Source organism: Pseudorca crassidens, chromosome 4, assembly GCF_039906515.1.
Source record: "Pseudorca crassidens isolate mPseCra1 chromosome 4, mPseCra1.hap1, whole genome shotgun sequence".
Taxonomy (NCBI): domain Eukaryota; kingdom Metazoa; phylum Chordata; class Mammalia; order Artiodactyla; family Delphinidae; genus Pseudorca; species Pseudorca crassidens.
In genome coordinates, this window is record NC_090299.1 from 140,082,886 (window position 1) to 140,154,974 (window position 72,089).

Below are 72,089 nucleotides of genomic sequence, written 5' to 3' on the forward strand. Positions count from 1 at the left end.
CTTTTAAAATAAAACACATCCCTAGGTAAAAAGTCAAAGATTCTGCTTCTCATGCACACATTAATAACCATATAGCATTGGATTGTGAAGTTCTTAGTAATCAAATTATGTTTGTGTTTTATTGTAAGTTTCTAGATCCTCATAAGAAGCTTAATGTTATTATGCAGCAAAAAAGTGTTAGGGCTCATCATAATAGCAGATAAATTAGCTTTAATATGACTGTGGTTCAATTAGAGTTGAAATTAAAACTTTAAAATATGTGATTTGAGTTTTTTTTTTTTTTTTTTTTTTTGCAGTACGTGGGCCTCTCACTGCTGTGGCCTCTCCCGTTGCAGAGCACAGGCTCCGGACACGCAGGCTCAGTGGCCATGGCTCACGGGCCTAGCCGCTCTGCGGCATGTGGGATCTTCCCGAACCGGGGCACGAACCCGTGTCCCCTGCATCGGCAGGCGGACTCTCAACCACTGCGCCACCAGGGAAGCCCTGATTTGGGTATTTTTATCTTCATCATATGCATTACCATTATGCAGGTTCTTGTAAACCATCTTTTTGCTGCTCTCTTTTCCGTGGTCACTGAGTTACTAAAGTTAGCTTTTGTGCTGTCACCTACCCTGAGACTTCTCTGTGATTATTACATGCAGTCACGGAGAACACTTACAACTGACTGTGCACTTGTAGAAGCATAGAAACAGAGATTTGCTCAATGCGGTAAAATTTCTTTATGTACCTCATGCCCCTCTCCCTACCCGCATTTAAAATTCACCACTGAGTATCAAACAGTAGGTTACATACAAGAATTTCTAATCATGCACCGTAACAAATCATTCCCCCAAGGAAAGGAGCAAAAAAGGCATCAGAATGATCAAATTTACTTAAATCTCTAAACCAAGGATCTCTTCCGTATACACTTTACTCACATTGCTAGTATTCATTCATTCCACAATTATTGATCAAGCCCCTATCATACACAGCACGATGTGAAAGGCACAGATACAACTTGTCTTCAATTATTTCTCTGATAAGCAGACTTTGAGTCAAGGGTTTGAGAGAAAGAATATGGCCAAAGCAAGACAGAGAAGGAAGAGAGTCAAGCAAAGCTGTAATTTTAGGTGAAGTCCCAGCCTCAGCCTGTTCCCACGCGTAGGGGCTCTGGAGTGGTTGGTCACCTCTCAGATGAAGGAACTAGGATTTCCTCCCTCGCTCCCTCAATGTTACCAGGAGGATTAGTCAGTCACTGCCTTCTGGCCTGGCTGAATCAACAGAAAATAAACTCCCAGGCACTTGTTGCCTCTAGCTGGGCTTGGCAGCTTCAAGCACCCTGACCATCTTCTGAAGGTCACAGCAACACATAAAGGTGCTGGGAATGGGTGCACAGGCTCTCAGGGATCTGGGGGGAGTCACCATGGTGTCAGCTGCACAATTCTAACAAGAAACAGTATTTGTACTAAAATGACTTTATAGTGGGTTTGAATTTAAGAAGCAAGCCAAAAATAAAAAGTTCCATTCTTTGGTGTTTAGAACTGCTGCTGATAGACAAGAACTAATATAAATTGATCACACAAAAGGCAAGCCTATACCCAGTGTTTTACAAATGGATGCTATCTGGCCTATAGCAAACTCAGTTTCGTAGTTGCTAACGCTTGTCCTCAACATCACCCAAATATATTTTCTTTTTTTTCTTATTTCTCCATAAATGTATATGGAAAAGAGCCATTTTGGAACTGTACATGCAAAACCCATATGGCTAAAGGCTGCTAAATGCCTGGAAGATTATCCTGAGAAGTTCTGTAGTTAGTTTTATATTCACTGCACTCAGTGCTAGTTTGATAATTGTAAAATTAAGGAAGAGTAAGTGGAAAGACATAAAAGGTATTGTAACTACCCCTTAATTGGTATGTTTTAAATGAATCTGAATCTTTGCAATTAGATACCACGTTATTTCAGTTATTTTGTGGGAAATAGATGACAAAAGAAAAAACATTCTCCAGTACTGAGGCATTTCTGTGTGTGTGAAAGCTGTTCAAATAGAAGTTTTATCCAACTGGCTAAGCACCCATCTGCTGGGCAGATGATAATAATTCCGATTAGGTGCAACCACAGCAGATATCCATTGCAAGACATCAAATTATTCATTAGTCTCTATGTGTTGGCTTCTGTCCTGATTACGTTAAAAATACTGCGGTGTAAAAGACTCCTTAATAAAAGCCCAACATTATTTGTCCTCATGCCAAATAATTCTATTAAGACAGTAAAGTCTTTAAAGAAACGTCTTTCAGGAATTGATACAAGGACATTTACTTTTCTCTTTACATATGGAAAGAGAGAAGAGGCTAAGAGTGACCTTACCAGATGCAAAAACATGCCCTCATTTTCAGAATCATGAGGTAAATTCATTTACCCTATGGAAGTTTCTTATATAGGCTTAAAGTACCACTTGAATTCAGGTTTCGTCGCTATTTATGTACGTGTTTATAGCTATTAGAAAGCAAAAGTTGGCCGGTTCCCTAGCTGCAGCCGCCGTCTCCGTCGCCTGTGCAGGTGCAACGCGGCCGCCTTCCGCCAGCTCGCTCTGGGGAAGGAGAGCGCGCGCCACCGCCGGCGTCCTAGCCCCAGCCTTTCCGCGAGCCCTGAATCCCAGCCGCGCCCGGGGCGGCGAGATCTTGTACCCCACGGAGAAGGTGAGCTGTCTGCGTAAGTTCTGGCCTAAAGCATGCTTCCACTACGAGACCTGCAAGATGACACTCCACATGAAGAACTACAAGGGCTATGAGAAGAAGCCCCGGTGCAATGCACACTACCCCACGGAGTCCTTCACCACGGCGGCGACAGCCCGGAAAAACAAGAGTGAGCTCCAGAGTCAGGTGCGCTGCTCTGTGCTCCCCCCGCCGCGGCATCCTGCCCATGCTCACTCCCCATTTACTTAAAGCCTCCTTGAAGCAGAGGGAGAGGGTCCCAGGGCTACAGAACTGGAAGCACAGATCCGGGATGAGGAAGGGAAAGATGCTGCCACCTCCAAGTCCCTTCTCTTGCCTGTTGGGGGCTGTGCTGACCCTTGCCTGGCTTTATTCATCTCTGGGCTTTCTTGTCACCCTTCTGGGTCTCCCCCTCCCATCTTCACCCCGAGTCCACTGACTCAGGCCCCACGGTTGACATCTTTGCATCCTTATGCCCTGCAGGCATACTTAGCATCAAGTCCTCACTGCTTGTGAGTTGACTTGGGAATATTTACGCCAAATCAGAGGCTTGAGCCCCTGTCTGACCAGCCCCTTTCCCTCCTTGGCCAGAGCCAACGTGAAGACAGGTGGAGTGTCTTATATCGGGCAATTTGGGGGATGAGGGAGGCAGTGAGGGAACAATTGTGGGAGCCTTGGGACAGGCGCTGGTCCATTTTGTTTCCTCTTGATCTCAAAGCACAATGTGGATTCTGGGACCAAAGGTCAGAGACACATCCTGTTGGAGAACCTGCGGTTGGCAGGGTAGTGAGAGGGCGGGCGGAGGACCTGGGGGAACAAGAAGTAGCCTGTTTTCACTCAGCTTAATTGTCCTTCCAAAACAAGGCAAGCCAGCTGCTGGAATCCTGCTGCCAGCCCTCTGCTCCTCCCATCCCAAAAATAGGGGACCTTTTCTGACACACTCCCAGAGAAAGGAGGGACTGTCACAGAGGTGCTGAGGGACCCAGGGGCTGCTGGCAGTCCTTATTCCTTTCCAGGACCGTCCATCCCTAGAAGAGCACAGAAGCTGAGGGCTGGGCTGAGTCCCTGGTCTTTTCTTACAGTTCACAGAGGTGTTTTAGTCAGTCTAATCCCAGCAAAGAAGATGCAGCAAAGCTAGAATGTGAATATAACTTTAGTGGACCAATAATAAAATGCAAGAAGCCCAATGGTGAGAAAACTGAATTCTCTCAATATTGCTTCCTGTTTTCTTCCTCATATCCCTCCAGGGAAAATTACTATATTGCTTAATTTCTGCCTCCTTCCCCTCACATATGCACTTTTGGGCCTTTTTTTTTCAATAGCTGGAAAAAAAATACCACCCCACAGACCTGTATTTTAAAAGAAACAGAAATGACCATGTGAAATGTACCTCTGTCCAAACATTTCATGTGTGTGTGTGTGTGTGTGTGTGTGTGTGTGTGTGAAGCTGTCCGCTCATCTTTTTACATGGGGTGTTGTCTTTCCTTGGTCTGTTTTGGTCCCCTCCCTCGTGGGCTTGTGCTTGGGATCAAATCTTTCTAGCCTGTTATGATTTTGAACATTTGACTTGGACCACAAGTGAATCTTTCTCCTGGTGACAAAAAAAAAAAAAGTTTTCTTACAAAGATGAGTGGCAAGACAAAGTATTCGTTACATCCTAGCTGTGTATTAAAAAAGCTGAATTGACTTGATCCCTCTGGCAATCCTCATCATTAATATAGTGAATGATGATGTCTGGGAAAAGTTACCTGCAGTCAACCTCTAATGCTTATTTCATTTCAGAGCCAGTAAACTCCATTTTCATGTTTAGCTCACCTGGACAGCAGAATAAAAATCACAGCTTGTTAATGGTGCTATATCATCCATAAACTAAAATTTAAACAGTTGTTTAAGAGAAAATGTGCAGGCCTCCACCCCACCCAATTTGCCTAAGTGTGTGAAAGTGGAGTGACTAATAAAGAGAGCAATTAGACATACAACCTGAACAATGCCATTAGGCTTATTATAGAGTTATTTTGCCACGTTCCTCATTTACATAAAAACAGATCTAAAAGCATCATCACCAAATAATATGAGTGATTATATGCAAATTATAGGGTAGGCAGTAACTGGGCTTACCTCATACTGAGATAGTACAGAAAGCAAGCAAACTAGACCTGGAGGTGAGAGTTCTCCAAGCAGCTCTCGAGCTTAGCAGAAAGCAAATGAACTCACCCTCTCAAAGTTACAAATACTTAATTCTGTTATGCAGAACTTCTCTGTAAATACACTTTGCAGAATACCACAGCAGGAAAGTGATTGAGTTTCAGATGTTTTATTCCTTCAGAGATGATATAATTTTTAGGAACATTAAGGTGGTGTAAATAACCTGTCCTTATGTTTATTGATTTATTCCCTTTTAAAACAATTGTTCTGTGCCAGTCATTCTATGTAATTATCACTCAGTCTGTAGTTATGTGTATTTTTCCTCTAAAAAGTAGACATCATCTGAATGAAATAAGTGGCTAAGGCAATATAAAAGAAAGGATATTATTGATAAAGACTTTAAGGTAAATGTATGGGCCACCATGTATTTTTTAATGTATACCAGAATTTTTAATAATTACCAGAATAATTTTGGTAATGGAGACATTAAAAATTATAGATATTTAAACAGTTTAGACCTACAAAATGACAGTTTCCTATGAGTCAATATAAGTCTTATTTGACATGCTCTCTAGTCAACATGAAGGTAACAAAACTTCCCAGACTTGCTGTTTCTAGGTTTCTTAGTTTTCTAAAATGTTTAGAATATAAACTTAGTGATAGTAATTACCATTATCGTTATTAATATTAGCAATGGTTTCCAGAGTGCTTTACTATGCTAGACACTGACCAAGAGCTTTAAATGAATTGTCTGATTTTACTCATAAAACATCCATGTTAAGAGATTAAATATAAATGGGACAGACCATACGATCAGACCACATGTGCACATACTCTGACCCACCAATGCTGCAGCAACCAGCCCAGGAGGCCAAACAACAACTTCTGTAGCAACTGGCTCAGAACCATAAGGACTTGGTAAGTAACTGCCAGTCTCCCTAGATTCTGCCCTGCTTCCAGTTCAGGACCTGTCAGAGAAGGTCAAATAATCTCCCCAAACCAATCACATAATACGCCCTGCTTCTAATTAGTCCCCTCCAGCCTCCCCATGCCAAAGCTTCCCATCAGCGTCTCTGAAGCCTTCTTTTTTTTTTTCACTATAAAGCTTTCCCAGCTGGTTCAGCTGCTCCTATGCAGGACAAATTGAAGAAGGGAGGGACTTCTAGAGCAGGGAGACCCCTTTGGAGGCTATTATAATAATACAGAAGAGAGATGATGAACGCCAAACATAGTAGGGTGATACAGAAGGAAATGATGGTATATAAAGAGAAAGTAAAAGTTGACCCTCAGTTTAGAGCCTAGATAATTTGAAGAATAATGACGTTACTTACAGGATTTAGAGAGACATAAAAAGGAGTCACTTTTTCTGGGAAAATAATAACTTTTTAAAAAGCATAGTGACCATTGAAGTTTCAGCAGTGACCCACTTGAGCTGCAGTGTCCTATAGGCAGTAGGGGGCATGGAGAGAGTGGAAGAGAGACCAGAGTTGAAGTTAAAAATTATAGCTGATTGTTAAAATTTTTTGATTAGGATGACTGATTTCTGCTGAAGAGTAAAGAGCTGAGGGTAATAGACTAAATCCTTAGTGCTCACACAAATGGGAAGCAAAAAAGGAGTCAGTTAAATGACGCAGAGATGATGCAGTCAGGTGTGTGTGTGTATGTGTGGTCTGTGCAGAAATATAGGGCCCCACTTGGCATGGTGTCACCAGCCTAGGGCTACAAAATTGATCTCACGATGCCACAGTCCAAGAGAACAATGACGGACACAACACATCCCAGGTTCCTTTGCCCAGGAATCCCAAACATCTCCAGCCACTGACCCTAATAAAGTCATGGGCCCCAGGTTCTTTCTCCTTTGCCTACACTCTGCTTTGACCCCTCCATGTGGCACCTTGAGGCTTGTGGTGTACTTCTCTAGGACCTGTGAGTAATAATCTTTTTCATTTCAATTTCTCTTGTGGTCTGTTGAACCCTGGCTCACCATGGGGCATCCTGTGCTCCACTTAACAAATGTTAATTTAACAAAGTCATAACACCTGTATAAAACCAAGATTGGTAAAGCTAACTTTTCTTTTTCGATAGGAAAAATAAAAAACTAACCTGTAGACAAACAGGATTGGAAAATATGACTGTAATTACAGATCTAGGTTCAATGTGAGGAAAAAGACAAGGCCAAACAAAACAGAACAAAATGGGGCTTCCCTGGTGGCTCAGTGGTTGAGAGTCCGCTTGCCGATGCAGGGACACGGGTTCATGCCCCTGTCCGGGAAGATCCCACATGCCGTGGAGCGGCTGGGCCCGTGAGCCATGGCCGCTGAGCCTGCGTGTCCGGAGCCTGTGCTCTGCAACGGGAGACGCCACAACAGAGAGAGGCCCGCGTACCGCAAAAGAAAAGTAGAGCCCAAGCAGAGGTCATGTCTCAATTGCCTCACCTTATATTCATCACCCAGCACAAGGTCAGCACTGAAACAAAAGTCCTTAGAATTCTTTTTCGTTTCCAACAATATTATAAATTTCTGTAACAGTATGAAGAAGTAATGATGATCACATTGTTAAAACTCCTGCAGTTGGCTTAGGGCTATTAGAGACACAAACATTTAAAAATCCATTGCAGAAATAATACACAAAGATTCCCTGCATCTGTTTACTGAAGTGTACCTTGAACTTTGATAATGTGTCTGTCTTGAGGATATTATTCACAATGTCATAGATGTCCTCAAAATGCTTTCACTCCATGGGAGAAATTGTGCTCATATCTTATCAGCAAAAAAAACCCAAACAGTTATTTATGTAAAAAACTAAGAATGTTACATTGACTATGTTTCCTGCTGTCCTTTGACATTTTGGAAATTTAAAGCCGAATTGTTTTGTTATTTGATAGCACATGAGATATCTTAATGATATTTCAGTGTGTTTATCTTTCCTTTATTATTATAATACATTATTCTTCGATTATTTATTTTTAGCCTTCCAATTATATATATTTTTGAGCTTCAATTTCTTCAAATTCTTTCCAGAATAAGCTGAAAATAAATTAGCAAATCACAGAGTTTTACCAATAAGATATAATCACCTATTCCTTTCATCCTTTTAGCACATAAACAATGAGTGATTTTTCCTTCAAAGACATACAATATTTATTGGTATAAATAGTTGAGGATAATATGTAATTCTGAACTGTGAGTCTAATTTATAAATTTTCCCATCTTAAATTACCAAGAAGTACAGTGATAACTCCAACTCCAGTGCTCACTGTTCTATCTAAATGCTTCTCTTTCTGCCCCATTCCAACTCCACTCTCACCATAAATCTCATTCTCTAAGTGCATTTCCAGATTGAGTGTTCTCATGTCCAAGCCTTAGATGACCTTATTTATCATAATCTTATCCCACAGCATCTCTGCTAACAAATATAGGTCTGTCCAGTTGTCAATGATGTAGAGTCATTATCTTCCTCAAGCATCTATCAAGTGCCATATCTGTTTCAGCGCAAACTGCTTTAAAATAACAATGTCAGAAGGGACTCGTGGAAAGTTAAGAAGAAAATAAAGATCTTTAAGTTTATTATAATTGGTTGAAGTTTGTGCAGGTGATATTCCAAGAACAGTCACCAGGATCTGGAAGAGTTGTAGGGAGTTCAAGTTAACTAATTTTATGCCTCAGAGCACTCAGTAAAAAAGAAAAGGAAAAGAAGGAGTTAGAGGGGGAATCATCTACTTAACTAAGCTTGTATCAAATACTACCCTGCTGGCCATGCTGTCCATTTCTGGAGGTTTGATGTGGTTAATAAATTCACAAGTCAATTCTGACTTCTGGAAACCAAAGCATTCCTCAAATGATCTAATCAAGTCTTACTGATTTTTCTTTCCTTCAAAGAGAGGTTTACAGTAAATTAGGGGTTGGTGGTATGGGAGGAGGATAGATTAAACTGCAGAATTGGGGGAGGGCTGAGAGATGTAGAGAGAGAAATCTGTAATCATCAAATAAATTTGTAAAAATATTCAATCAGAATTATGATGTTAATAATGATATTCATACCTTGGCCTCACATAATTAGCTTTAAAGATAGAGCTCTGATTTAATAGCATTAGTCATTTCCTTTCTTCTGAAGTTGCGGGAATCAGCTACAAATTTAAATTTTTTAAAAAAAGTGAATAGTAAAAGTGGTCTTTTTTCTGAATATAGCATTTTATACTGTCCATTAAAGATATAAGATTAACTATAAAGAAATGACACTGGCACAGGCAATGAAAAGATAAAGAGGAGTCCTATTAACAGATTGCAATTATTTTAAACCTTTTCATGAAGATTTCACATGTTGACAAAGCAGTAATTATTGAAGCTGTGTGTACAAGGTGAAGTGCATGTGGAGTGGACCAGTTAGAAAGAAATTACAGGTGTGCACGTTATCAGGCCTTGAATTGTGTATCAGGCAGGTCATGGTGCTACATGCATATGTTTCCAAAGCACAGCTGCCTCTCATTTGGATGCTGAACCGGATGCCTCTGTCTCCTGGTTTGCTTTGTCCCTTGCAATGTAACATTAATTCTGTTCTTCACTATATTAAGTAGGATTTGTATAAAGTCATAAAAACAAAATGAAATTTCAGTTTTCTTTTATATAAACAAGATGCCCACTGGCTTCAATTTCTTTTTACCTTAAATCAGCTCAGTTGTTGAATTTTTAAGGTATAGCATAACATCAAAGCTAAAATGATTGCAAGAGAATCTATAAACATTCTAACAGCATTTTAACTGAGGTGTCCATTAAATTCTAACCAACTCATTTCTTACTTTACTTTTTTACCTCTACAGAGTCAATAGAGTGTAGAGCTTAAGAGCTCAGTCTCTGGAGCAGGATGGTTTGGATTTAAATCCCAGCTCCAACACTTACTAGTTGAGTGAACTGAGGTAAACTATACACCTCACTTTCCTCCTCTGTAAAAAATAAGGATAAAAAGAGTAGCGTATTATGGTATCCCTATTATTATAGGGATCTTGTAAAGATCTCTAAACACTTGGAAAGATGCCTAGCTAATAAGCTACACTATTTAAATATTTACTGTTGTTATTGCTTTCTGCCAAGATTCATATGTATTTTGAATAAAAACAGTTATGTGATCAGACTTCTCACAATCAATCTATAGCATCATATTTAAGAATAAAAATTACTCTGGACCTCTCTGAATTAAAGGAAACACAACTGAAATATAGTAGGGAGAGAAGCTTTAATTTCTTGAGAAAACCTCAATAGTGCATTAAGTATACCAGTCTTTATATAACTAAGTAAATAAACTAGATAATATAGAAAATCAAAAGAAAGCATGCTTTAATAAATATAAAGCTGTTATTTTTATCGTAATATGCTACTCATTATTTTAATTAGCTATGAGGGTTTAAGATTTTAAATGACTTGAGTTCAGATTATATATTTAGTATTATTTTTCATAAAAAGCCATGTCATATGTCCCGGGAATTCATTTATCTAATTATGATTTGTTTAATATGGTCATAATGAGATGGCACTGTATTTCCCATTTTAAGTTATTTTTTACATATGATCTATGATAGTATGTAGCCAACATTTTGTTTTTAATATAGAGAAATCTCACACATGATTGTAAAAATAGTCCATTAAATTATATTTAATATTTTACAGAAGTAGGTATTTGAGAATATCAATTATTTATCAAGAGTATTCCAATTCTCAAATAATGTGTAATAAATCACCCAAATATAGCAGTATCACACAAAAATACATTCTGTGAGTCAGGAGTTCAGCAAAGACTCAGTGGGTTGGCTTATCTCTGCTCTACAATGTTTGGGACCTTAGCTGCAAACTGAAACATCTGGGGATGTCTGGTGTCTCAGATAACTGGAGATCTGTGTCATCTGGAGGCTTTTTCACTAACATGTCTGATGCCTGTGCTGCCATAACATGGAGGTGGGCTCAGATGAGACTGTTGACTGTAATACCTCCCCCTTCCTCCATGTGACTGAGGTTTTTCAAAGCAGCTGGGGGAATTCTGAGAGGAAGCATCCCCAAAAGGAAAAATGAGGATTCCAAAAGACTGAAGCAGGACTGCAAGACTTCCTCTTACCTAGCCTTGGAAAGCATGCTGCATCACTTTTTTCACCACTTTCTACTGCTATAACTGAGTTAGGAAAGCCATACCAGATGCAAGGGGAAGGTGATTTGAGTTTACCACTTGATGGGGGAGTGGCAGAGTCACATGGCAAAAGGACCTGTGTGATTGTTGATATTGGTACAGCCACTTTTGGACAAACTGATCCTGCTACAGGGATCATGTAACTTATAGGATTATTAGGTCAGTTTTAGGTTAAGCAATGTATACAGAAATTTAAAGTGCATACACAAAAATAACAAGCTTAATAAATTAAAAAAAAAACAATTTACTCCTTATCTACAAGTAGAAAACATTTTCAGAAGGCTTCTCTTTTTTAAAAAAAAATATTTATTAATTTATTTTTGGCTGCTTTGGGTCTTAGTTGCCACACGCCGGATATTTCATTGTGGCACGTGGGCTCTTCATTGCAGCATGTGGGTTTCTCTCTAGTTGTGGCACGTGGGCTTAGTTGCCCCGTGGCTTGTGGGATCTTAGTTACCCAACCACGGATCGAACCCACGTCCCCTGCATTAGAAGATGGATTCTTAACCATTGGACCACCAGGGAAGTCCCCAGAAGGCTTCTCTTAAGAACTCAAAGTTATAAAACTTAAGGTTCATTCATGACTTATTATAAGTAAATGATATCTCTAAAAGAGAAGCCTCTGTAAAAATATTTTAAGTGCGGTAAAAGTTGCTAAAACTATGAATTAAGCTATCTTTTATAAACCATTTTGATGTGCAAAAAATGTTATCATATATGAATTATGATTAGTTCCAAATCACTTCTATTTAAATGAGCATGATAGCATCAGTGATCTCTGGAAACTTAAATTATGTTGGAGGGGTAGATTTATAAGCAGATAAATATAATATAGAACCAGGCATTTTAAAATATGTTATCTGAGTACTTTGAAAAGAAGGAAAAAATGAAAATTAGCAGAAAACTGTGACAAAAATGCATATATTAATAGCTATAAGAGTCTTCAGTATTTTTTATTAGCCTGTCAGTTATATATAAATGTACATTTATATAGGATATGTACTTATACTTCATTATCACAGAAAAAATGGATGATATTGGGTAAAAATTAAAGATTTTTTCTTCTTTAGAAAGACTAATACTGAATATCAATTTTGTATGAGATTTGAATCATTTTAAATAGTAATGAAGAAAACAATGAAAAAACTATTTAGAAACAGTTTTTGAGCATCTACTTACTAGTTGCTGAGGATATAAAGATGAATGATGTCTCCTATTTATATGACAGAAATGAAGTGATTTGCTTCATTTATCAGAGATTAAGAACAAAATCTAAATGAGCATTGGGCCCAACTCCTTCTCCACTTTTGTTTTCTCAGAAGAAAAATGAAAGGTACACATTTTAATCCATAACTGCAGCTAACAGCCAAAGGTTCCTGAAAGAAGGAAAATAACTGTGCAAGAGAAATATTTTCCTTTTTCTCTTCTGAAGTTCATTTTTCCATGTTTCTGAAGTACACATATTCCTGAGATAATTTCCAAACAGCCATGTTCTGGATATCAACATTTTAGCAACAATGTCTACAATCTCAATCAAATGTTGATATCTCCACTATTGATCCAGTTTTGTTATTTTTCTATCCTATGGCATAATAAAATCGTGTATTCAAGAGAGATTCTGGGGAAAAAAACAAATAAAACCTCAAACCAACTTTGTTATAATTCTTCCCAATGAAGGCACTCTAAGAGCAATGGCATATTTTTCTTAATTGTTTTTTATGTAATCCATTTATAATCATTAATCTGCTCTGGTTATATTTCACAGGATTTTCTTTTAAAAGTAGCAAATGGATCTTGGTGTCTAAAATGGGTGTTAATGATGGACTGATACAATGGAATACTGGAAAGGACTCTCCCAGTGCTATCTCATTAACCAGATGACCTCCAGACATTGTCAGTGCAACCCAGCCGAGGTGATTGATCACCAGAGAACAGAGGTTAGTAACTCTCCCCCAGGTATTAATGTATAGCATCTTCACTTACCCTCCTCTCAGGCTTTTCCAGTGAAAGATTGATTTATTATGCAGCTTCAATGGGGATTTGTCAAACTCTTAATCAAGGAATCCTATATTGCCACAAGTAAATCAATGACACTTTCTGGTACCTGAAAACATTACTCTGCGTGCAGGTACTGTTTGGTAACAGCAAAATATGTTCAGATATCAGTGAAGCAGAGATGGCCCAATGGAAGGCAAAAACAACACATCCATTCTTTGACAGATGCTATTGTAAAGTAAAATGTTTTTTCTGTTGTTTCCTGGAAAAATCAACACAGTTCAAAACTCTGGGACTTGGTAAAAGGAAGCACCGAAGGCAGAGGTGAAATGAGTAAGGAAGAAACATACTTTAAAGACTGAATGTTTGAGATATATATATAAAGAAAATGATAGGGAAAGAAATCTTAAAGCCTGACTGTTGACTACCTGTCCTATTTAAATGTCCCCAGGGATCTAGCCAGTAGCAGGTGCTTTGTTGATTTCATGACATATATTATGATGGGAATTCAATAATCAGTGGTGTGTCTTATGATAATGACTAGAATTATTATTATTTGCCAAACCATATACCAAACAATGTAGACTTAAATGAATGTAAATAGTGCAAACTAAAGACACTAAAGTCTCCTAACCAAACAAAACATATAAACAACAAACCAAAATTTCTTCTTTCTGCTCTTTATGTCTAGGAATACATTCCTTACCTCTGAAAATAATTTTTTTTAAATAAGCAAACTATGTTCTCTGGTGTGTTTTTTTTGTTTGTTTGGTTTTTTGCGGTATGCGGGCCTCTCACTGTTGTGGCCTCTCCCGTTGTGGAGCACAGGCTCCGGACGCGCAGGCTCAGCGGCCATGGCTCACTGGACCCAGCCTCTCCACAGCATGCGGAATCCTCCCAGACCGGGGCAGGAACCCGTGTCCCCCCGCATTGGCAGGTGGACTTTCAACCACTGCGCCACCAGGGAAGCCCTCTGGTATGTTTTGAATTGTACTCTTCTTCAAAAGAAGATATGTTGAAGTCCTAACCCGCGATAACTCAAAATGTGTCCTTATCTGGAAATATAGTCTTTGCAGATTTAATCAAGCTAAGATAGGGCAATTAAGGTGGATCCTAATCCACTATGACTCATGTCCTTATGAAAAAGGGAAATTCAAACAGACCCACACAGAGAGAAGATGGTGTAAAGATGGCCATGTGATAGCAGAAGCAAAGACTGGATGGATATAACTACAAGCCCAGGAATGCCAAGGACTGTCAGCCAGTATCAGAAGTTAGGAAGTAAGGAAAGATTCTGTCCTGAGTTTCAGAGGGAGCTAAGCTCTGCCAGCACCTTGAGTTCAGACTTCTAGCCTCCAGCACTGTGAGACACTAAATTTTTGTTGTTTTAAGCCATCCAGTTTGTGGTACATACAGTTTGTTAGGACAGCCCAAGCAACTAATACCCTCTCTGTGCACAGACCAGTCATTGTCCCAGTAAGGGAGACAGTTGCCATCTGGACTGACTAGACCCATGCAAGAATCAGCTCACAAGGATGAAGAAATAGGAGACTCAGTGCACAGAACTTAGAAGTTTCATGCCCTGGGCAAGGCTATCAGCGTGTGGAAAACAAATGGTTGAAACAAAGACCATAACTTCCCTTATCAGAAGAGAATAGTCCCACCTCAGTGATGATGGGCATCTCTGAGGAGTGATAGAGATGACTTCCTCTTTAGATATGACAGTTTTAAATATAGCATTAAAATCTAGTAATTATTGGAATTGTTTGTTATCTTTAGAAAACAAAACCAAATTTGATGTGATTGCTACAAGTGTTTCTGACACCCAGCCCCATAGGCAATGAGGATGGCTTCTTCACAAAGCCAGCAGTCAAATTATTCAAAATCCTATGAGCTTTGTAAGTCACTAGGGACCACATCAATTGACATATGTTTAATACAATGTGTTTACCAGTAATTCATTTGTTTGAAGAACTCAAATATGACAACAAAGCAGGGGAAAGCTCAGTTGCACTGTAAACTGGTATCCTCACTGCCAAGCTTGTCCTTATTTTATAACTAAGACCTATGCTTTAAGGGCAAAACACTACATCCTAAGTAGAAAGTACTACTTTCATTGCGAGGAGCATTTCATTGTAATGTGTTCCTTTAAAGAAGTCTACTATCTCAGAAAAATAATTTGGCTTTGAAGAACTGCAAGGACGTTTGGGAATTACTTAAAGGTTTTCTTTCCTTAAATGTCTTATAAATATATGTGATGATAAGACTTCTTGTTGAAATAGTATATGTTAATCAAAATCTCCAACATGAATATAGGCTATATATGGAGAGTAATCAGTATTAGCATTTAATAGCTCCTAATGAGTCTCTCACAATTGCTAAACTTTGTATTATCAAAATCACTACATAGGGCTTCCCTGGTGGCGCAGTGGTTGAGAGTCCGCCTGCCGATGCAGGGGACACGGGTTCGTGCCCCGGTCCGGGAAGATCCCACATGCCGCGGAGCGGCTGGGCCCGTGAGCCATGGCCGCTGAGCCTGCGCGTCCCGAGCCTGTGCTCCGCAACGGGAGAGAACAGGAGAGGCCACAACAGTGAGAGGCCCGCGTACCGCAAAAAAAAAAAAAAAAAAACTTCATATCTAAATAACCTTTTACTTAAAATTTACAAGTCTTTTTGCATCCAAATAGTTTGAGCCACTGATTTGTATACAATGCTGTGAATATTTAGAGATCCATCAGAACCAGAAATCCATCATAAGAGATTTTTGTCATGATGAAAACTGAAAGTATCGTATTAATGAGATGTATTTCTTGGGAAACTATAGCCTACTATGGGGGAAAACAAATCTGAATTTTATAATGACTTACTCCAAACTTATTGAAAATAAACATTACTCTTATCACAACAATAAACATTTTGGAGATCAATCATTTTAAAGAAATTCTTCCTTAAAGTGGATTTCAGTGGTTCTCATTTAAAGTGAGCCACACAGTGCACTTAAATTAACCACCTAAATTATAGTTACACAAAGCAAGAAAGGAATAATATGGACTTAGACTTTTCACAAAAAAAGTGAAAAGCTTTTGGATGCATGAGAGAATATACTAGAAGAAACCTCCTCTCAAAGTTAGAGCCCCTAAAATGACCTTATTGATTTGCCTTGTGACAATCTCCTTCCAACGCAAGGCTTCACTTCACTGAATGGATGTTCTTTGAAGTCAGTTAAACTTGGGCATGGCACTCCCAAGACGGCAGCACTTTTATAGCCGAAGGCAACAACTATTTGACAGGGTGACATGGAACTCAGACTCCTGCTGCGAAGCACTATTTTCAACCTTCAAGCGCGTGGGAAATATAAAGTAAGGGTATTTATTTGATATTTAAAATTGAGCTGTTTCAGGGCTTTGGAGGATAAATATACAAATTCAACTGAGCTTTCCTTAACTTCTATTCAGTTCAGACCTAAAGAGCTTCCCTCTGTTTCCAGCTGCCAGCCCTCTCATGAATGCTTGGCCATGTCCACAAGAGTGAATATGTGAGAGATTTGAGAACAAATGAAAGAAATTTCAACAATCACAGATACTGGAAATGCCTAAATGTGGGCCACTGGGGTCCAGTTATCAAGGTGAGAAACTTCTGTTTAGTTCATTTATTGAAGAAAATCTTTGAGTGGTACCCAGTTATTCCCATTTGGCACTTTTGTCTATCAGGAGATGAGATTGAACTACTAATTCAGAATAGCCTTTGTCATGGCATGGTTGTTATTTTATTAATGTATCATTATTAATATATAAGCAAATTTATTCTAGGAAAGAGAAAATGTTTTTAAACATTCATCCAGATTCACTATATGTAATTCACAATCAGATAAGCAATTAAAGATTAAAAAGTATAAACTTAGTTTGTATGTATTGACTTAGTGTAAATTAGTTGAATAAAATATAAAGGACCAAAGGCATTCTTTTAATATGTCTATTGCTCTAAATTTCAAAGGAAATAGAAAAATACTTTTGTTTCCATTTATTTATGAAAAATAGTAGTTAGCTATTTCCTGTGGATACTACCTTCCCATTTACCTCATGAAATGAATAATATAGATAACAAATTTTATATTCACCTTGGCAAATGGTGTAACTTTGCTCATACTGTGTTGCTCTTCCTGTAGGTAATGCTACCTGACATCCTATACTAAAATTAGGTTTAAAAGCAAATTTTAAAAATAATTACCTGGGAATGAGAAATCTTAAAACTCTATTAGAGAATAATCCATTAACACATTTACATATATTGTTATGGGAATAGTTAATTTATCTTCCTGTTCATATCAGATACTAAAATACAGTAAAATCCTTAGGAACCTTCAAATGCATAAAATATAATATTTCATTTTTTTAACATCTTTATTGAGGTATAATTGCTTTACAATGGTGTGTTAGTTTCTGCTGTATAACAAAGTGAATCAGCTATACATATACATATATCCCCATATCTCCTCCCTCTTGTGTCTCCCTCCCACACTCCCTATCCCACCCCTCTAGGTGGACACAAAGCACCAAGCTGATCTCCCTGTGCTATGCGGCTGCTTCCCACTAGCTATCTATTTTACATTTAGTAGTGTATATATGTCCATGCCACTCTCTCACTTCGTCTCAGTTTACCCTTCCCCCTCCCCATGTCCTCAAGTCCATTCTCTACACCTGTGTCTTTATTCCTGCCCTGCCCCTAGGTTCTTCAGAACCTTTTTTTTTTATTTTTTAGATTCCATATATATGTGTTAGCATACGGTATTTATTTTTCTCTTTCTGACTTACTTCACTCTGTATGACAGACTCTAGGTCCATCCACCTCACTACAAATAAGTCAATTTAGTTTCTTTTTATGGCTGAGTAATATTAGGAAATAGCTTAGGAACTCAAAGATTTCTGCTAATTTGTGATCCCGTGTTTATTGTTATTACCATTTTTTTCACCATTGAAAAATGTGAACTATTCATCTAGCCAAAGTCATTTTAGCAGATTTCCTGTTAAAATCTGTTAAGTGAGGAGTTGTGCTTCACCTAATTGAGGGCAGAGTATCTATATAATTTATTTGGAATTCTTCTGCACAGGTTTGTATATTCTCCCCTATTTATTTATTTATATCTGCATAAGTTCATGTATATTTGTTTTATACATTGGGATATAATCCAACATTACTTCATTCTCAATTCTTTAGTGAGTGTATGCCTCTGGACTTTGAACCTGACACATGTGTTTCTCAGTTTTTTTCTCCCTCCTTTGGTGAGGGAGGTTATTTGGATTGGGCTAGAATTGAGTATTTCCTTTCTCCCACTTGCAAGGCTAGAGCTGACTAGAGTTGGATACTTCCTTTCCCTACGTCAGTTAGGCTCTGACAATACTGCACTAGGTTAGCCTCTGGTGAACTTGTTTTTCCTAAGGATAGGCACTGTGAGAGTCCTCTGGCATATTTCAAAATTGTTCCTTTTCCACTCCTCCTGTAGGAAGCCCAAAGGGATATTTCTCCACTATTTACTGTGAGAACCTGGCCGAGCTCTAGAGGTAAATCTCACAAAGTTGCAGTGACTCTCCAGTGGCTGGATTCACCCTGGAGTTTTTAACTCTTAGAGTTGTCCACATTGAGCTTCAGGCAATTTGTCAATTATAGTTCAGGTTTTCCTACTCCAGCATTGGTTCCCCTGGAGATTTCCACTCATGAATCCCTGCTCAGGTAAACCATGACTCTCTGTATTCACCTGTCTCTCTCTTGTTGGGGACACAGCCTCTCTTAGGAATCCAAGAAGAGTTGTTGATATTTCAGTCTGCTCAGCTTTTTACTTGTTGTTAAGATAAAGTGATGACTTGCAGCTTCCTTACATGTGGAACTGGAAACTGGTCATGTCCTTCACTTTGAAGTGTAATTCTATGTTGAATTTACAATTCTCGGTTGGTTGTTTTTTTTTTCTTTCAACACCTTAAACATTTCACTCCATTTTCTCCTTGCTTGCATGTTTTCCAATACAAAGGTTTCTGTAATACTTTTCCTTATTCCTATATAGGTAAGGTCTCTATACCACCCCTCCCCCCACTTCCCTGGCTTCTTTCAAGATTTTCTACTTTTCTTTGGTTTTCCACAATTTGAATATGATATGTCCAGATGTCGTTTTTTGGTATTTATTCTGAGCTTCCTTGACCTGTGGTTTGGTATCTGTCATTACTTTTGGAAATTTCTCACTTATTATTACATCAGATAATTATTTTCTATCTTCTCTTTCTTCTCCATCTGGTCTTCTAATTATGTGTATGTTACAGATTTTCAAAATTCTCCCACAGTTCTTGAATGCTCAGCTTTGATTTTTAATTATTTTTTTCCCTTTGCATTTCAGTTTTCAAAGTTTCTATTGACTTTTCATCAGCTCACTGATTTTTTTCCTCAGCTGTGCCTTCTCTACTAATGAGCCCATTAAAGGCATTATCCATTTCTAGTACAGTGTTTTTGATTTATAGAATTTTCTCTTGAACACTTCCATCTTTCTACTTACATTATCCATGTATTATTGCATGTTGTCTATTTTTTCCATTAAAGCCTTTAACTTATTAATCATTGTTTTAAATTGCCTACCTTCTAATTCCATCATCTGTGACATACCTGAGTCTAATTCTGATGACTACTTTATCTCTTCAGACTGTTTTATCTTGTTTTGCAACATGTCTTGTAATATTTTTATTGAAAACTGGACCTGTATTCACTAATAGCAAATGAGGTAAATAGGGTTTTATTGTGAGTATTTATGTTAATCTGGCTGGGAGTCGGGCTGTGTTTAATGTTTGCCTTAACTAGGTTCCAGACACTTTGTATTTGTATTCCTTTAGTGGTCTTATTTTGACTCTTCTCTTGACCTTGGGTTTAAGTACTTCTTATGGAGAGCCTGTTTCTTGTAACTGTTTCAGGTAAAACCCACTGCTGTCATACTGGAGCCCTGTTGATATAGAAGTAATGTGTAGAGGATAGGAAGCCTTCTAATATCTTAAGGTTCTCTTTAAGTCTCAGTCTTTAAATAATGGGCTTGTGTCTCCGGTTTGTAACTTTCACAAGCTTTTCTCCAGTGGTTATATTATTTTTTCACCCTTTAGGTGAGACAGGACGTCAGAGAGATCTGGAGGGGGTAGAATGCCTTTACCCCAGCTAGGATAAGTCTCTGACGAAGTCTGTTCCCCTGGAGAACAGAAATGGGTTGTGGAGAACTTTCTAGGAATATTTTGCAATGATTACTCTCCCCTTCTTACTGTCAGAGCCATGAGGGGATCTTTTTTTGGATAGTCACCATGAGAACCTGGTGGTATTTCTGGAGGTAAAAACCCATGGAAGTTTTGAGGTCCTTCTAAGACTACAGACCCCAGGAATTTCACATTCTCACACTAGTCTACATGCAGCAAATTTAAGTATTTGCTAAGTGTATTTTTGGAATAGTTATACATATTGATGGTTTTTATTTTCCTCTACTTATCAAAAATTATTTGTCTTCGTTTCTTTGTTTAAATTTATAAATAAAATTCAAACCTTGAATAAAGACACAAGTATATTTAGATTTGACTCTTTTCATTTATAGTCAGAGCATATAGCATATTATGCTTTGTGGTTTTCTTAACTGTAATTATACATTAAAATATCTGGCATATTTTTCATCTAATATCATAGCTTCAGAACTAGGAGAGGCTAATAAAATTATAATTATCTCTATTGCTATGCCTTGTAGATTACCAAAAAGATTGGTCTATAAATATTGTGATTAGGCTTTTTTATTTTGATGCATATACTGGTATAGAAGAAGTGATATGGAAAAAATAACTTTTTTCACTGCATAAACCAAGATAATTGATAATCAATACTTAAAAGTCTTTACGGCTGTTTTGCAACTTCTTATCAGTCAGTTCCTATTACTAAATGTTTATAAAATGAGTTGGCTTCTACATTTTATCTATATTCACCTCTACATTTAAAAATTTTAATGATCTTTGTCAGTTGTAAAGTTGAATTCAATTGAATAAATGCTGTAAAAAGTAGACTTTCTTCTTCTTTCCTCTGTACTTAATGGTTTGATGGATGGGTATATCAAAATACTAAGCCTTATTGAAGTACAAATAATTAAACACTTAAGTTATTATTTTTCAATGAGTATATAAGTAATTATTTTACTGGCCTTTAAACTCTTAGCAGAATCAAAATTTTCCAAAATAAAAATGGGCAACTGGTGGGAGAATTAGCCTTGGGGCTAGGATGGCCTACTCTGGTCTGTAGGCACCACAGCTTCCTTTAATTGGTCCACAAATGAAACCCTTCTCCTCTAGATCATGCACTTCTTCACAGCAGGGTCTGAGCTTCCCGCCTCTTGCTGATCTCCCACAGTTCTGATTACAGAGGTGGTGATATAGATTCTTTGAGGCATAGATTTATCCATGATGATCATATAAATGAAACATTTACTTCTTTTCAGTGAGTGTGTTTTCTCCAACAGCTATATGGTATATAATTGGCATACAACGTGTATTTAAAGTATACAATTTGATAAGTTCTGACATTTGCATATACCTGTAAAGCAGTCAACACAGTCAAGATAGCAAATATTCATCTCCAACCAAATTTTCCTGTGCCCCTTTATAATTCCTCATTCTGTCCTTTCCCTGCTGTCTCATCTCCCAAGCAACAACTCATTTGCTTTCTGTCTCTAGAGATTAGTTTCCATTTTGTAGAATTTTGTGTATATGGAATCATACACTGTATACTGTTTGTTGCTGAGCTTCTTTTACTGGCATCATTCAGTGAAATTCATCCATGTTTTTAGATGTATTAGTAGTTCATTCTTCCTATTTCTAAGTAAGAATGCAAGGTGTAGATACATATAATTTGATTATCTAGATGGACTTTGGGTTGTTTTCAGTTTGAGAATATTACAAATAAATCTACTGTGAACACCCATGTAAAATTCTTTTTATGAAAATAAGCTTTCATTTCTCTTTGATAAATACTCAGTGAAATAACTGAGCATGTGATAGGTGTATGTTTAACTTTGTAAGAAACTGCAAAACTATTTTCAAAAGTGGAATATTTTACATACAAACCAGCAGTTTATTAGAGTTCCAGTTGCTTCAAATATTTGCAACACTTGATATAGTCAACCTTTTTAATTTTACACATTCTAATATGTGTGAGGCAGTAGCTGTGATTTCATTTTACATTTCTCTAATGACTAATGATGCTGAGAACTGTTTCCATGTACTTATTTGCCATCTATGAATCTTTTTGAAAAAGTGTCTATTTAAATTGATTGCCAAATTTTTCAGTGGGTTGTTTGTTGTTTTATTATTGAATTTTGAAAGTTCTTTATATATTCTATATTCTGAATGTTCTTTATCAGACATATGATTTGCAAACATTTTCTATAGTCTTGTTTTTTCATTCTCTTAAAGTATTAACCTTTTAATTATAAATTTCTGGCCAGAAGTTTTTTTAACATTTTATAACTAAAAAGCCTATAATATCAATTTAACAATAAACTATTTATTATATAGGAATAATAACAATGCTTCTCTCTATTGTAACTTACATTATTCATCACTTATGCTAATGGTTCTAGTATCCAAATATCCCAAATCCCCCTACAGGTAAATGCTTCTTCTTAAATAAACATGTGAAATATAATCTTCATCAAATGCTCTTTGAAACATATCAGATTAAATATTTATTGAATGAGTTTTCTGGAAGAGATGCTGCCAGTTCCTAGTGTGCTTCCTTGAATGATTCAAAGTGTTTCATTTCCAGCCCAACACCAATGCCAACAAAATATTGAAATTAAATTTAGGAAAAAATTATTTACCATTGTTTATAATCAAACACACCATCTAGATGACTTTTTGATAGAGAGGAAATTAATATTATAATGTATTATTTGGGGATGGTGGTGTGATGAACTGGGTGATTGGGATTGACATGTATACACTGACGTATATAAAACTGATGACTTATAAGAACCTGCTGTATAAAAAATAAATAAAATTCAAAAATTAAAAGAATTTATTATTATTCATAATTCCTAAGTGGGTAGTAATTGTTAATCCACCTTCAGGGAGACATGAAAAGGTAACAATACATATATATATTATTTAAACTTATATTTATTTATTTATCAACAGTTACAGTGCTTAAGCATCATGTTGATTCTCCTTTCTCTTGTGGGGAAGGTGGGCTTTCATAAAGTCACAAGATTTAATCAATGTGTTCTTTTTCACTAAATATTTTAAACCCATGTCTACTATGTGTCAAGAGATATTTCATTTCTAGAAAGCCTCTATTTCTAAAATGGTAAAAACTGAATAGAGATAGTTCAGATTCTGCCTTTTTTGCTGAATGCGTTGATGGTGAATAGTGGTGCTACAGGTATTTAAAATGTTATTTCCTGGCCTTTTGAAATAAAAACAATGACATTTAGAATGCAGCCAAATAGCATTAATCTGACTTCTCTGCCTCCGAGTTATATTGGAAATTTATCTCAAGCAGGGTTTCATAGTTAAGGTGACATAACCCAAAATGTCACTCTGTAGAGAGCCAGTGACCCTGTTCTTACAGAATAAAAGCCTAAACAATGTAAGTGGTTATATTTCAAATTACACCATGTTGTACCCTAAAGAACTCTCAGAATGGAATCCAAAGTATAAGATTCCTAAGCAGGATTCATGCGTCTAAGGTCTTTAATTTATTTTCAAGGTTCATTTAAATATGGCATTATCACTAATTTCATATATTTTTTGACAAATAACTATTGATAATCTACTATATTCCAGACACTGTTTTAGTTAATTAACAGTAAAATATCACTGTTTACATAGAGCTTAGAGTCTATTAAGAGTAGTAAGAAATAAAATAAATGAGCAAATTGTTAGCAGTAAGTACAAAAATGGAGAGAAAGAAACAGGAAAGAGTTGCAGAATGGTGGAGTGAGAGATGGTTTAAAATTTTCAATACAGGGTCAGGGAAGACCTGATTAAGAAAATGACATTCTGGGAGAGGACCCTCAAGATGGCAGAGGAGTAAGATGCAGAGATCACCTTCCTCCCCACAAATACATCAGAAATACACCTACATGTGGAACAACTCCTACAGAACACCAACTGAATGCTGGCAGAAGACCTCAGACCTCCCAAAAGGCAAGAAACTTCCCACGTACCTGGGTAGGGCAAAAGAAAAAAGAAAAAACAGAGACAAAAGAATAGAGATGGGACCTGCACCTCTGGGAGGGAGCTGTGAAGGAGGAAAAGTTTCCACACACTAGGAAGCCCCTTCACTAGTGGAGATGGGGAGTGGGTGGGGGGGAAGCTTTGGAGCCACAGAGGAGAGCGAAGCAACAGCAGTGCAGAGGGCAAAGCAGAGAGATTCCCCCACAGAGTATCAGTGCCGACCAGCCCTCACCAGCCCAAGAGGCTTGTCTGCTCACCCGCCAGGGTGGGTGGGTGCTGGGAGCTGAGGCTCAGGCTTCGGAGGTCGGGTCCCAGGGAGAGGACTGGGGTTGGCTGTGTGAACACAGCCTGAAGGGGGCTAGTGCCCCAGAGCTAGCCGGGAAGGAGGCGGGGAAAAAGTCTGGAACTGCCAAAGAGGAAAGAGACCATTGTGTCATAGTGTGCGAGGAGAGGAGATTCAGAGCACCACCTAAACGAGCTCCAGAGATGGGTGTAAGCCGCAGCTATCAGCTTGGATACCAGAGACGGGCATGAACTGCTAAGGCTGCTGCTACAGCCACCAAGAAGCCTGTGTGCAAGCACAGGTCACTATCCACAACTCCCTTCCCGGGAACCTGTGCAGCCCGCCACTGCCAGGGTCCCATGATCCCGGGACAACTTCCCCGGGAGAACACCTGGCGCACCTCAGGTTGTTGCAATGTCATACTGGCCTCTGCTACCGCAGGCTTGCCCTGCATTCCATACCCCTCCATTCCCCCAGCCTGAGTGAGCCAGAGCCCCCTAATCAGCTGCTCCTTTAACCCCGTCCTGTCTGGGCAGGGAACAGATGCCCTCAGGTGACCAACACGCAGAGGCGGGGCCAAATCCAAAGCTGAGCCCCTGGGATCTGTGAGAACAAAGAAGAGAAAGGGAAATCTCTCCCAGCAGCCTCAGCATCAGCAGATTAAATCTCCACAATCAACATGATGTACCCTGCATCTGTGGAACACCTGAATAGACAAAGAATCATCCCAAAATTCAGGCAAAATTTGGGAGCAGCTGTAGACTTGGCATTTGCTTTCTGCATCTAATTTGTTTCTGGTTTTATGTTTAACTTAGTTTAGTATTTAGAGCTTATTATCATTGGTAGATTTATTGATTTGGTTGCTCTCTTCGTTTTTTTCATATATATCTGTTTTTTCCTTTTTCTTTTTATGAGTGTGTATGTGTATGCATCTTTGTGTGATTTTCTCTGTATAGCTTTGTCTTTACCATTTGTCCTAGGGTTCTGTCTGGTTTTTTTCGTTTTTTTTTTTTAGTATAGTTTATACTACTTATTATCATTGGTGGATTTGTTTACTGGTTTGGTTGCTCGCTTCTTTCGTTTTTCTATTTTTTTAAGTTTTATTTTTTATTACCTTTCTATTTTTTAATTTTTCATAATTTAAAAGTTTTTTTATTTTATTTTAATAACTTCATTTTATTTTTTTTCTCTCTTTTCTTCTGAGCAGTGTGGCTGAAGGGTCTTTGTGCTCTGGCCAGGTGTCAACCCTGAGCCTCTTAGGTGGGAGAGCCTAGTTCAGGATACTGGACCACCAGAGACCGGCCGGACCCACGTAATATCAAACAATGAAAGCTCTCCCCGAGATCTCCATCTCAATGCTAAGACCCAGCTCCACTCAACGAACAGCAAGCTACAGTGCAGGACACCCCATACCAAACAACTAGTAAGACAGGAACACAATCCCACCTATTAGCAGAGAGGATGCCTAAAATCATAATAAGCTCACAGACAACCAAAAACACACCACCGGACATGGTCATGCTCACCAGAAAGACAAGATCCAGCCTCATCCATCAGAACACAGGCACCAGCCCCCTCCACCAGGAAGCCTACACAACCAACTGAAACAACGAGAGCCACTGGGGGCAGACACCGAACCGAAAACAACGGGAACTACAAGACTGCAGCCTGTGAAAAGGAGACCCCAAACACAGTAAGTTAAGCAAAATGAGAAGATAAAGAAATACACACAGCAGATGAAGGAGCAAGATAAAAACCCACCAGACCAAACAAATGAAGAGGAAATAGGCAGTCTACCTGAAAAAGAATTCAAAGTAATGATACTAAAGATGATCCAAAATCTTGGAAATTGAATGGAGAAAATACAAGAAATGTTTAACAAGGACCTAGAAGAAATACAGGGCAAACAAACAATGATGAACAACACAAAAAATCAAATTAAAAATTCTCTAGAAGGAAACAAAAACAGAATAACTGAGGCAGAAGAAAGGATAAGTGACCTGGAAGATAAAATAGTGGAAATAACTACCACAGAGCAGAATAAAGAAAAATGAATGAAAAGAATTGAGGAGACTCTCAGAGACCTCTGGGGCAACATTAAATGCACCAATATTTGGATTATAGGGGTCCAAGAAGAAGAGAAAAAAAGGGACTGAGAAAATATTTGAAGAGGTTAAATAGTTGAAAACTTCCCTAGGATGGGAAAGGAAATAATCAAGTCCAGGGAGTGTAGAGAGTCCCATACAGGATAAATCCAAGAAGAAACACGCCAAGACACCTATTATTCAAACTATCAAAAATTAAATACAAAGAAAAAATATCAAAAGCAGAAAGGGAAAAGTAACAAATAACATGCAAGGGAATCCCCATAAGGTTAACAGCTGATTTCTCAGCAGAAACTGTGCGATTCAGAAGGGTGTGGCAGGACATATTTAAAGTGATGAAAGAGAAAAGCCTACAACCAAGATTACTCTACCCAGCAAGGATCTCATTCAGATTCAACGGAGAAACTAAAACCTTTACAAACAAGCAAAAGCTAAGAGAATTCAGCAACACCAAACCAGTTTTACAACAAGTACTAAAGGAACTTCTCTAGGTGGGAAAAAGAAGAGAAGGAAAAGACCTACAATAACGAACACAAAACAATTAAGATCATGGTAATAGGAACATACATATTAAAAACTACCTTAAATGTAAATGGATAAAATGCTCCAAGCAAAAGACATACACTGGCAGAATGGATACAACAATAAGACCTGTATATATATGCTGTCTACAACACGCCCACTTCAGACCTAGGGACACATGCAGATGGAAATTGAGGGGATGGAAAAATATATTCCATGCAAATGCAAATCAAAAGGAAGCTGGAGTAGCAATTCTCATATCAGACAAAATAGACTTTAAAATAAAGACTATTAGAAGAGACAAAGAAGGACACTATATAATGATCAAGGGATCAATCCATGAAGAAGATATAACACTTGTAAATATCTATGCACAATACATAACGCAAATGCTAACAGCCATAAAATGGAAAATCAACAATAACACAATAATAGTAGGGCATTTTAACACCCCACTTTCACCAATGGACAGATCATCCAAAGGAAAATAAATAAGGTAACACAAGCTTTAAACCATACATTCAACAAGATGGAATTAATTGATATTTATAAGACATTCCATCCAAAAAAAACAGAATACACTTTCTTCTCAAGTGCTCATGGAACATTCTCCAGGATAGATCATATCCTGGGTCACACATCAAGCCTTGGTAAATTTATGAAAATTGAAATCTTATCAAGTATCTTTTCTGACCAGAACACTGCGAGACTAGATATAAATTACAGGAAAAAATCTGCAAAAAATACAAACACATGAAGGCTAACCAACACACTACTAAATAACAAAGAGATCACTGAAGAAAACAAAGAGGAAATCAAAAAATACCTAGAAACAAATGAAAATGAATACACGACAACCCAAAACCTATGGGATGCAGCCAAAGCTGTTGTAAGAGGGAAGTTTAGAACAATACAATCCTACCTCAAAAAACAAAAAAATCTCAAATAAACAAGCTGACTTTGTACCTAAAGGAATTAGAGAAAGAAGAACAAAAAACCCCCAGAAAGTGGAAGAAAAGAAATCATAAAGGTCAGATCAGAAATAATTGGAAAAGAAATGAAGGAAACAATAGCAAAATCAATAAAACTAAAAGCTGGTTCTTTGAGAAGGAAAACACAATTGATAAATCATCAGCCAGACTCATCAAGAAAAAAAGGGAGAAGACTCAAATCAATAGAATTAAAAATGAAAACAGAGAAGTAACAACTGACATTGCAGAAATGCAAAGGATCATGAGAAATTACTACAAGCAACTATATGCCAATAACTTGGACAACCTGGAAGAAATGGACAAATTCTTAGAAAAGCACAACCTTCCAAGACTGAACCAGGAAGAAATAGAAAATATAAACAGACCAATCACAAGCACTGAAATTGGAATTGTTATTAAAATTCTTCCAAGAAACAAAAGCCCATGACCAGATGGCTTCACAGGCAAATTCTATCAAATATTCAGAGACGAGCTAATACCTATTGTTCTCAAACTCTTCCAAAATATAGCAGAGGGAGGAACACTCCCAAACTCATTCTAAGAAGCCACCATCACCCTGATACCAAAACCAGACCATGATGTCACAAAAAAAGAAAACTACAGGCCAATATCGTGGAACATAGATGCAAAAATCCTCAAAAAAAAAAAATACTAGCAAACAGAGTCCAACAGCACATTAAAAGGATCATACATCATGATCAAGTGGGGTTTATCCCAGGAATGCAAGGATTCTTCCATATACGCAAATCAATCAATGTGATACACCATATTAACATACTGAAGGAGTGAAACCATATGATCATCTCAATAGATGCAGAAAAAGCTTTTGACAAAATTCAACACCCATTTATGATAAAACTCCCTCAGAAAGTAAGCATAGAGGGAACTTTCCTCAATATAATAAAGGCCATATATGACAAATCCACAGCCAACTTCATTCACAACGGTGAAAAACTAAAACCATTTCCACTAAGATCAAGAATAAGACAAGGTTGCCCACTCTCACCACTATTATTCAACATAGTTTTGGAATTTTTAGCTACAGGAATCAGAAGAAAAAAGAAATTAAAGGAATCCAAATCAGAAAAGAAGAAGTAAAACTGTCACTGTTTGCAGATGACATGATACTATACATAGAGAATCTTAAAGATGCTACCAGAAAACTACTAGAAGTATTCAATGAATTTGGTAAGTTGCAGGATACAAAATTAATGCACAGAAATCTCTTGCATTCCTATACACTAATGATGAAAAATCAGAAGGAGAAATTAAAGAAACACTCCCATTTACCACTGCAACAAAAAGAGTATAACACATAGGAATAAACCTACCTAAGGAGACAAAAGACCTGTATGCAGAAAACTATAAGACACTGATGAAAGAAATTAAAGATGATACAAACAGATGGAAAGATACACCATGTTCTTGGATTGGAAGAATCAACATTGTGAAAATGACTGTGCTACCAAAAGCAACCTACAGATTCAATGCAATCGCTATCAAACTACCAATGTAATTTTTCACAGAAGTAGAACAAAAAATTTCACAATTTTTATGGAAACACAAAGATGCCAAATAGCCAAAGCAAACTTGAGAAAGAAAATGGAGCTGGAGGAATCAGGCTCCTGACTTCAGAGTATATTACAAAGCTACAGTAATCAAGATAGTATGGTACTGGCACAAAACCAGAAATATAAATCAATGGAACAGGATAGAAAGCCCAGAGATAAACCCACACACATATGGTCACCTCATGTTTGATAAAGGAGGCAAGAATATACAATGGATAAAAGACCACCTTTTCAATAAGTGGTGCTGGGAAAACTGGACATCTACGTGTAAAAGAACAAAATTAGAACACTCCTAACACCATACACAGAAGTAAACTCAAAATGGGTTAAATACCCAAATGTAAGGGCAGACTCTATAAAACTCTTAGAGGAAAGCATAGGCAGAACCCTCTATGATATAAATCACAGCAAGATCCTTTTTGTCCCACCTCCTAGAGAAATGGAAATAAAAACAAATGGGACCTAATGAAACTTAAAAGCTTTTGTACCACAAAGGAAACCACAAACAAGATGAAAAGACAACCCTCAGAATGGGAGAAAATATTTACAAACAAAGCAACTGAAATAGGATTAATCTCCAAAATATACAAGCAGCTCATGCAGCTCAATATCAAAAAAAACTAACAACCCAATCCAAAAATGGGCAGAAGACCTAAATAGACATTTCTCCAAAGAAGATATACAGACTGACAACAAACACATGAAAGGATGTTCAACATCACTAACAATTAGAGAAATGCAAATCAAAACCACAATGAGGTATCACCTCACACCAGTCAGAATGCCATCATCAAAAAATCTACAAACAATAAATGCTGGAAAGGGTGTGGAGAAAAGGGAACCCTCATGCACTGTTGGTAGGCATGTAAATTGTTACAGCCACTATGGAGAACAGTATGGAGGTTCCTTAAAAAACTAAAAATAGAACTTCCCTACAACCCATCAATCCCACTACTGGGCATATACCCTGAGAAAACCATAATTCAGAAAGAGTCACGTACCACAATGTTCACTGCAGCTCTATTCACAATAGCCAGGACATGGAAACAACCTAAGTGTCCACCAACAAATGAATGGATAAGGAAGATGTGGCACATATATACAATGGAATAGTACTCAGCCATAAAAAGAAACAAAACTGAGTTATTTGTAGTGAGGTGGATGGACCTAGAGACTGTCATACAGAGTGAAGTAAGTCAGAAAGAGAAAAACAAATACCATATGGTAACACATATATATGGAATCTGAATTTAAAAAATGGTTCTGAAGAACCTAGGGGCAGGACAGGAATAAAGATGCAGACGTAGAGAATGGATTGAGGACAAGGGGGAAGGGTAAGCTGGGACGAAGTGAGAGAGTAGCATTGACATATATACACTACCAAATATAAGATCGATAGCTAGTGGGAAGCAGCCACATAGCACAGGGAGCTCAGCTCCGTGCTTTGTGACCACCTAGAGAAGTGGGATAGGGAGGGTGGGAAGGAGAGTCAACAGGGAGGGGATATGTGGATATATGTACACATATAGCTGATTCACTTTGTTATACAGCAGAAAGTAACACACCACTGTAAAGCACTATACTCCAATAAAGATGTTAAAAAAAAAAAAAGTAAATGACCTCCTGTATTATTTACAAAAACACTTGTATAATACCGTCTTCCAGGCTAACTGCTTTTTGAATATTAACGCACTTAATCCTCATCACAACTCTTGAGGAGGAGGTACTGTTATTAACCCCATAGTATAGAAAATGAAAGGGAAGGACAGAAAGGTTAACAACTTGCCCAAGATTCATAAAGCTGGAAAGGGGCAGAACGGGACTTAACACAGGTAGCCGGGCGCTGGGCTCCAGGCTCGTTGCCTTTAACTCACTCAGCCTGTCTTCTCACGTCACAAAGACATGTAAGGAGCAGGAGAGCAAGCCATGTAGGTATTTGAAGGAAATGTATTTTAGACATAGGTAAGAAATAAAGGCCTAACTTGTCTGTAAAACCGTCTGGAGTCCAGTGTGGCTGGTGTAGAATGCAGACAAAGGAAGGGTAACAGGAGTGAGGTCTGAGAGGTAGTGAGGCACTAGACCACGTGCACATTTTACTTTTACTCTGAGGGAAATAGAGAAACAGGAGAGAGATCTCAGCAGAAAGGACATGTTGAGTCTATTTTAATCACTGTGGTTACTCTGTTGAGAACAGACCATAGACAGTAGGAAAACAGGACCACTAGTGGGGAAACCAGTCTGAAGATTTGCAGTAATGGTGATGAGAGATTATCATTCCTTGGATGAGGTAAAAAGTGTTGGAGATTATGTAATAACCGGATTCTGATATATTTTTAGTCTGGCCAATAGAATTTCTTGGTGGTTAGTTATGGGATGTAAAAATAGACAGAAAACCAGCATGACATCAAGGATATTGACCTGAATAACCAGAAGGATAAAGTTGCCATTAATTGAAAAGGCAAGGCTGTAGTAGAAGAAGATTAGATTATGGATAGAGACAGCTTTGTACCTGTTCAATTTGATGCCTATTTGACATCTAAGTGGAGATGTCAGTTTGGCAATTGGATTTATGTGTCTGGAGTTCAGAGAAGAGATCTACGCTGGAGATATAAATTTGGGGTGATCCAAGTACAATTAGTACCTAAAGGCATGAGGCTAGATGAAATAAAGCAGTAACTGTGGAGAGAGAAAAGAAAGGGTTCCAGGGCTAAGCTAGATCAACAGTTGAGCATTTTTTCATTTGCTAGATAATAAATGTAATGTGTCACATATGAAAAGGTAAAAAAACAATCAGAGAGCAGAAGCTAAACTGTGTTTATAATACTTTGATATTAACACATATAGAAAATGCTGATATATATGTATATATATAACATAACACAGAAGACTACAAGTTTAAAAGGCATTTGAACTTCGCCTCAGTACAGGTTTAAATTTTCTCAGAACTCTGGATTCTCAAAATTAATAACACAGCAACATTCCATTTCATGTAACTTCTATAAATGTTCCTCCTTTGAAGATCACTTGGATTAACTTTGATTGACAAGAGCTGTCTGATATTGATACAAGTAAGTTATAAATGGGCCAGTAAGATGTTTGTTACATTTATTATTAAGAAGAAGGAAGGAAAGAAGGGGGAGGGAGGCAGGGAGGAAGGAAGGAAGGGGAGAGGAAGGAAATGAAGGGAGAGAGGGAAGGAGAGAAAAAGAGAGAAAGAAGGAAGGACAGCAAAACTGATGGATGAAAGCAGCCAAACTTGCCAGGTCTGTATTCAGAATTTGAATGGCTAGTTTTACAGGGAGCACCTGGATTCCCTAATCACCGCCCCCCACCAATCAAGTTAGTAATAATCACAGCAAAAACACACTTTCAGAGCTTCTGATATTGCAAAATAGCTAACTATCTTTGGTATTTAATTGACCCGTGGAATTAAGCCTTTGTTAGAGTTGATTTTGCAAAGGAATTTGGCTTCTGAAGCCCATGAAAAGCAGATGGATTCTGGGAAGGAATTAAGTGTCTGCTGGTAGGCGGGTGACGGGGTTGTTTCATCAATAAAATGTGAACAGCAGGAGGATGTTAATGAATAGACACCCCAGAACTTGCATACCAAATTTATTTCATGAAAAAAAAACTTGAATATGATAACAAGCAGAGGTATTTTAGAAAAGGAAATGCCAAAATAGGGGGAAAATTCATTACTTAGAACTGTAAGGTTTTTAAAAAATCAGTTTCTGCTACTTTCAATATAGCATTCCATTTTTTCCAACTTGTGGTCTAAAGACAAACAGAAAATGTAAGTAACTAATATTAATTAATATCATATATTCCATAGTTAGAATATTGATCCCAACATTTGGGAATTTGTGATAACTGGTTATTTATTTTATTTAGATAACATACTTTCTTCTCAATTTACTGGACTGACAAATCCTAAAAAACTTAAACTAATTTTGTTTATGTCACAAAAGTAACTCATACATACTTGCAAAAAGTTAAAACTACAGATAAGCCAAAAAAGAACATTAAAATATATCGTAATCCCACCATCCAAAGGTCATCACTGTTAACTCACTCTCCTCTCAGACCTTTTCTATCGAATAAAATACTGACTTACATGCATCACCTAAAATTAATTTCTGGAGAATGCTTCAAGTATCTGGACACAACAAAGTATGGCAAGCAAGATGGGAGTAAAAACCAGTGCAATGATACAAATGAAGGGTCTTTATTCCTTTCAACATTCTATTTGTTTGTAGTCCACTGAGGTGAAGGCATGTCAGGGCAGCAAGGATACTGCAAAAGTAACTCTTCTGGCATGCCTCAACATTTAACTTTATAATTTTGCATTTACAGTTAGTGAGGTAAAGGCATTTTCTGCACATTCTGCAGTCCTCTGGGGTCTCCAGCTGGTAGGCTGCTCTGCTTCTCCCCGCAAGATAGCCTTGCAAATGCACTCCTGTAAGGTATGGTGCGCTGCCATATGTGGCCATCGGCTCGTGATTGCCATGCATCCCCTGACATCCTAATGCAGGAAGTAGGAGCTTCCCTGGATGAGTGACATTCAATTATCCAAGAAAGAAATTCTTAAAGGACCACATGATACAAAGATAAATCACCTTGGCTGACAGCTTCATTACAAAACTGACACATGGAGAAGAGAGGTAGCCCAACTGGCCTAAAGGTATCTTCTCAGCCACTCCCTAAGCAATAGTGATGTCTGGCGAAAGGAGAGCCTTAGCCAGATGATTTGGGCAAGACCGAGGAATCACATCATGAGAGGATTAGATTTTCCCCACAACATCAAGGACTGTGTTTCTGACGTCAAGTATTTGATAAATCACCCCTGAGAAGTTCCTGACAAATAAATATAATAGTATTTATTATGATATGGTCCCTGACTAGGTTATCCAAAGCTACTCCCTCCTCCTAGCACCCCAACTCCCTACCATTAATCTAGGATGATCTCAGTCTCTCATTTACTTCTACACTTTACCAGGCACAGTCCATGTCTGTCTTATTCTTTATGTTATCTCTGTCAACGAGCACAATGCTTAGCACTTGGAAGACAATGAATAAATATTGGTGAATGGATGAATACATGAACGAATAACAGTATAAATGGTGGAATGCCTCACCAGCTGAACACAGACTACTGGTACGTGCCTTTGCGCACAAAGCAAGAGGAGATAGCCCGCCTCTCCTCCACACTGACGCCATGGTAAGAAGTCAGATCTTTGGCTTACACTGTGCATCCTCCACCAGCCCAACGACTTTCACACTGTCCCCTGGCATTAGTAAGAAACAGGACTAAGTAAGGCTTTTGCTTTTGTCAAAAGGAATACTAATAGTATTAAAATCCTAGGATTATAGTGAAATTTAATTTAGATAATGTAACTAAGACAGTAAACACCATGTCTGGCACATAACAAGAGTTCTGTAAACAGGAACTATTTGGTTGTTGGCCACTAATGCTAGAGGCTCAAGGCCACAACAGTGAGACTCTCCCAACGTCTGGGAGAAAAATATCATTTGGCTGGTGGAAGAAAACACAGAACATTTTAAAAGTCCTCGCTTCACACTTATTTTGTGGTTATGCATCTGTCTCAGAAGGACAGGACAAAGAGGAAAACTCCCTCTAAAAGGCTACCTGCTAGTTGTGTAACCATAGTAAATCACAGAATATTAGAATTATTGATAATAATTATTATTAATGATAATAAATCTAGTCTCTCACTGCACATTTGAATCCTCACTATAACATCCTCAGTGAAGGGTACTCAGCTCCCATAGCCACTGGTGAGAAGCCTGTTCCCAAATATATTCAAGAGACAGGTCCCCAGGGAAGAAAAAAGAAAAGTGGCCTGTATTCTCTCCTGTTTTTTATTAAATACGATAAATTCAACAATATGAAATTCTACACTGCATATCACAGTGCATAGACTGACTGCCATGGAGGGTTCCTTTTAAACTTCTGAAATAATCTTATTCTCATTTTGATTCCAGTAATAGGAGATGTAATGAAAATGTCAAAAGAGGTTACTAAACGATTTAGCCACATTTTCAATTCCTGTGTTGCATTTTTAATAGTTACATTAAAAAGCGAATACTATAGGGACTCTTTCTCACTCTCTCTCAGGGAAAATGAGGTGTTCTGGAGATAGATCTTTGATATAAGTAAAGGCTTTAAAGAGACAGCTACTTAATTATGCATTAATATAAATAATGAATAGGAGATGTTTCATAATGAAGGGAGCCCCTATTACAGATTATATCCTACTCTTCCTATTAATGTTTAGTTCCTATTACTGACTGTAGGGCTCACCAAGGCTGGAAAGAGCAGAGAAGCCTAATTAAATCAGGCAGTTCCTTCGGAGGTGGGAGGGGAAAAGGAAATTGATGCCTGCATGGGAAAAACAGTTAGTCATTGAGATAAAATGAACCAGAGGTTTATAGTGAAGGATCATGTTGCTTTATCACTTGATGTGTCAAAAACACTATGGTTAGAACCAACACACTAACACACAAATACTACCACCTGGCAGAAAAGGGGTCTGAAAACACTAGTGGCATGGTACAAGTCATGTCTTGTACCTTAAAAGGAAGACAGTCAGAAATCCCTGAGACCTCAAAGGACTCTAGTCAGAAGTGCAGGCTGACTTCTTCGTGAACTGGGAAGCCTAAAACAGGTTTCACATGTGGCTGCTTTATGCTTTGCACTTTAGAATGCCATAGTGCAAGTTGTGTTGTGTTTTTCTTTCCTACCACTATCATATTTATAAAGATAAAATTTAGATTAAATATCTAAGTAGCCTTGAAAGCAAGAAATAACACAAGGGTGGGATTTGATGTGTGTATGATACAGGTAAAGACTTTGGATATGGTCTCCACAGACGCTGTTATTCTTAACTCAAGCAGGAACCTCCTTGACTCAAGGATTGTATCATAAATGGAATTCCAAAGTTATTAAAGACAATAGGGCTTTCTTTTCTTCCCTAAGTTTTGAAGTTTTTAAAGAGACCAAACACTTGTAAAGGCTACCCCTTTAAAGAACACAACAAGATGGGGTGAGAGTCTTTCAGGAAAACTAAATGCTAGTGAAGGGATCAACTTCCTGAGATTAACAAGCCCTCAGTGGACAGGTCCTGGAAGAGAGTGGTGATTTAGAAACCATTTGGTGAGAGATGAACAAAATGGCCTTGTGATTTAGAGACCTTTCATCCATTTCCTAAACACCGGTGGACTTCTGAATTTAGTGTGAATGTAGGAAAAAAGAATAATCTAAAATTTTCCAAAATTAAATAGCTACCAATTTGGTGAGATCATAGGAAGAGTCAATTTTACCTCCAATTTAAATTTTAAAAGGTATGAATATTTCTTGTGCTCCTGAGTTGTGGGCTGAGTTTCACATCAGCTACAGATGTAGAAAACCAGTTCTTATTCCAGTGCACTTGCTAAACTAGTTGGAAAGGCAAGATACACATGGTAGATTACAGGATCAAGATGGTATAGGTCAGGCTCTAAAGCTTAAGTCTTAAATCTGAGTATGCCTGGTTTTATAACGAAATTGTTAAGTAAGTGAAGTCCTTCATATCCCCTTCATATGGCTCAGTGCTTCTCATACGTTTCATTCACAATGAAAGGCAGCCTTGTCATTGTGACTGACAAGCCTTGTGCCTAAGTCTGTTACTCTGACACCACTGAGATGTGCTTCAGACCCATTCCCTCCTAACTTCATTTCTCAGAGAATACAGATACATAATTTGATAAAATCGTTCTAAAGCATTATTATCCTTTGGATTTCCACAGGATATTTCAGTGCTCTAATTTAAAGGGGGAATTCTAAGCAAGGTAATCTGAAGCTCTGTGGCAGGAAATCATGGGACATGGTGGGGGGCAGACAGGTGGGAATGTGTGTCCTCACATGGATAAAGCTCAGGATCAAGGGTTAGGTTGCCTAGAATCTATGCTACTGTTTTTTCTGGGTCACAGTTCGCTCATCTTTAAAAAAAAGACTTGAAAGCAATACTTTCTAATGTTTGTCATTCAACAATTCTATTTTGCTGCCCATAACTAAAGTATCTGTTCAATATCCATCTCCTTTTCACACACACACACTTCCCTTTTCTCTCAATTTGCCTCCTACCCCACAGCATGTCTATTTCTAATTAAATGAGTGGATATATGAATATTCAAATAAAATAAAAACGAATAGAGTTTCTGTACTCATTGAGAGCTATCTTCCTGTGCTCAGATGTCAAGAGATCAAAATACTAAACTAACAACTATAGAATTGTCATATTTATGTTTTATTTATTTCTGAGATTTTTGTATAAGAAAACTATTTTCAGAATTTTTCAAATTAATGACATGAATCTATCACAGTCCTAGGGAATGATTTTACAAAGAGACATAACCTTATAGGTCGAGTGGAATATGGTATGAATATGCTTGGTAAGAAAAAGCAAGCGCTTGTTGTAGAGACAAACTGGCCACTAGCCAAAGGTGGTGAGCAAACTTATTTCAGAATAACTCAGCGATAAGTGGTGTTAGGCCACAGTGTAAAGTTGATGGAATCTGTTCTTGATGCCCCACTTCATATTCACCTTTCTGTGCAGGTAACTCCATGTATCCCTGGTCTAGACTGCCCTCGTTATTACTGCACTTGATGGATCTCTGTGATGGCTGTATGTACCTGTCATCGTGTTTCCTGGGGGATGTGTACCATGGTGACATTTCTGACTTGGGGGAAGGAAACTGAACGTGAGCATCTCAGTGTCACTCTGTGCTTCTTTAAGAAGTTTCATCCCTGGACCGCTAGGTGCCTTCTGCTGTGTGTCTGCTTCCACCTGTAGAGCAGACTTTGGTCAGGCCAGACTAACTTCTAAGAGGCAGGTCTTAGAGACATTTTTTTCACGAGACTCCTCCTATCAGACTTCAAAGATAAGAGAGAATGATTACCCTCATCTATCTCTGTTTAGGTAGACATACTTTTCCTCAGATGAATCACCTCAACGTTTAGACGGGGGGGGGGGGGTACAGATAATGTTTGGTAACCAATTTGGCTTTAGATTCCAGTCATGTTCTCCATTCCAGCATTTCCAGAAATACAACTGGTATTTAGAGGTACACTCTTCTGTTTATCAACTAGTTCTTAACTGCAGGGGATGGGGATGGGGTAAGAGAGTGTTTAATTAAATACCAACTTTAAAAACTAACACTGTCAACCATCTATTATTAGCTTGTCAATATTTTAGCTGATACAGGTTAAGAGATGTGTTTTCTGAAATGATAACCTGTGTTAGCTTGAAATTCCATGGTGGTGTTGATCATTCTATTATTAATTAATTTAAGAAATTTTATCTGTATTAGAATAAGATTATTCTTATAAGCTTATGCTTATTCTAATTTTTTACAACCTTATAAGGTGGTAATTATTGTCTCTACAGAAAAACAGGATCAGATAACAGTAACTAGGTGATAATTAGCTGAGCCAGAATTTTAACCAAATACATACTTCAAAGTTCTTACTCCTGAACATCGCTATTATGAAAGATAAACTGTATATACAAATAATCATTTAATGTAAAAACCCATGTCTACCACTGAGAGAAATACAAACACCAACCTGACTTATGATATAAATCAGAAATATCTGAAATCACCTTTAATCATACTCTTAACTTTTCCTTCCGAGCATTATAACCATTTATAATTAAATGTTTCTATGGCTATTTAATGTCCATTTCCCCAAATGAATCATATATTCTGTATGGAATAGAATTGTTTCTATTTTCTCCACCATTGTACCCTTAGCTCTCAGCTCACTTTTTCACTCATATTAAATAACCAATGTTTGTTGAATAAATTTTAAAAATAGAAATTCAGCCCTGTTCTCCCTTTTAGCAACTGCACTCTTTTTCAATGAGAAAGATAGTATGAATGGACGAATCAATTTTCTCTCTCCAGAATCTATTTTGGATCTATGAGGAGAAAGTAACTTATTTGCATTTGAAAATCCAAGCAAAAAGACACAGGAAGAAACAGAATTTTCAGAATTCACTTGAATGTGCTCCTGCCTTTTTATTGTTATTGATACTTCTCCTCACCTTCCCAGTACCTTTGTGCACCACCTGCCGGGTATCCCCAGACTGCTGTGTTTTTTAATAATATGGCCACATGACCAGGTATTGGAGACTAAGTTTGTCTTGTGCTCAAAATGTTTACCTCACCATTCTCAGCTGTCAAAATACAGCCTTTATTTGAGGTGCAGCTTCTATGTGAAGACGTCAGCTTCTCTTCCCAGCCAAAGGTAATTCTATCTTCTGATCTCCCATCAAATATCCTTAAATTTGTATTATAGTATTTATCATAGACTGCCTGGCATTAGAGTTTGCTTTGTACAACTCTCTCCCTAACAAAATTCAGAGCTCCTTTGTGCCAGGAGCTATGTACCCTCAGTTCCTGGCACTGTATCTTGGGCCAGGAACATAGTCAATTAATGCTTATTAAACTGAATTCTGTATCTTTATTTAGAGTACGGAGATAATGACTAGCTTATAAATAGTGGGACACTTCATCATGCCAGAATCACGAAGCACTGTCTATAGTTGAAATGACAACTTGTTCAGTCATCAACTTGTTTGTTTTGTCAGTCCTTTTTTAAAGTGTGTCTTCTAGCTGTTATTACCCAAAAGAAATAATGATGTAGAACGCTCCCAGAATAGTTTACCATAATGGGCACAGATCAGATGACTATTGATACAATTGTATCTAATCCCCTATGTTATTTATTAGGAATAGAATTTTAAATTACCTGAATTTTGACAAAATAAGTCATATACATCTTGTAAGCCTCAGAGTAGATTTACCTTTTTCTATTTTAGCAAACATCTCTCCAATGAATTCATTATTTTTTTATCTGGTTTCATTGAGATATAATTAACATACAGCACTGCATAAGTTTAAGGTGTACAGCATAGTGATTTGACTTACATAATGAAGTAATCACCACAGTACATTTAATGAACATCCATCACCTCATATAGATACAAAAGAAAAAGGAAAACATACTTCCTTATGATGTGAACTCTTAGGATTTACTGTCTTAACAACTTTCATAGGTAACATGCAGCAGTGTTAATTATATTTATCATGTTGTACATTACATCTCTGGTATTTATTTTTCTCATAACTGGGTGTTTGTACCCTTTGACTGCCTTCATCCAATTCCCCTTCCCCTCAGCCCCCTCCTGTGGTAACCACAAATCTGATGTCATTTTCTATGAGTTTGTTTGTTGGTCTGTTTGTTTATGTAGCATAATTGACCTACAACACTGTGGTAGTTTCTGGCACACAACATAAATGATTCAATATTTCCATACATTACAAAATGATCACCACGATAAGTACCATCTGTCGCCAGAGATATTTAATGACTATATTCCCCACACTGTACATTTCCTACCCATGACTCATTTTTTTTTTTTTTTGGTAACTGGAACTGTGTACCTCTTAATCCCCCTCACCTATTTCTCTCATCCCCCTGCCCACCTTCCCTCTGTTTGTTCTCTGTATCTATGACTCTATTTCTATTTTATGTTTGTTTTGCCTTTTAGATTCCACATATATGTGAAATCATATGGTATTTATCTTTCTCTGTCTGACTTATTTCACGTAACATAATACCCTCTAGGTCTATTCATGTTGTCACAAATGGCAAGATTTCATTCCTTTTTATGGCTGAGTAATATTCCACTATATCTATCTTTATGTCTATCTATCTATCTATACCACATCTTCTTTATCCATTCATCTATCAGTGGGAACTTAGGTTGCTTCCATATCTCGGCTATTGTAAATAATACTGTAATGAACATAGGTGTGCATGTATCTTTTTGATTTAGTGTTTTTCCTTCAGATAAATATTTATCTAGGAGTAGAATTGCTGGATTGTATGGTAGTTCTATTTTTAATTTTTTTGAGGAACCTCCCTACTGTTTTCCATAGTGGTGCACCAACTTACATGCCCACCAGCAGTATATAAGGGTTCCCTTTTCTCTACATGCTTTCCAGCACTTGCTATTTGTGGTCTTTTAGATGATATCCTTTCTAACAGGTGTGAGGTGATATCTCATTGTGGTTTTGATTTGCATTTCCCTGATGACTAGTGATGTTGAGAATGTTTTCATGTGCCTGTTGGCCATCTGTATATCTTCTTTGGAAAAATGTCTATTCAGGTCGTCTGCCCATGTTTTCCATGGGGTTGTTTGTTTTTTGATGTTGAGTTGCTTGAGCTCTTTTTATATTTTGGATATTAACCCTTTATCAGATACGTTGCTTGCAAATATCTTTTCTCATTCAGTAGGTGGCCTTTTACTTTTGTTGATACTTTCCTTCACTGTGCAAAAACATTTTAGTTTAATTAGGTCCCATTTGTTTATTTTTGCTTTCGTTTCCCTTGCCTAAGGAGGCATATTCAAAAAAAACATATTTCTAAGACCACTGTCAAAGAACATACTGCCTATGTTTTTTTCTAGGAATTTTATAGTTTCAGGTCTTACATTTAAGTCTTTAATCCATTTTGAGTTTATTTTTGTATATGGAGTGAGAAAGTCATCCAGATTGATTCTTTAGTCCATAGTGTCCAGTTTTTCCAATGCCATTAATTTTTTAAGGTTAAATAAAAGGATGAGTTTCTGGTATTTTCAACCAAAGTGGCCTAATTGCCACAGTTGCTGAAATAGAAGAGAGGTGACGTTTACTGGAAATATTAGAAAAACATAGGAAGGAAAGTCAGGGAGGGATGATGTTTGTGAGCTGTCTAGATATTTTCTACTATGCATGGATTGTTGTGGTATTTGGGGGGAATGGTGGAGAATCCAAAACATCTAACTTTGATTGGTTATTTCATTTCAAGATAGGTGAATTACCTGTCTATTACAGCTTCATTATTGTTTTCTTATGACACCAATGCTCCATTTTCACACCATGGTATTGCTTATAATGCCCTTCCACCACCAATTATATAGTAAACTGAGTCAGATTCTTCCAGTAGCCAATCCTAAATTAGATATCTTTGAAAGCTATATTAAAATTTTAACTCAAAACATTTTCAGAAGTTGCTTAATTATTATGCAAACACTGGGGAAATCTGACTCAACACATCTTAAATAATTGGTGGCATATATTAAGTGTTAGCCGAGGGCAACTTTCAAAAAACAAATTACTAAGTTGTCACACATCAAGGCAGAATTATGCTTCCTATTAGCTAAGGTGCAAGCTATCCTTATACCAAACACAGAATCTACATCTTCAGTCAACGTAGACAAAAGAGTGAACACACATATAGTTGAACTAAACTTGAGCTTGCATCAAAAATGACAGGCGTTTAGTAGTGATCTAATACTGAATGTGGTATGTGCCCATCATTTTAAGAAAAACAATGGACAGCACATTTTCTCCAATGATAAAATTTGAAATCAGGAGTAAAAATTATAATTGTGGAACACTTGTACTCACCAAGGTGAGTTTGACAGCTTTCCAATTCTAAAGACTTTTCTGATGAGATTTGTGTGATAGTAACAAATATGATTTTTGTTGTTGTTGTTAAATAATAGAATCTGTCAACATTTGGAAGATGTACATAACCCAGTGAACCCATCTTCCCCAAAGAAGCAATGCATGATATCCCAAAATCTGTTCAAAGTGAAGCTATAATGATAGACTTTAACAAAACAGAGTATGACAAATTATTTCTTTTAGAATTTTTCAGATTTCAAAATGCAGTTTACATTTAAGAAACTACCACATGTTGAATTTGGTGTAATCATAAAGACTATCCATGATTAATCTGCAAAAGCTTTTCCTTTTTCAACTATATAATATGACAAGCTGGATTCCTTTACATGTTTCAACCAAAGAAATGTTTCACAACAGATTGAATGAAGAAGCAGTTATGAGAAGCCAGATGTCTTCTATTAAGTTAGACACTAAGGAGAGTTGGATAATTGTAAAGCAAAGCCACTCTTAATGTTAACTGTTTTTGTTTTATAAAAGAGTATTTTGCTTTTTAAAAAATGTTATTTATATTAATATGCAATGAGATTATTAATGTTATTTTTAAAGAATTAACATATAAATAATTTAAAGCGTCTCAGTTTTCATTTTAATATGATAAATACTGACAGATATTGTCCACATTTAAAACAGCACTTTGGTGTCCTCAATAATTTTTAAGAATGTAAAGAAGTTCTGGGGAAACCAAAAGTTTCAGAATTAGTTTCTTATAATATCTATAATATATAATACAGTGCTGAATAAACACTTGCCACTTCTTATTAATTAATTGTGATATCATCAATTTAATCTCTGAGATTGAATTCCAAATAATGATTTAGTTACATGTTTGAGTTTTTCTAAATCTTATTTTCCAGTTTTAAAGATAAAATAATGTATTTGAAAACTTTTTCTGCATTTCATTTTCCAGTCTCAAAGATATACATCTTTAACCCACAAATTCTACCTGTAGCAATTTACCTTAAGAGAAAAATTGAGCAAATGTATCAAAGATAGGTATTAAAAGGTCTTCACTGAAGTGTTTTTATGGTAACAAAAAAGTAGAAATAAATAAATCCTGATCTACAGTGCATTAGTTAAATAAAGTATGGTACGGCCATATGAAAGTCTATTACAGAGTCACCGAAAGAATAATACAGTTGTAGGTGTATTGAATTAAGTATGTATTTATGACATATAAACTGAAAAGCAGGTATCAAGATAATATGAACTCTGGATAGTACTGTAAATGTAGGATTGTCCTCCCCCTTCACCTCCCACTCCAAGTTTTAGCAATTGTAGGTAAATTGTAAAAACAGAAATTTAAAAAGATATAACTGGACTCAAAAGAAGAGAAATATTTCCATGTACCAAAACATAAATGTCAAACAGAGAACAAGCCTGAAACTGTGTGTTTACTGGGTCCTCGTTCATGTTGAGGTAAAGGGACTATAAGTGCCCTGTGATGGTTGCATGACCAGGATCTGAGTGAGGTTCTCCCACTTACAAAAGGAGTCTGGAAGAAAAAAAAGAAAAAAACATCTTCCAGCAGCTGCCTGGGTTTTCAGATTAAATGAAGCAGCATGTCTGGGGAGTAGGAGGACAGAAAGGATAAAGTTGAGAGAATTGAGCCAATCCTTTTAGTAGGTGACTGAATTCTCTGATATCTCTGAGGAGATACATAAAATCTGATTCTTTTATTTTTTAAATTGAACTATAGTTGATTTAAAGTGTTGTGTTATAAAATCTGATTATTGACTGACAATCCTGAAAAGTAGAAATGGAAGTAACTGCAGAACAGACAAACAGGGCTGAATCTAGAGCGAATGATAGACCAGAGACAGTAAGGCGGGAGGGGAGACGATGGAAGGAGATGACAGAGAGGGAGATAAAAGAGACAGACAAGGAACACTTCCCAGTCAGGATAAGTCACTTAATGAAAATAAACGAATAAAAAGCAAAGAAAACTAATGCGTAGAAATACAATAATGATAATAATTGAAAGATAAATTCATGAAAGAGGAATAAAAATTCTTTAAAAACAAGAAATAGGAGACTATGAAGTGTGTAGGTTTGAGATCCTGAAAGAAATAAGTGTTGAGAAACTAGTAGTTTTCTAATCTTAATTTGGGTGTGTAAATATATAAAATAACCTGGTTTTTAATTTTGTATTATCAAAGAAATTGGCATCATCTTTCACAGTTGCACTTCTAGGTAAACGTTGAACATTTACAAGAGAAAATTTTGGACATATATACCATATATAAGGATGATCTTATTTGTTAAACACACATTCAAACAATAATAACAAAAAAGAATCTAAATTATGCTAGGAGAATTAAAGAAGTGGTACCATATTTATACAATGGAACACAAAGGAAGTTAAATTAAATGTCCTAGGTATTACATAAATTACATAAAACATAAATTAAAAAGAATAAATCCAAAAACAGAATACTAAAAGGCAAAAAAACAAGTTGCATAATGATGCCTGCAATATGAAAGCACTTGTGTAAAACTTTAAAATATGAAAAACAATGCTACATGACATTTGCAGACACATATTATGTAGTAAACATGGACAATATCCTGGCAGCAGCCTGTGATTGACCATGAGCCCTCCTATAGGAAGGACAGAGCCTGGGGGTGGTCCTGCCCTGACACCATCTTTAGAATGGTGATTAACACTGGGAAGGAAAGAAGAGACAAGAAATAGGAAAAGCTACAAACAAAAGCTTCAATTGTGTATTTTATATAATAAATATATAAATATAATATTTTTTTAAAAAAATCTAAAGGTAATGGGGCAAAATGTTACAATATTTGTTTCCTTTCTGTATATGTGAAATATTTCACCATAAAAAAATTTTACATTATAATTAATATAATTTCATTTCAGGATAGTTTTATAGATAAATGATGTTTATCTTTACTTGCTATTTTTTCTATAAGGGACATACATTTGTTGACTAATAAAAATAGAAAAAATAAATATGATTGTTTAAATATATTACATTATATTCAGAGGCATATAGAAGTTGTCAGCCGCCTGACATGTATGGTGAAATAATAAAGATAAATAATCTTTAAATTCATTTCAGTGATTATTTCTTGGCTGAAAGAATGTAGGAGTTTAACCAATTTTGCCCAACTAGCTAATATTTGTCAAGAATGTTTTCAAGGTCATAAAAGAAATTTTAAAAATTGATGTATAAACCCTTAGCAAATATCTTAGTACTTGTAACTGAAAAAGTATGTCACATCTTTAAACTTAAAGGTCCAAAATTGCATTCTCTAAAAATTTTTTTCTCGAAGTGAACAGTAGGAATAGCATAATATCTGCTGTTTTATGAATACATTATTCCATTAAAATAAATTTCCTTTATACCACATTTTACTAAAACATACGAAGTCCATTTAGGAGAAATAATTTTACTCATCAATTGTAAACATTAACTAATGGCAAGCTGTCACTTTAAAGATTGCTTTGGGACTAAAAATATAAACAGGAGTATAATTTCCTAAATTTACAGTCAATTTTCCTGCCTGAAGATTAATATAATGCTATGATATATACATTTTATTAACAGAAGAGTGCTATGTGTGTTCAGAAAATCCTCCTTTCTTTACTTTTATAAAAATTTATAGTAGCTACACTCCATCTTCCCACATTCTGCAGCCAGTCATAGAGATCCCATACTTTGGCTTTCAGGCTTAGCCAATACAAACAAAATGATTGAAATTGCTTCTAATATCTTCTTACATCCTATACAAATCCTGAAATATTGCTTTGAAAAGACTGATAAAACAGATGCATAATAGGTAGGTTACGCTCATTTAATAGGTCCACTCTACTATTTGGTAAAACAACAGGCTGAACTAGAACAAGTAATGATATTCACCATCTGAATTAATTCATCAATATTGTGTTTAGACTGGCATTGCCTAGGAAATGCTCTTCCTGTCAAAACAAACAAACCAAAAAGCAAAAGAAACTGATTGAAATGGTGACTTGGGTTGGGTTTCCTGTAAACAGGATCTGAGACAAGGAGTTGTGTACATGTTTATCTAGTAGTATTCTTGAGAGATTCTCCTCAAGGGACAAGATAGAACAGGGGGAAAGCTGATCTACAATGCAGTTGCAAGTGAGGCCTCATCTGATTGCATGTGGAGCTCTGGTGTTAGAATGGCCCTTCAGTTGCTCCAAATTGAAATGAATGGCACAGCCTTATATATCCTGGCAGCAGCCTGTGATTGACCATGAGCCCCCCTATAGGAAGGACAGAGAATGGGGGTGGTCCTGCCCTGACATTGAGGGCAATCCTCAGTGAGTACAGAGCTGTGAGCTGGTAATGGTCTATATTCTTAACTGCTGGATGATGGCTACAGTAGCCCAGACAAGAGAAAGGACGTGGAGTATGTGTATCCATTACAATAGTATATCCACAAAACAAAGTCTGAATGGATATTAAAATTTTAAATACACATGCACCTACTTCTATGTATATTGAAGATGCCTGAAATAAAACTTATATTCTTCACACAGTATTTTTTAAAGGTCAGAATCAAATTAGACAAGTAGCCAGCAGGAAAGATGAGAGCTAAATTATAAATATGAAGGAGCTTTTGCTGCAGATTTACTTTTAGGTTTGAAATTTGTGGCCGCCAATGTAAGAAACAAACTGAAATAATATGGCTTCTTGTCATCCTAAAAGAAAATAATTAGCTTTCAGGAAAAATAAACATTTTCTTGTTTATAACCTTAGAAATAATTTATCACATGTAAAATATATTAACTATGTCTTTAATATCTGCAGAAAGTGTCATCGTTCAACTATATATTGGTAAAATTGAAAAGCTGACGAGACAATCAATTGCAACAGATCATTGCTAAGGAGAAGTAAGCCCAACTGTATTGTTTTCTAGTGCCGTAACTTGATCCTACCTAGAGAAATGAATTGGTACCCTGTCTTTTAGATCAATATTGATGAGAAGCATTTGCCTAACCATATTTTGCCTGCAGCTAAATAATAGTTATTGCAAGATAGAGCTCTCAGGCAAGTACCTGGCACACACATATCTATGTTGATGATTGAAAAGATACCAGATGGTCTGGCAGCAAGGTTACATTCTGTTATGGAAATTAAGGAGTTGAATTATATTCTTGCCCACTTGGAGGATCATCCCCTGTCCACATGGAAGTAAACAGTAGGGGACCTATGGGTAGAATCAATGTTTCAAAAGAGCTTTTACTCTCTGTCGACTGAAGACATGTCTCTGTTTTATCTTAAAAGCCATCGCGGATAAACTGGTACTTCCCAGAAGTCTAGCTTGAGAAGAATTTTGAGATAGTTTCAGTATTCTGTGGCAAAAACTGTCATGACTTATTAGTAAAATCTGCCATGGACAAGAGGGTAAGCATGCTGTTTATCTGCTAACCAGGATTTAGTCCCACGGAGAAATGTACCATGCGGCTTGGGAAGGCTCTGGATGAGATCACTTTTGGAAGAGGTAACATCTCAGTTGGCTTCTCTAGAACATATGATTGTGACTAGTACTGCTTCCTTTTGAGTTCATGAGCTGCAAAACATACTCCTCAGGGACTCTTGATAGAATTATTTACTGTGGCTCATGTAATTAGATGATGCCAAATGCAAATTTAGTTTTAGCCTAGCCGCCACAGAATTGATAGTCTCTGAGAATCACATCCAACTTGTTTGGCTGCTTAAGAAGCATTCTGATTTTTGATAGTGCAATGATGTCATTTGGAAAGAAGAAAATATCTGCCTTTCTGATTCCTAATGGCAGGAGAGTAGAGTATGTGGTTTCCATCAAATTATTTGAAAGTGTTAAGTGATCATATTCAGGTATATGTGCATATGTAGTAGGAGCGTTAAATACAACCCCATTTTAATCCATTCATAAGTATTTCATCTTCTCATTGAGGACTTTTCTAAATACCCTCTTTCCCATTTAAAATGGTAACTCCATCTCACTACTTACTCTGGCTTCCATATTCAGCTTCCCCACTTAATTTTTCCAAGTAACACTAATCATTGTTTTCAGTATACTGTATAATTTACCCATCTATCTTGTTCATTGATTTTTCTCTCCCCATGAGAATGTATGCTCAGTAAGGGCAGGGATTCAGCCTACTTTGTTCACTTTTACACCCCGGGGTCTAGAATAGTAGCATGACACACACTGGGGAGTCAATAAATAAATAGCTGTTGACGAAATTAATGGATGAACCCACTAATAGATGGTGCCTGTCCATTCTGAGTCTATAATTATACTGATTAATATTGATTTCAAGAATAAATAAGATTGAGATCATGTGGAAATCACATGGCTTGGCCCAGACATATGTCCTACTAATATAGAATGTGAGGAGGCAGATGATAGATCAATACACAGTAGTATAAGAGCGCTGGGTTGTTAACTGCTTTTTTAAAAGATAAAATAGAATACTAGAGGAGATGATTCATTCTATAGAATACTGCAAATACACCTCCCTGAAGTTCAATCCTGATGAATACTTCTACTCTCCTCAAAACTCTTCAGAGAAGATCAAAAGCCGTACTCTTGGCCTGGAATTCATTGCCTTCTCCTTTCCAGACAAATTGCTCCTGGACAAATGTTACAACCTCATTTCTATTGCTACAGTATCTTATTCTAAGATCTGCTACTACCTTCTACTAATACTATTTCTCCTCGGCATTTTGTACTATTAAAGTTTGAACCAAAGATTGGCAGGATGTTGAGTTTATCCACACCCTTTCATATTCTGGAAGAATTTTAGAGGAGGTACATTTGTTTGAGGAACCAGAACTAGAGATAATGGTTTCATTAGCTATTATGTGTTAAGCTTAACTGATTCCACAGTTACTGGTATTGCATTGTACAACTGTATGAGAGTTGACACATCCTACAAAAAAAAAAAAAAAAATGCGTAAGGTTCCTTGACCAGACCACTTAAACAAAAAGGTATGATGAGAAATTCATTTATTCCAGAGAAGTTGACAACTGATAAAGTTACTTATCAATTTGTTTATTGTTTGTTACCAATTCCTGTATAATGGATTATAAACTCTATAAGAAACATTATGATCTGTTGTTTTCTTTGTTAGTAAATACCCAGAAATTAGCACAGTGTGCTAGCTAAGCGTGCTTATTAAATAATTGTGAATATAGGATTAAGGCAGAGACTTTTAGTTTATAGAGCAATTACCAATAATTTATTCTTCCAAGGTTTCTAATAAAGACATTTTAATGTCTTCTCTAGGTTATTAAAATTCTCATTGGTTGTCTTCTCATTCCACAGCATGGTCCATGTGAAAAGCACAAGTAGAAATAAATTTTATGTATTGAAGAGCATGGTTTTTAGTTTCCAAATGCTCTCATATAGGATTGTGGAGGACCTATAAAGGCAACAGATACCTGACTTTGTTCTTAGATGCTGTCGTTGTGGCTGCTTTTCTTTTCTTTTCATCAAGTGACAAAGGGTAAAGAAAGGCAGTCAGACATATTCAAGTCTGTGAGACTTCAGAGTCTGTTTGGGTCCTAATGACAAACTCCTCTTTGTCCTAGGATGGTTCTGGGCATGTTTAGTGGGAGGTAACATTAGGAATGCCCCCTTTATACTGACATTCTTATTGTCATTAAAGGTAAAATATGAAAATGCACATTTATAGTCATTAGATAAACGTACTATACTTCTAAAAGGAAAATTAACCTACTCTCAATAGTAAAGGAAAAACATAAGAAAGGTCAGAGAAGACTACACAGATAAAGCACTGAAAAGCAGCTATTAAGCTGACATCTGAATAAGTAGTGATAATAATAATTACAATTTAGAGTTTACTATATGCTAGGCACTGTTCTAAACACTGCACACATATAGACTAATCCTACAATACCTTTGTAAGGTAGATACTGGTATTATATTCATTTAGCTAAAGAAGAAACTGAGACTGATGGAGATTAAATGATTTCCTCAAGGTTACACAGCCAATACATGTTAAAGCCTGGACTTGAACCCAGGCAGAAGGTACAAAACCTGTGCTTTCACCACTATAAATCACAGGGTCTTGTAAACTGGCAGTCTTTGTTAAAATAAAAGATTGATGTCCTTGTAGTGATCCACATCCATGTTCCTATCATTATCTGTTTCTGTCTCTATCTTTATAAATAGTTAAATTAATTGATGCAGTATTTGTTAAAGTGTGACCTAGAATCCACCTACCTCAGAATCACTTGAGGATTGCAGGTTCCTAAACTCCATCCCACATCTACCAGATCAAAATATATATGGGAGTGGGTCCATATATCTATGTTTAAAAATGAATCTCCCTTTTTTATATAAAGGTCAAAGACAGAAAATCTAAATAATAATGGATTCACACACATTTATTTATTCATTCAATAAGTATTAATTGAGTACCTATTATGTGCATTCATATTAGGTAAATCATAAACAAAAGCCATGGGGTGATTAACACAGAGCTCCATAGAGTGGTTACACCTGGTGGGGGAGAGCGTGATGGCCTAAGGTGAACACACAGAGGGGCTTCAAAGTAATTATCAGTTTCTTAAGCCGGGTTTGGGTAATCAAATATTTTTTTCTTCTTTTTTAATCATTTAAAGTTAAAAGTAAAAAAAAAAAAGTATGAATAAATAAATTTTCCTAGTAATTTTTGTGCAGACTAAAGTTTGAAAGCTTCTGTTTTGGTCAATGCAGAGAACTTTCTCTTAGAGGAAAAGCATGTTTGGCTTGCCCTTAAGAAGAAAAAATGCTTATATTTTATTTCTGTTTAAATAATTAGCATATTCATTTGACAAATACACACATCTAAGTAGGCAATTTCAATCTGAAATCATTTCTTTTTTTCCCTAAAATAGATAGCCCTGAACAATGCTATGATAGTACATGTATTCATTTGTTCAAAAAATTTTAATAAAATGCTACTATATTCCAGGTACTGTTCAAGGCAATGGGAACAGTATAACAAGACAGGCAAGTCCTTGAGATAACTTTTAAGTCATATTTATATACAATGCATGTAGAAAAGTGAATTATTTGTACAAAAAAACTTGACATAATGTCCAAATGAATGTATGGGTTGTATATATTATTGTGCAGGCATTATTCTATACAATAAATTAGCTTATTTACTGAAGCTATTACATTTTTGTTTTTGTTTTTTTTTGTTTGTTTGTTTTTTTGCGGTATGCGGGCCTCTCACTGCTGTGGCCCCTCCCACCATGGAGCACAGGCCCTGGACGCGCAGGCCCAGTGGCCACAGCTCATGGGCCCAGCCGCTCCACAGCATGTGGGATCTTCCCGGACCAGGGCACGAACCCGCGTCCCCTGCATCGGCAGGCGGACTCTCAACCACTGCGCCACCAGGGAAGCCCTGAAGTTATTACATTTTTTATGTAATTTTATTTTATTTGCACAGTGTTATTTCTCCCATGATATCTTTACAAGTCACATTTTCAGTAGCCACTTCAATCCTATTTTGAAACAAGACCTTATCTGTTTCACAGAATCATCATAGTACAGGAAGGAAACCAAGGAAAACTTCATTTCAAAGAAACACATAATACATTCATCGAAATGGGTGATGTGCTACACGGAGCATCCTTTTAGGGCAACATTTGTCTCAGTGATGCCAAATGCAAATGACCAGAAGAAACAGCAATAATCTACAAGGCCTATAGCAAGTACATTTGGGATTTCTTATGCCAGCGCCTTTAAAGTCTTAACTAGACCTGGTATGAAAAATGTCTAAAACATCTCTAGAAAGAATCAAAACCTCCATAAAATATGTAGTAATGCATCTAAATAAGCAAAGGGAAAAGAAAGGAGAAAAAGATTAAATACATGTAAAAGTCCATTAAAATCATTCTACTTAAGTGTAAACTTTTATGGCATTGGGTAGAAAACTGTGCCTTCTCAGACTTATAAGAATATTTCCTATGAATCATTTGTTAAGTGCTTGGGCTACATACAGCATTATTTTTCATGTACTGCATATGCCTCTGCATTCTCTGGCAATGAATTTTGAACACTTTCACGTGCTGGTAAACAATAAACTCAGCATCTCACATGTACAATATGAAATTCTGACCTGGCATTTACTTACATACTAACTGAAAACACAGTTGCTCACAAAATGTGGTAGCTTCTAAAATCAATACATAACATCCTTGAAATCTTTTGTGGGTAGAGTTATATATAGGAAAAAACAGTTGAAGATGTTTAAATACCTTTTTAAAAGTTTTTTTGAAACTATTATTTTATTTAAAGCAATAAATAAAAGTGTATAGTATTTATGTATATAGGTATATGCTTATATGTAATTATTTATTCACTAGTTCTTCCAAAAAGTTCTGAGGCACTTAAAGAATGGAAAAGGTACTGTCATTCATACTGATGCTTGAAATTGAAGGAACTTATTTTAAATGAGTAAACAGAGTTGACTTATCAAAACTTTAGGAATATTGCATAATTTAAAAAATATATTACTTATTACTTACTACACTATATATATGTGCATATATGTGATATCCTAATCACTTTCACATAGATCACCTCATTTGATCATCATGATAATTCTATTTCATATTCTTACTATATTAATTTTATATATAAAGAAACTAAGGGCAACAACAGAGAGGTTACTTAGCCGATAAACAGTTCTATATGCAAACACAAGACTTTGGTTCCTAAGCAGTTAGATCTAGAGGGAAGATAATCAGAAAAGTCTAATATAAATTATTGAAAAGGAAATCAGTTTTTCCCATAAAATGATTTAATTATTATAATTAATATCAAATTACTAAATTCACCACTTGACACTTAATGGAAGAGCGATGTTATACAGATTATAGATTATAGTATCTCACAAAATACTCCAGAGACACCTGTACTGCGTCTTTTTTCCCTATTAGTTATTTAGAACTATGGGATGAGGAAATCATACTGTCAGATCAAAAGCAGGATAAAAAGAGAAAGCAATGTTCTCTACAGAGATCCTTTCATATGATATGAGTTAAAATTCCAAAGACTAGAGTAGGTATCACATTGAAGACAAGAAACCAATTTTAAGATAAATCATTAAAAAGAACCTCATTTTCTAAGTAACTCCTTTCCAAAGAGACTCATTGGCCAAATCAGTACAGGAAAATATCAAACTTATTTGCAAAACATAAATCCTTATATGTCATCTATCCGTGTATCACCATTATTCTCTTGATTAGATGATAGGCCTTTATAATCCCCTTACATTAAAAAATTCATCTTTTTGTATATGATAAACATCCCATAGTAGATTAAAATTATTAGATCTATTAAGCCCTTCAAAAGCATTATGCAAATTCTCCTTCAATTACAACTGTATTTCAAACAGCTAGGAGCAATGAAAGATAGGCTTGTTTTATTTTAAGGAAAGACCATGAGATTATTATTTTTACAGATAACTAAAAGTAAAATGTAAATGCCATTCTGTTTTATAGTCAAGGTTATCAGGATCATAGTTAGTGAGCACTCCATAGGGATGTTCACTTAGCATTACTGCAAACTAACAATATGCATGAGTGTCAACTAATACTAATTAATGATCTAAGTGACTCTAACACTGTAGAAAATCACACAAGTGAGTCTTTTCTTCCCAACCAGTACTTGTCTCTGACTTTCAGTGTAATAATATACACTGCAAACTCTTTAGATTTTTCATGTGAGATGACCAGATGTTCAAATGAGTATGTTTTACTATTTTTAGAACTATGAAATGTGCTTTTCTCCCATCTGAAATGTCATTATGATATGTATTACTCTTTCCTAATATTTAGCTGTAAGACCACTTATCTAAATATTGATTTGTGATCTTTGGATAACAATTCAGAGTGCATATTATTTCTTCAGGTGCTATTGAAATATAAAATGGCTTCTGCAGAGAAGCCTCCATTTACATATTTATTCTTTCTTTTATACCCTCCTATCTTTCTTTATTCCTGATGAGTTTATATTCAAGAATGTATGCTTTATCCCAGAGTATGCCATTTTATTTTTATTTTCCTTTTACCTAGTCCCAACAAATTTATTGTGTATTTGTTCTTGGGGTCGCCATTCCAAGGAAGGGTTCTCTGTACACAATAGTTCTGTCCTTATGATAAAGCCTAGTCAAAATATTGGCTATACTTTGCAATTAAAAAGTTTCCTCCTAGAAATGGGATCTTAAGTTCCCCCACTAAATCTTTCAAAACACTAGAAATAAATATGAATATTATTTTAGATTTAAAACGAGTAAATTTGACTTTACTCAGAAATAGTTAAATAATTATTAATAAGCAGAAATATTAAATATACTTCTACTGTGTCTGTCAGGGGAGTGCAGAATTCTAAGACCTGACTTCTCTTCTGAATGTCTTTAGACCAAGACCCAGTCTGTGTTTGGGGATCTTGTTTTGACAAGAACAGATAATTTTAGGGATCTTCCCAGATCCTATCAAAATACATATTTATTTCCTGTGGTATAAGATAGGTTCAAAGAAGGTGTTTCATTTGCAATAAGCAGACAACTTTGCCTCAACTGATGTAAGCAATAAGGAATATTTTGTTTCATAATATGCCAGAGATTTACTCCTCTTACTTATTTAGAGTTAAGGTTTAGAGGTAGGGACCAGCAGCATCAGAGGGCTCAATGATCTTTCCAAGGACACAGTTCCTTCCATACCTATGTCCTATGGCCCCCAGTCTTAGCCTCATCCTGAGCCTGTTTGCTCTCTTGTTGGCAAGATAGCTACAGCAGTTAGAGGTCCAGACACCCTATGGTAGGAGAAAGGTTGCTTCTTTCTTGTGTCCTACTTTATCAGTAATCCTTACCAAGGACTATCCTCAACAGACTTCTCCTCACATCCCAGAGAGCATACTGGGTCATATACCCACACCTAAACTAATCCCAGAGAAAGGGAATGAGACCACCATGACCCATTTCAAGCCATCAGGTTAGCTGACAAAACAAAAATCAGAGCTCTGACTTTGACACTGAAACATCCTGTACGTTGAAATAAAAGCAGGGCTCTGCCAGCATGGCAAGGGGGAAATACTACTGAGTAGACAACCAGCTGATGCTACAGGCCAGTTTGTCTATCCAAGAGATATTCACATCCTTCATTCTGCATACACATCTAAAAATTGGTCTAGATGAGGGTAAAGCAAAGAGCACAAAGGAGGGGGAAAGACCCAGCAAGATGGCAAGCTAAAAAGAAGACACAGGGCTTCCCTGGTGGCGCAGTGGCTGAGAGTCCGCCTGCCGATACAGGGGACACGGGTTCGTGCCCCGGTCCGGGAAGATCCCACATGCTGCGGAGTGGCTGGGCCCTTGACCCATGGCCGCTGAGCCTGCGCGTCCAGAGCCTGTGCTCCACAACAGGAGAGGCCACAGCAGTGAGAGGCCCGCGTACCGCAAAAAAAAAAAAAAAAAAAAGACACAGACTCTTCCCAAGATATTTTCAAAAACTGCAGCGTGTAGTTTGGCATGCCCTGGGAAGTGATTAATTGGCAATTTGATTCATTTAGGTACCAGAGAAGAAATAATTTACCATTAACTCCCTGGTTCTCTGAAGGAGTTAATTTTCACCACATGGATGAGCACTTTATTCCCAGAGAGTATCTTACTCACTCTGCCCGATCATGGAAAGAGTCTCCATTCAAGGAAATATTGAACCATTTGGGAAGAACATTAGACTCAATTAAACACTTTCTGTGCTCACCCATATGATGCAAATTAATTCATTGTATTCTTTTAGTCTGTTTGCCAAGAAGCAAAAGAAACAGGAATATGTACTACCAATTTAATTGCATAGTTAACCAACAATATTTATTAAGCACCTACTGTTTACAGAGAACTATTCTTGGAATGATGAAAGTCAAAAAGGAAACAATATTCATGCAGAGACAAGTCAGATAAAAGTCCTTCAAACTCTGACTTTCTCAGTCTATTTGTAAAATTAAACCCAGCAAAGCCTTCCATTTGCTTATTTCACAGAACTGGTAGGTCACAATAAAGAAAGAGGCAAATAGCTACCTTTCCATCACTTACAAAGCTTACTCAGTGAGTTTTTTTAAATATTTTTTAAGTAAATTTAAAATAAGTTTAAAATAACTTCTAGCATCCTGCCTCACCCCATCCCAGTTCACTCTTCTGAAAGCTAGATACTAAGCATTAATTAACTTACAATACAGTTGATAATTATCATTTGCATATATAACATAATAGGCTTATTCTGTTTTTTCATATAGCGACATCTTAAATGTTGAGATTTCGCAACAATATTTCATTTTTAACTTTGTAAAAGAAGGAACAGAAGGAAAATGAAGTGTAAAAATGTTGATATGGCAAAAAATATATACATTAATGATACTGTTTTCTTTTGATATGGATAAATACATCAAATACCATACTATAGAAAAAATTCAATATTTTATAGTATGTAGAATACTATCAATTTCACCCACAATTTCATAAAAAATAAGCAAATATTGGGAATTCCCTGGCAGGTCAGTGGTTAGGACTCTGCACTCTCACTGCCGAGGTCGCGAGTTTGATCCCTGGTGTGGGAACTAAGACCCTGCAAGCCACTGGGCCAAAAATAAAAAAAAAAAAAGCAAGTATTATTTTATATGCTTTATGGAGAAGATATAATTTCCTTTGGTCAAGTCAACTATCTTTGATTCAAATATTAATACTAATTTGGCAACAAGAGGTGGTAAATTCAGTGTAAACAAAAATGTTTTTGTTTTTCATGTTAATTCAATATGACAAGGCTGCTTTAGTATAGCACCTCCCATGCTGTGTGTTGCTGAACGCTCAACAACATGCCACTGCCTGATACCATGAGACATTCCTGGGGATTGGCACAGGGCCCATTTGCATTCTACAGAGTAGAGCACTAAGAAAGAATTTATGGAGATTGAAATGTGAGCTACATTGAGAGCAAAATTCCATACAGATGATTTCAGTTAATTAAAGCTAGTAGTACAGGTCCCATATAAATGGGTGCTGGTAATTTCCAGAATATATGAGGACATCTACTGAACTATACGTTTTATCACAGTCTTATAAGCTGTGATAAAATGCTTTAACTACTGTGAGGATTTATGGAACCAACTGTGTTTATCAGACTGATATTCAGTCAACTCTGACATACTAAAAGAGGGCCCAATTTGGTTTATTCATGGCCTTACTTCTCTTTATCTTCCTTTCTACTTACCCCTAAGCTCATTATATCCTCCATCAGAGGAATAACAAGGAATCACTCAGTTGCTTTTAATGTTTTTCGTGAAACTTGCCTTGGTTAAGTGGGAGCCTGGTAAACTTGCCTGAGACTAGGCTGGAGAATATGTCCATGTTTTATTCCTGACATACAAGAAAAAACTAATCATTAATCTCCAATGATCAGTGGATAATGAGATAATACCAAATCAATTTACTGAGTATTTTCTAGTGTTCTTGCTTTGTATCCATATTATCTGGTTGGCTTATCTTACCCATCTTATCAAGATATCACTAAGATCGGCCATTTTGTAGGTTGCGACATCTGCTAGATAACTATTTTTCCCAGATTGAAACCATTTTTTTCATATTCTAATATGAAGCTTATTAGAGCATCAACTAGGAATATGAATATAATGCCATTGGTGATAGCTATCCTCTTCCATCGATCTCTGTTATTAAATGGCGTCATAAAGTATCCCGACTGATGTTTAACTTTGGTCATAAAACCCCTACCAGTTTGTGCAAAATTACATTCAGGACCTAAAGAATTTGGATTGTGGAATTGATCCCTGAAACTTCCAATCCACTAATACAGGCAATATGAGACCTCACATTTTATTTGATTATATGTTTTATATATTTCAGCATGTTTTCATTTGAGTAGATTTGAAACTGCTTCTTGAGGAAAAGTTCGCTGTCATGAAGGTCCCTCTTGTGTCCCATCTCCATGCAGAAATCCAATAATGAATGTTCAGTTTACTTCTCAGTCTTAAGGAAATATCAAACTTTCCAGTAGTACATGTGGTATTTTCTACGATCTTACTGGAAAATACCTCTTTGATGAATTGTGTGTAATTTGGCCATAAAGCAAGCACTTAATGAAAGTGTGCTATAATATTGTAATTATAATCATAATTAATAATTAAATAATATTGTTCTAATAAATATTTTTCAAGCTAAGTACTATATATGTTTTATATATATATATATGAAATCTTATTTAATTCTCATACAATATTACAAGGGCTAATACTAATAAATAGTATGTATTTAACTCTTACTCTCTGCCAGGACACTAGGATGTGGGCTTTTTTTTTAGTATTAACTTATCTAATTTTTAATAAGCTAACATTTAACATGAAATAAGTACTCTTTACTTCCTCTTTACAAATGAGGATACCAAAGCTTATAAAGTTATGTGCATTGCATGCTAGCTGCTCTAGACTCTAGAACATACTCACTCAATGTTGACAATCCAAGGTAGCACATACAATAGCCATACCCTTGAATCAGCTGTTTATTTCCATCCCCTTTCCCCTAACTTCAATGATCAAAGCAGTGACATCAATAGCTGACCTCCCCTGCTATCCTACTCTTGGTCTCAAAGCAGGATATTCCCCGTGTCTGGGCATCTTTGTCTATGGTGAATGTGACCATAACTGGAAACAGATTAGGCAATACTGATGGAGCATCAACTGACTATGGCGGTTTTACTACTTACTTTCATACTTTAGTAACTTATTTAGTGGGGGAGCCAAGGAGGCATACCAGTCTCTATCTGAATAAGTAGAATAATCATGACAACAGCACCAGTCTGTGTTCAGGCTGACTCCTTTCACAGCTTGCCCTTCACTGCACCTCATTTATCTTATCTTAAGTAGGGCTCTATTCATGATTGAACCATCTTCCCCAAGATTGATATATTAAAATGTGTGAGGGGCAAAGGTAGCACTTATCAGCATTAATGACTAGCCTGATTTTATTGATGATAAAAAAGCTTAAGAGCATTAGAAAAGAAAACAAAGTGGAATGTTTGCTTAATTAATTCCAGTTTCATTGGGAATCTAAACATCATTAACTTTCTCACAAGCCTTCCTTCCACTTTTACAAATTTAAAAGAATAAATAATTTATATAAGAAACCTGTTATGTTGGGATGGTTATAAATGTGAATTCTTAACTCAAAGGCTTATTTGTGAATCCTAGTTCCATTATTTATTAGCTGTATGAACTTGGGAATTCACTTAACTTATTCCTGTGCCAGTTTTTTCATCTATAACATAGAGTAAGTAATACTATTTATGTCATAGGATTTCTGTGATGAGTTAAAACATGAAAGAATTTAGAGCTCTACTTAGCACACATCAAAATACTCACTAGGGGCTTCCCTGGTGGCGCAGTGGTTGAAGGTCCGCCTGCCGATGCAGGGGACACGGGTTCGTGCCCCAATCCGGGAAGATCCCACATGCCGCGGAGCGGCTGGGCCCGTGAGCCATGGCCTCTGAGCCTGCATGTCCAGAGCCTGTGCTCCGCAGCGGGAGAGGCCACAACAGTGAGAGGCCCGCGTACCGCAAAAAGAAACCACCAAAAAAACCTCAAAAAATATTGGTAAAATAATAATGTTATTATTAATTCAGAATGGCTTTCTCAACAGAGTCTGCTGATTAGTCAAAGTTTCAAGATGTTATAGGAAGGAACTCAAGCCCTAGGTCCTAGAGCCTCAAGGAACTGAATTCTGCCAATAACAACCTGAGTGAGCTTTGAATGGACCCTCTCCCAGTAGAGTCTTAAATGAGACACCAGGTTCTGGATGACACCTTGTTTACAGCATCATAACACCCTAAAAAAGGGCCCAATTTTGCCATACCCAGACTCCTGACTCACAGAAAATGTGAGATAATAAATGTGTCATCCTTTAGACAACTAAGTTGGTATTACAGCAATAGATAACTAATCACTGGCAGTGGAGAAATGAAGTAGTTATGAGATTTCTAGTTTGAGAGTCTACATTTATAACTGTGTTCTATTAGTTGCTATATGGAAGTCAGACGATCTGGTGCTAAGGACGATTTTACTTGACAGTAGTGATAATCTTTTACAGAGCAGTTTCAGCAAGTCAGCAGGATCTGAACCAGATTTAAACCAAAGTTTAAAATTGGTGACAGAAAGTCCAATGGCTGTTCCAAAAAAAAAAATTTTTCTTCACTGAAGGAATAAAAGGAAATAAGTAGCCTGAAGAAAAGAGAGTTGAAGGTACATTATTTTACGGTGAAGTAAGAAAAGGGAGTAGATAACTTAGGGAAAGTAAGAAAAGGGGAAAAGGACTACATTTGTTAATGGAGAGGATGAAATCTCCTAAAGACACAGATTGAAAACAAGGCAAAAGAAGAGTCAGATAACCCTCTACATCTGAAAAATTGGGTAAAAGTTGTTGGGGAAATATAACAAGACAATAAATATCAGTATAAAGCTTTTAGCACATTGTCTAACCTAGCAAACAAGAAAAACTATCACCTACTACTAAGTTTATAATTATCAGAGATATCAAGAGATAATTAGAAGAACAAGAATTGCAGGTAGCAAAAGGAAGGGTATAAGTGTATCAATTAATATCTTTCTTTTTCTTTTTTTTTTGTGGTACGCGGGCCTCTCACTGTTGTGGCCTCTCCCGTTGGGAGCCATTACAGTAACTTGCATATAGGATTATTGGGGGAAGCTTGTCTTCAGTTGCAAGCTCTGTGAGTGCTCAGTTATAAAGGCATGAATTTGGGGGCATATAACGAGAACCAAGGCCATGTTCTATTCCGTTTTCTCTACTCCTCCAGTTGTTAATCAAACTTTCTGAACTTCAGCTTAACTCCAATCTTTTCTTTTATGAAAGGAGAGACACCAAAACATCCTAGAGTAACTTAATGAATCGTTTAGGATAAAGGTAAGTTCTATTCTGAAATGTATAAAAAATTATCTTTAATTCAGATGCAAGGTATGTTATGCTTCTTGTTTTCAGAAATTGTTTTTAACCATGTAAAAACAAGTAATCAAAACCTCCTTGTCTTAAATTTTGAATCTTCAGTTTGTATTAGCAACCTTTCACACACGTCTAGGCTGAAGTGTTAATCTTGTATTGAACTCTGGGTTGGTTAATGTGCTTTTCTCATCATGTTACCTTCACACTCATCTCCAATTTACAAATCTCACCAGTATAGGCAATTTTGCTATCTTTTCACAAGATGACAGAATTCTTGGTTCAATGCTGAAGTGTGAAAAACTTTCCACTATAATAATAAATGTGATACATGATATTAGAGGCTTTATTTTTCAAATTACTAATGTAGCTTTGAGTTGTTGGAAAGATTTTAAAGGAAAGAAACAGTTTAGTGCACCCCCCAAATTTTCAAACTACATAAAAAAAGAAAAATCAAGGAACACAACTGGACTGGAAGTGTGTTTTCCTGATAGGCATCATTTCACATTTGCCTTATTCATTCTATGGGGACAATTATAACTAGAATAAACAAATATGGAAAACAATCTAATGAATGTAGAATGGACAACTATTTAAATAATTCAAAATAATTAAAATGATATGTAAATGATATTAAATCTGTAAGTATTTTTTATTGGTGCATACCAAATATGGACATTTTTCCTTAAAAATGCATACAGCAATAACTAGTACAGGTGTTATATAAGCTCTGACAGTATTAAAAATAAATGCCCAAAGAACCTATGTTTTTAAAATTGTCCATTCTTTTCTTCTCTTAGAAGGAAAGAGAATGAGTTCATTCTGATTGGCAGAGGTAGATTTAGCATAAAGCTAAGGAAGCGCTTTCAAACTTCTGAAGACATGAAGTTTCTTCACTCGCTTTTGAAGAAGAAAAGCGCTTTCTGACACCCGCTTTTCTGTGAAGGACCCGCGTGTCAGGCACTTCCGACAGTCACATCAGTGCATTTCAAGTCAGTGTGTTCATACATGGCTTCTTTCTCTGTTCCCCAGGCCACATACAAGTAAGGGGTCAAAACCATATCCATGGCCATTTCCATTAGTTTTGTCTATGAAAGTGGAGTAAATGAAACTTTAAACCTAATTTTTAGTTCAATTCTTTCAAACAAAACCATACACTGAGGGGAGAGCTCAGTCACTGCTTCCTTCTGCCACTAGCTTTGTATGTGTTCTGAAGTTGTTCCCACAAAGAAAGGGAAGAGCAGCTGAATCTCTGTGAATTTTGGATTCATATATCTTTTCGTCTATATAATATCTTAATTTTCTTTTCCTAAATGTTTGGATTTTCTCTTTTATTACTAAAGAATGAAGAATTCACTTTTTTTCCCTTTTTTATTGAAGTATAGTTGATTTACAATATCGTGTTAGTTTCAAGTGTACAGCAAAGTGATTCAGCTATATGTATATGTACATATCTATATATATAGATATATTCTTCCTTCTATTCTTTTCCATTATACTTTATTATAAGATATTGAATATAGTTCCCTGTGCTATACAGTAAACCCTTGTTGTTTATCTATTTTATATATAGTAGTGTGCATCTGTTAATCCCGTACTCCCAATTTATCCCTCCCCACCCCTTCCCTTTTGGTAACCATAAGTTTGTTTTCTATATCTGTGAGTCTATTTCTGTTTTGTAAATAAGTTCATTTGTACTGTTTTTTTTTTGGATTCCACATATAAGTGACACCATACAATATTTGTTTTTCTCTGTCTGACTTACTTCACTTAGCATGATAATCTCTAGGTCCATCCATGTTGCTGCAAATGGTATTATTTCATTCTTCTGTATGGCTGAGTAGTGTTCCATTGTATGTATGCATTTTTTACAGTAGCCAAGACATGGAAGCAACCTAAGTGTCCGTCAATAGATGAATGGATAAAGAAGAATTCACTTTTAATTGTTGTCTCATTGCTTTGTCAATGAAAAAAAATTCTCCCCATGTATTGCCAAACAACACTAAACTGCTCAATCTCAGACACTTCCTTACCCAAATTAGGACCACCTGAAAGGCCAAAGGAAGTATATTCTCATAAGGTGCTCTAGGCAGGGAAGAAAAAACGAGAGCAGTTGTGATTTTGTTCATAAACTGCAGCAAACTGAGTTTACCTTACTTTCTTTCCATTTCCTTATACAAGATGTCATCAGATAGGAGACAAAGTGAAAATACTTAGTTCATTTAATGAAATTAAACCTAATAGGAGCTTTCTTTAATTATCTAAGAGCAGAGTCAGTGAGAGATTGGTGCTGAGAAAATGATGGATCCAGTGCAAGCACTTTAATCTGGTGCTAACCTGCTAGCTGCAGTTTTCTTGGTGTGCATATTAATTGTAAAGGGGAGATTTTATGTATCATTTAGATGGACCCTTTATAATTCAAGCCTTCTTTACGTACAGTGCAAAATGTATGCTTAGTTTTTCCAGTAACACTTGGGGAAATGCCTTGTAAATGGTGTATAAATTTGCTTAATTAATCAAACAAAGGGAAAAGCTTTTAGAGAGCAAAATCATGACGGGAATTTAAAAGACGGGAATTTAAAAGAAGGAAATTAAAAAGATAAAGCTTATTACTGCCTAGTAATTTCAATTTATGCTGTAAATAAAATAGGTCTAAAAGCAAAGCCAATGCAAATATGCCTCTATAGCAGGTTCTCCGGTAAAATTGGCTGTGACCCAAGAATTACCAACGGGCTCTGAGTTAATATTGTTTTTTGAGTGTCCTTGGACTATTTAATTTATTAAGTGGTTTGTGTGTAGTGAAGATATTCTCTAGGTAACCTTGCCTAGACTCCACATGTGATCTCTAAGTCACCAGCTAAGCGCAGGGGGTGAATTCTGATAGGCAAAAGTTTTCATGTTGATCTTGGAAATAATACTACTCTACAGTCAAAACTGATTTTAAAAATCATAGTGATTTGGGGATTATTGTAAGTTACTTCTATAAACATATACTTCGAATGTTTGTCCTTTACTTCCAAGAAATTTGAGCAAAACGTTAGAGAAACTAACTTCAATTAAATTCCTGGGCTTATGGCAAATGGGCCATATGAACCTGCAGTTCTGGTGGGTGATGGTGACGCTCCACCTACCCCTTTGTCTTCAAAGTGGGTCTATGAGCCAACGACGTGTGTATTACTGGGGGACTTTTTACAAATGCAGAGGCTTCCCATGACAGAACTACTGGATCAAAATCTACATTTTAACAAGATCCCTGGTTAGAGAACAATCATTCCAGCTAATGTAGGGAGAGTGAGAACTCTTCTTATTCCCCAGGGGATTTGTATTTGTATTTGTACTTGGCACTGTGTTGATTCATAATTTTTTTTTTTTTTTTTTGCGGTACACGGGCCTCGCACTGTGTGGCCTCTCCCGTTGCGGAGCACAGGCTCCAGACACGCAGGCTCAGCAGCCATGGCTCACGGGCCTAGCCGCTCCGCGGCATGTGGGATCTTCCCGGACTGGGGCAGGAACCCGTATCCCCTGCATCGGCAGGCAGACTCTCAACCACTGCACCACCAGGGAAGCCCCGATTCATAATTTTATGGCAGTAAATGTGCCACCATTTTTTTTAATGTCTTGAGGGATTTATTTCTCCTTTCTTCTAATGGTTTGTAATAATAATTTAAAATAATTCAGAATAGGCAAATGAATTGAGAAATAATTTGAGCCATGGAAATAAAGAATTCTAAATTGGTCTCAATTTGGGTTAAGCATCATCTCAAATATTATCCAAGTTCTAAGAGTATAGGAGAAATTAAGTACTTGCCATTTTTGCAAATTATTCCCTCCCATGGGGGGAAAAAAGGTTTACCTCATTTTCAATTTTCTCTATAGGTTACAATTTACTACCTATTTGTAATAGAAAGTGATTTTGTTCTTATTATGTGCAATGATTTGATTCAGTGATTTAATTATTTGTCATTACATTTCTAATCTAGGCATTTGTATAACAGTTGAAAAAACCAAAAACATGGTATACAGTATAAATAGCTAACATTTATTTAGGACTTTTCTATATGCCAGGAATTCTAAGTTTTTTATATATATTAACTTATTTAATCCACACAATAACCCTATAAATTAAGTACTATTGTTAGACCCATTTTACCCTTGTAGAAACAGAAGCACAGAAATGTTAAGTGACTTTCCCAAAGTCACACAGAAAGCTTATAATGGAGTTGAAATACAAATTTAAGTAGTCTTTCTTCAGAAATTACACTCTTAAACATTTATAAACCCTAAACAGTCTAAATGCCCAATAACACAGAGATGGAGGCTCTGGGGAAGGGGATGCATTTGAGTTGGGAGAATCCAGTCCCTTGTTCCTATAAGACTCAAGCCCTTGTTTTCTTGCTGCCTAACACCCAGACATTGCTCTCAGCTTCTATAAGCTGCTCTCAGGTCCTCTTCACAGAGCTCTTAGGTTGACATGCCAAATCCTAAGAAAACAGGCTTACTGCTTTCACATGTAGGGAGTTAAAATGCTCTTTCTGGGGAGGGGGCTAAGGAACAGAAAGAGCTGCCATTTCTGTCAAGTTACTGAATGTTTCATCTGATTGCTAGAGTCACAGGCAAAATAGCTGGAGGCTAGACAGGTATATTGCTCTTTTAAAAACAGATGGTAGAACTCACAAGAGATTTGAGAGGGAGGGAAAACAGAAGCTTGAACAGAGTAAGAGATTTCTATAAAATGAGTGATCTTATATATAATAGCAGATACAAAATCACCAATGTATTCTTCATGCTATATTACCTTTATAAACGTTGTATGGTGCCTATTAATAAAATGTTCACCTTATGATCATTTTTGCCAGTGTGTTTTTTAATATCAAATTTTGAATACAAAATTTTATATAACACTTTTATTGTTGTATTCACATCTAAAAATGATAGCATAAAACTATTATTTAAGAGATTTGCAAAATTTATTGCTTGAATATATGTATCATAATTGAGGGTATTGACTGCCTGGTAAATATAAATATATTTATTAAATTAAATTACTGCTTTCGTGTTGATGTAACATTTAGTTTTGTAGTAAAATACATCATTGGAAAAGCAAAGTTGGAGACAGCAATCCTAATTCTATGCAGGAGGGCTGCTTATTGCTAAGTTGGAATTAGCTTATTGCTAAGGTAAATTTTCTTCAAAATTTACCTGCAATAGGTATTGTAAAATGATGAGATAATAGACAAATATTAACATGGCATGTACCTTAACCTCAAAAAAGCAAATGTCTCATGACAATACATTTCAAAAAAACAAACATTTATTTAAAGAAGAGGACTTACCCTCTGTAGATAAAGATAATGCTACTGGTCAACTTGAAAAGCATTTCTCCCCAACGGGGATATGTGTTGAAACATTCACAATATCTAGAATAATCATCCTAGCAATAATTGCCTAGTTTTAAGTGTTTAGGCTACTATCATGGACAAAGAATAAGGTAAACTAATCATGATGATCAAACACGGGGTAATAGCAACATAGGCACAGATTTCTTTATCTGTGACCTAATTATCTCACTTTTATTAATGTGTCATAGTTTCATTTTTACTTAATATCATCATCAATTGATTAGACAAAAATATCTATAATCAATTCAGAAGCCATTTAAGTGTGTATAGATGGAGAGATTTACTGGCATTTTGCAAAGAGTACCATTCTCCACTATAGACTCTCAGATTTATGAAGGCAGAGAGCATCCCTGGCTTATATTCTATAAGCTCACATCTGTAAGCTACTGGGACACAGCACGGTGTTTGGCACATAGTGGCAAACACTCTACATTTATTAATTAATGTTAGGTCATCACAGAAAATTGTGAAACAAAGAGTAGTTAGTAGATGGCATCATTATGGAACATCTAGAGTAGAAAACGTTTGAGAAGGAATTTTCCTTATTTTCCTGTCTTTAGAGAGTGCCATATTTAAAAATATGACAGGAGAAGAAAAATAATATGTAAAAATAACAATTGGCTCTATTTAATGGGACTGAACAAAATTAGGTTAATAGTTGGTTCAGTTGAATGAGTTAAACATGGTCCTGCAATGTGACTGTAGATATAAGAATACTATTTGGAACAACTAGTATTTCTGTAAAATTAACTTATTTATTACAAACTTAGTCTTGCTTTCCTCCAATTACCAAAGTTTAGTATTATATCTTATACAGGCTGTTTCTTTCTTTATTAGTAGTATTAGCATTATTCTTAGAAAAGGAAAAGTCAATCTAATTATATAAATACACCAAATAAATTTTAAAAGTTGAAAATAAAGTTAGAGAGGCAAAAGACTTAGAAGAAACAAGTTATTTAATCTCATCAAATGTCATAAAATATTATCTGAATATATGGGAAGACCATGTGTCTCTATCATATGAAACGATTTTTTGCCATATGTAGATCAGCTTTCCAAAAGATAATGCATATGCAGATCCAATTGGAAACTCAAAAATGATATTAGGGGGGAATTGCATTTAGCGATTTTTTTGTGTGTATCTGTATGTTTCATATTTTAAATAACAAATACTATCTGAGACTAGCCAAGAAATTTTAAGAGAAGAAGAATCAGGAGAAGAAAAAAAATGTATATGATGGCAGAACATAGTATAAAGAAATGGTAATCAAATAAATAGGATTTTGGCCAAAGTAAAACAAATGGTGTGGACACAAAGTGACTATCCCTCTAAAATTATAAAATTGAATCCCAATATTATACCATATGTATTAGTTTCTTAAAGACAAGCAAAACATAATATTAAGTTTTAATTATTTTCCCTGCATTTAATTTAGTGACATGCACAGATATAGTGTCTGCTTAAAAAATATATGTTAATTTGTTTAAATGATAAACATTGAAAATAATATTGTATCTATCAATAACTTAATTTGTCGAAAATCTCAACAGTAGTAAAAAACAATAATAATGATGGTAATGTTAGCAACTAACACTTACAGAAAGTTCCCTTTTAACCACGTAAAATGTGAAGAATTCTATAGGTATTACCTTATTGATTCCTCACAGTAACCCCATGAGGAAGAGTCTGAGTCTCTACATTTCATAAAGCAGGAATCTGAGGACTGGAAGGGTCAAGTCATGTACCCAAGGTCACTCATACGAGAAAAAGTGGAGCCAGGATTTGAATACAGACCGTCTGATTCCAGGAGCCTCATCCCAAACTATAAAATTTGTACATATGAACATTCATACTCACTCTCTCACCTTTCATGACAATGTTCCTGTTAAAGATAATCTAAAATGTATATGCATGAAAGACTTAAAGCAAAGATAATGATAAAATAACAATTACAGGGAAGGCAAAGAAAAAAAGAAACCAGTTAAAACTTCTGCAAGAAGAATTTCTTGAATAATTATTTTATGATTTATTATGTTACTTATTATTCTATTTTGTTATTTTACTAATTATTTTAATGCTACTGAAATAACTTCCTATGAATGTAAATAAGAAGAAGATATATTTATCAGTGAGGTATTACTTAAATATTACTATTTCCTATAAAAGCATTCCAAATGGTCCACCACAATTCATTCTTTACTCAAATTTTAAGGAAAAGAAAAAAGATTTGAAGTATCAATAATGACATGTAATACAACCTGACTTTGAAATGTTTGGCAACCAAACACATGATAATGATAGGTATACTCTCATAGTGAATTTTATATATTATAGTTAGTACAGAACGAAGTAAGATTTCTATTCTTTTATAGAAATAAACCAAAAATATTAACCAGATTGAGATATAACTTATAGTTTCAACTGGAACTGAGATTAAAAATTCCTACACTCTGAGGAAAGACTGGTCTTTTGTAGCCATAGTAACAAGTAGCCGTCAGAACCAGCTTAAAATCCATTCCTTGTATGACAACAACTTGCAAGCTGACTAATAAGAAAGTCCTTCCTGAAATTCAGTTACTCAGGGACTAGGCACTCCATTAAACACACCTCTGAGGCCAACAAGTCAATAACAGCCTCACCCAGTTTTCAACCCACTTCTGCCCCTGTACTCCACCAATCCCTGAACTCCATGCTTCCCCCAAAACATTATATATGATTTGCAGTCACCTCTGCTCAAAGAGAATGCACCTGACCCACAGGGGTGTCCCTTCCTGGTGTGCAGGATAAATGCAAACCTGTCTTTTCAGTTGAGATGATTGGTCTCCTGAGCCTTTGATAGACTCCTCCAACTAAGGGTCTTAATTTTAAAATAAAATTATTTTAAAATAATTGACAATTATTTTGGATAGGAGGGTCCTAGTGAATGTAATTGAAACTTGCCATCCTTTTTAAGATTTGGATTTGTAAAATAAACGTTAGCGGACTGTAAATGGTAGCAGTGATTAAGAAAGAGAGAAGAATCTAGAGTCAGACCCACCCAGGTGTTTTAAATTCTGGATCTAGAATTTACTAGCTGGGTGACATCACTGGATCTCTGAAGTTTTAGTTTTGTCATATGTAGAATGAGGTTAATAATAGAATAACTCCACAGGGATTACGTAAAGAACACATGAAGTAGTTTGTCTAAAACACAGAGATTAATCCCTAGCACACTGCAAATGTTCGATAATGCCAGTATTTTGTTATTGTATTTCTTACTGGTCTTCAGATTTAATCCAGATTTACCACTGATAAGTTTTAAATACATTTAATTATAGCAAATAAAGTTTTAGAAGAGATACAGATAGTTTACACATTTTATAGGACAAGAATTTGATAAATATTCTGCCTTTTCACTTTTTTTTTTTTGGTTTCAGAAAATTATGTCTTGAAATTAAAAAGTAAATAAAAAGAAGAGAAAATGATGTCTTGGTAGAAAATAACTATTAACAGTTACATGTAGCAGACATGCTGCAAAATAACCTCAAGATATTAGAGACAACTGTTTTTCCCAATAGTTGATCATTATATTTGATGATCAACAACCAAAAATCAACAATCAAACATCTTCAAATACTGGCTTAAATTCTCAGTACATTCTGTATATCTCAGAGTATTCTTTTGTGTTTCTGAGTTTGGATTCTCCTTAACTTTCTGATTCCCTGCTGATGCTGCTGCTTTTGCCCCCAGGTAATTCAAACCCACAGTCCTTTCTTTCTTTGCTCTAATTTCCAAAATATCTCCCACAACCTAAAAACAAAACACAGACGTGTTGCACCTGAGTGAAATAAATGCAATGAGATTGTCAGAATGAATATGTCTTTGTGAAAATTACATAAGACAATGGACTTCTGGGACTTGGGAGGATGTTATGTGAGGGGAGTGGAGGGCATGGGGTCATGGTGCCTATCACAAAGTGGGCATTCAATAGTAGCTGCTGAATGAATGAATGTATGAATTAACATGAACTACAAAATCAGGAAAGCCATGACTCAAAGAGCCCTTGTAGATTTCTTGTTGGTTCACTGCCAAGGTTCCTTGACACAGACCTTACTTCTGTAGAGGTGTTCTTTTTGAATCATTTCTTTCCATTACCTCTTCTCCTTTCTATTCCTATTAGTTTAAAACCCAGTGACACAACATATCCACTTATATTGAATTATCTAATTTTATGAGCCAACCATCAAGGACACAGAGAAACTCTTAAAGCTATATGACCTCGAGTTGTCTCCTACAAATAAGAAAACTAACTCACACTTTCCTTGTACTTAATGGATATTCAGTAAATGAGAGTGATATGTTTATTGGATTAATAATCAGAAATACATGAAATTTAAATTTTTAGACAGGAAATCCAACATGT

The 72,089-nt window shown here is 36.3% G+C and overlaps 1 long non-coding RNA gene across 3 annotated transcripts; it reads left to right on the forward strand.

Annotated features, from left to right (window-relative positions):
- Positions 1 to 2,589: 2,589 nt before the first annotated feature.
- On the forward strand, positions 2,590 to 31,166 carry LOC137224025 (uncharacterized). 3 transcript variants are annotated; one of them, XR_010943187.1, is made up of 4 exons: positions 2,590 to 2,861; positions 12,775 to 12,946; positions 16,492 to 16,629; positions 24,023 to 31,166. It is a non-coding gene; the product is annotated as an uncharacterized lncRNA (long non-coding RNA). The 3 variants fall into 3 exon arrangements; XR_010943188.1 differs by lacking the exon at positions 24,023 to 31,166 and adding an exon at positions 18,505 to 23,039; XR_010943186.1 differs by lacking the exon at positions 24,023 to 31,166 and having other exon boundaries at positions 16,492 to 23,039.
- The last annotated feature ends 40,923 nt before the right edge of the window (positions 31,167 to 72,089 follow it).